The 72,089-nt window shown below is 33.0% G+C and overlaps 4 protein-coding genes across 5 annotated transcripts; all 4 read left to right on the top strand.

The window, feature by feature from the left end:
* The first annotated feature begins 5,156 nt into the window (after positions 1 to 5,156).
* Positions 5,157 to 18,095, top strand: LOC127726538 (putative transferase CAF17 homolog, mitochondrial). 2 transcript variants are annotated; one of them, XM_052233927.1, is made up of 7 exons: positions 5,157 to 5,289; positions 12,131 to 12,418; positions 12,851 to 12,982; positions 14,078 to 14,258; positions 15,505 to 15,651; positions 16,363 to 16,462; positions 17,742 to 18,095. In XM_052233927.1, the coding sequence occupies exons 2-7, from the start codon at positions 12,173 to 12,175 to the stop codon at positions 17,959 to 17,961; spliced, it is 1,026 nt and encodes a 341-aa protein (XP_052089887.1). In that variant the 5' UTR covers positions 5,157 to 5,289; positions 12,131 to 12,172; the 3' UTR covers positions 17,962 to 18,095. The 2 variants fall into 2 exon arrangements, with proteins under 2 accessions (XP_052089887.1, XP_052089886.1); XM_052233926.1 differs by having other exon boundaries at positions 5,163 to 5,289; positions 12,139 to 12,418.
* A 9,101-nt stretch (positions 18,096 to 27,196) lies between these two features.
* On the top strand, positions 27,197 to 35,350 carry LOC127726536 (uncharacterized). Its single transcript, XM_052233923.1, has 2 exons — positions 27,197 to 27,247; positions 33,390 to 35,350. The coding sequence occupies exon 2, from the start codon at positions 33,880 to 33,882 to the stop codon at positions 35,074 to 35,076; it is 1,197 nt and encodes a 398-aa protein (XP_052089883.1). The 5' UTR covers positions 27,197 to 27,247; positions 33,390 to 33,879; the 3' UTR covers positions 35,077 to 35,350.
* A 3,642-nt stretch (positions 35,351 to 38,992) lies between these two features.
* On the top strand, positions 38,993 to 45,325 carry LOC127726540 (RING finger protein 207-like). The gene is made up of 2 exons (XM_052233930.1): positions 38,993 to 39,057; positions 43,580 to 45,325. The coding sequence occupies exon 2, from the start codon at positions 43,584 to 43,586 to the stop codon at positions 44,562 to 44,564; it is 981 nt and encodes a 326-aa protein (XP_052089890.1). The 5' UTR covers positions 38,993 to 39,057; positions 43,580 to 43,583; the 3' UTR covers positions 44,565 to 45,325.
* Positions 45,326 to 59,763: 14,438 nt separating this feature from the next.
* Positions 59,764 to 63,808, top strand: LOC127726537 (E3 ubiquitin-protein ligase TRIM33-like). Its single transcript, XM_052233924.1, has 2 exons — positions 59,764 to 59,800; positions 62,478 to 63,808. The coding sequence occupies exon 2, from the start codon at positions 62,482 to 62,484 to the stop codon at positions 63,667 to 63,669; it is 1,188 nt and encodes a 395-aa protein (XP_052089884.1). The 5' UTR covers positions 59,764 to 59,800; positions 62,478 to 62,481; the 3' UTR covers positions 63,670 to 63,808.
* Positions 63,809 to 72,089: the final 8,281 nt, after the last annotated feature.

Genomic DNA, 72,089 nt, shown 5'->3' on the forward strand with positions numbered 1-72,089 from the left:
TGTCAAAGTATTGGAATCTGAAATTTTGCATCTTTACCTCAAAAATTCGAAATCATATAGAGATATATCGAGCTATAAAGACATATTTTTCTTTCCATATTGAGTGAGTGCATATCATATTTTTAAAAGTCGTAACTTCATCGAAAATTCAACGTTAGATTGTCTTCTGTATCATATCCAAAATTTATGAGAAAAGATTTTAAAAGTCATGCTTTGATTCATATAACGAAAATAATCTGGGAAAATATCAAGGCGTAAATATCTACCTTGTGTATGTGTGGCTTCACGAACAGCTTCAAAGTTCACATCAAATCTTTTGCTTCTGTGAATTATGTCCAACTTGTTCTTCTGAAGACAAAGTGTTATGTGAAACACTTCGGCGGGAAGTTTTCCACTGGCCAAAATTATAAGTCACAAAACTTCAAACCAATGAGAACCAGCAAAACAAGACACACCCTCGTCACTAAAACTACTCACAAAATTTATTTGACCACAACCTTATTGAACAACAAACTTTATCGAGCATAAAACTGTAGCCTACGGTCAAATTATAATAAAGAACGAACACGCGTTTCATTCTAGATATATTGTTTTTTGATATGTTTTTTAAATACATATATACCAATCGAAGTCTTAAATACGAACTAACCGGCGAAATTAATTGTCCTAAACGGACATATCTAGATTTCATTACGGCAACCTCATTTGAATCTATATAGAAATAATCATATATTTATTTTCTGACCGTGATTGAACAACTTCAGCGCTTAGCTGACAAGTTACAACGAAAAATGTGTGTACTTACTCAATAGACACACTTCCGACAGCAGTAGACCAACGTTCCCGCCCTACTGTGATCAAATAACCTACGCATTAATTTTTCCTTGTCTAGAATATACCTAAAATATTTGCAACTGAACGACTACCAAAAAATAAAATTAAATTAATCGGTATATCTGAATGAAAAGGAAAAAAATAAAGAAGCAAACTATTTACAACAAAGCCATATAATTTAACAGTAAAAGTAACAGTGATATATGGTTTACAACAGATAAACTTTAATTATATGTTTTTCTTATACATTTTCAATCAGCTTTGTCAAACTTGTAATACATGTTTCATAACGTGGGGCCAAGTCAATGAAAGTATCCTAGGATATGTCTTAAGATATGTCTTAGGACATTATTTAGGATGCTTTAGGACGTGTCTAAGACATGTCATAGGATGGAAAACAAAGCTATCTTAGGACAGTCCTAACTACGATTGTCCTAGGACCATCCTATCACATTTATTTAATTAATAAAAATATGTAGAGAATTAAATGAAATATATTTTAATGTATTTCCGTATATATGTAGAGGTCGGGAGGTTGCATCTTTTATTTTTTTTAACGCAGAATAAAGTTTTAACGTAATACTCATACATAAATATTATATACTATTAAAATGATAAATAAATTCCATACAACAACTAAACTACAATTGTCGCAAAACTTTGTTAGAGGCTAGTTTTGTCCTTAGGTCCATTCGATTTCATTACATGTATTGAATCAGCCTTAGTAAGAAAATAAGTCAATTTTTTTTTCTGAAACCGAAATTCAAATGTTTTCCACATTTCAATTAATATCAATGTACCATTTGGTCAGGTGCAATAAATGTTGCTTAGATTGATATAATTTTTAAACTTCAAAAAAGGGCAGCAGAAATCATTTTAAAGGAGCGTTATAATATGACATCGTCAAAAAAGTTTTTGAAGAGCTGCAATGAATGCCCATTTCACATTCATGATTTTGTATATAGAAAAATAATTGTACAGCTATTAAAGTACTTCACCAAATGACTCCGGAACATCTCAATGTAATTAGCTATGTGCATCAGGTTAGTTCTAGAACAACCAGACAAAGTACAGGGGCGGATCCAGTCCCGTCATTTAAAAAAAGGGGGGTCCACCATATGTCCCCATTCAAAAGCATTGATCGTCAAAAGAATGGGGGGGGGGGGGGGGTTCCAACCCCCGGAACTGAATACTATAAACGCTCCTTGATGATATCTGGAATTATTACATTGGTTGCAATGAATTACATTGATTTCCCAGTGAAATAAAAACCGATAATTTCACATGTGAAATAAACGTGGTTATTTCACTCCTCTGACGTCATACAACAATAGGCGTTGTCAAGACGTCGATAATGCGGATCAAAACAAATTGTAAATGCGTAGAAAAAGATATAGTTCCTTACGTTTTCTACTTTATTTCATAAAAAAGCCATTTGCCAATGTAATAAAAAGAATAACTAATCAAAGAATTCAAATATCGAAAAATATTCAACTCGTGAAAGAACAACACTGATAATTAACTCATGCGCTACGCGCATTCGTGAATTAATGTGTTGTTCGGTCACTCGTTGAATATTTTTCTCTATTTGAAATCTTCGATTAGTTATTCTATAATTATCATATACTTAGAGTAAATAACTTATAATTTTTACAGTATGATAATAGCATTAAATTTATGATAATTCCATATTTTCCGAATTGGTGTTTAGCGGGCTGATATGAAAAATTTATCACATGTTTCAGCTAATAATTTAATTTTGGATGTAACGCGTCTTCCGATTGGCTGACGTTGTTTTGTTTATCAGCTCATAGACATAATTTTGTCATGTGACCTTGACGTCATCAACGTTTTTTCATGATTTACACCGGTTTAAAATGGAATTAAGAATTAAATTACAAGAAATGACTGTAATATTTTTTCTGTCTATTCGAAATAACATAAAAAATGTGGTGCACACTTTAAAATAACCGGCTACGCGGGTTATTCAGTGTGCACCACATTTTTGATGTTATTTCTTCATAGACAGAAAAAATATTGCAGTCATTTCTTAATTATCACATGCCTTTCAGTAACGTTATCGCATGGCATTCCGGCGTTACTCGGCAAATTCCGGAAAATAACCTCAATGGTACGTTTTCAGTGAAAAACATAACAAAGTAGGGTACAAAACAATTATTAGGAAACAGGAAAATATATTACCGTTATTTAAAATGCAAAAAAAAAAACCAAATGATACAATAATGAATTTTTAAAGGTTTCCAGTATAATTGAGAAAGTTACTTTACAAATGTTGACTTTTCCAAACAGTGTTCATTATGTTTTGTTGATTTTTTTTTATCGTCAATATAAAAATATATTATACTATTGTTTTTCTCCTCTGTTGAGGCATATGATAGAAAGATTTCATATCGAATGTATTACATTTCGTGTCCGACGTCCTTAAACTTTTCACTTTTTGAACTTCTACTTGAGAACCACTTAAAAGAATCAATATATTAAACTGTTATTTTTTCTCCATGGGTTGAAGCATATATGATAAAAAGATCGTAACATGTCATTTTTCATATCCGATGTATTTTCAGCCCTCGGTCAATATCAGCCCTCGAGCCTTCGGCTCTTTGGCTGATATTGAACCTTGGGCTGATAATACATGTGATATGAAAAATGCCATGTAATAATCTGATAGTATTTCATGGAACAATTTGTCTACAAATTTATAACAATGTAACACAATTGAAAATTTTAATTACATATATTGAAGATTATTCTATTAACAGTATTATAGCTTAATATTTGTATTAGTATTTTTATTATTGAATTTTATACGTTATGTTGTAATATATGTAATGCAGGACCTTATTGTAAACTAGTCTTTCGACTAAATAATTTATCCTGTTGAAATAAAGGAAAGGATAATTATTATTAAAGTCGACTTGCCGAAGTAAATAAGCACCCGTGGATTTTATTCAACAAGCTATCAAATGTGGGGACGAATAATATTAAGGAGAAGACATGGGATAGTATCTACACGGAGTAAATATTAAGGAGAAGACATGGGATAGTATCTTCACGGAGTAAATTCTTCATATACTGACTGAAGGCCATATTTGTTGTTTTTATTTCAACTTGGGACATCGTAACTTTTAGGACTATCCTAAACATCGTAACTTTTAGGACTATCCTAAAACCATCATAAGACAACTATGTATATATCCTAACTTTATGACCATATTTAGGACATAACTTATCTTGTCGATTTTGGCGAGTCTAACTTATGCTCGACTCATAAATGTTAGACTGTTGTAGAGTTTTGACAGCAGAAATGATGTCACATTTTAACAGATGATATGTGGTTCACAAACCACCGCAATTTCCTGATTCAGTTTAAGTGAAAATATTTTCACTTCCTTAAATAGAAAAAAAATATGGTATTGAAGATATTTTAATAAGTTACTACTCATAAATTATTTACGTGATAATATAAACGTTTCATATTATAACAGTTAACTTGCTGAAGATTATTTTTCAACCGTTTTAACGAACTATTAGGAATACTAATAATTATTTTCTCTCTTTTGCCACCCGGGTAACCTTTTTTTTTTTTAGCTCACCTAGCCTGAAAGGGCAAATGAGCTTTTCTCATCACTTGACGTCCTTCGTCGTTAACTTTTTTCATGTTCGCCTAATATCTACAAACCTATAGTAGAAACTGTTATAGATAGATATAAACTTTAAAAAGCTATAAAGTGATCATCAAGACAAGACCTACAAATTAGTTTCAATCTTGAAATCGTCTGACGTCTCCTTATTGGAGTTATTGCCCTTTGATAATGATTTTCACTATTTTTTTGGCGTTTTGCCTAATATTTGAAACAACTGTTAATAGATAGATAGAAACTTAAATAAGCAAAAAGAATCCGCAGCTTAAATGATCGGTCATAATATAAAAAAGAAGATGTGGTATGATTGCCAATGAGACAACTCTCCACAAGAGACCAAATGACACAGAAATTAACAACTATAGGTCACCGTACGGCCTTCAACAATGAGCAAAGCCCATACCGCACAGTCAGCTCAGTATAAAAGTCCCCGAGCTTGATGAGTCTTTACTTTTAAAAGTGAAAAAAAGTGGTGCAGTTGATTATCCTCATTTATATAAAGCTGTTGTAAATTATGTAAAGTTAAGAAAAAGTAGAAGTAGAAAAGTACAGTAAACAACACCATCTACAAATCATAGACCGAGTTTGTAATAGTCCGAGTTTGTGATAGGCCGAGATTATTATAGGCCGACTTAACCAACAACGTCAATTTTGAGTGATCTCCCCTATCCTATGATTGAAAAGTTGACTTTCAGTTTCGCTGTTTTCTTCACCGGTTCAGCTGTCACAGATTTGACTAGTGCCTCTGGTCTGTAGATATAGGAACTAAATCTGTTGAATATTAAACTTTTATGTAAGGACCAGCTTGACCGATAATTTATCCCATATACAATGAAGTCAGTTACCTAACATCAGCCTATGTTTATGACCAGGATTAAAACATTTTTAGTTAGTGTGCATGATGATAGAATCACTAGACTTCTAACGTGTTCAGAGTAAAATCAAGGAAATATGTTTTCTATTTCTATTATTTTACATATTTCCTTAATATTTATACCAAATTAAAAAAATACATTGCACTGGCACAGGGCCAGGGGTTCAAACTTACTTAAGGCAAATGGTAAGCAAAGGACCTTTGACCAAAAGGACTGAAAGGTCCTCCATTATGCTTAGAAGGTCCAATTATAATCGTGCAACATTCAATTTATGAAACCAGAAAATTCTTACCGGTTCCAAAGCACTCATGATCATCATGTCTACAAGACTGTCAACAAGTCAACTCAGACAGTCTATGAGTCATATTGGACCATCTATAATGCCAACTCAGATTAAGTATAAAATAAGAGTTTTGATGAGTTTTTGATGTGTCCGAAGAGAAGTCTCTAGTAAAGTTTTGACACCAATTTTGACAAAAAAGATGACTCTGGTGTCTACACTAATTGAATGAATTCAGCTCACTAAGATTTTTTTATTTCTGTTGTTTGAAAGCTGTATGAGTAAATAAAGTGTAATGTTCTGGTAGATTCTGTTAAGAAGAATTAAATTTACATTATTGATTGTTGATATAATTAATTATTATTATGAAATAACAAATTTAATTAACGAATTAATGAAGATTTTATTCAAATTATAGAATCACCATGGCATGATGAAGTAGAAATAAGAATCTATATTAAATACTTTGATGTAAAATATAACATGTTATCATTTAAATAGTACAATGTTCATACTTTGTTCATTCTTGTTGGAGTTGGCATTATAGACAGTCCAAGTTGACTTTAAAATAATAAATAAAGAATTCAACAAATAAATAAAACAAATTCAGCCTAGCTTTCTCTTTTTTGTTGCTTCATATAAGTTTTATAATAAATTGATATAGATATGTAAAAATTTTGAATTCACATTATACAAAATGTTATACATGTTATACAATAACTGTTTTTATTATGTTTTGCAAATTCGGCAACATGCAAATGATATATATATATATATATATATATTGTCATGTAAAATATAACATTTAATAATTTATAATCATTTATATAGTTTAAATCCTCTTTTAATACATTATCTGTCAGAGCTGTCATTATAGACGGTCCTAGTTGATTTTATAGGGGTCAGAGTTGACTTATTAGACGGTCCGATTTGTCTAGGTCTGACTTGTTTCTTGGCTGAGTTGTCCCCCATTCATTTGATGCACATCTGGATTTACCAATTTATAAATCAAAGGAGTAGGCCCGATAAGACCCCTTTTTTGCCCCAAAATATAGCATTTTTACAAATTTGTTTAAATGTAAACTTTTAGCTATTTACATGATTTATTGGAAAGTAGAATTCAGAGCTCCAGATAAGAATTCACAAATTGGGGTTTTTACCCACCATTTTATTATGTAATTGGGTAATAAAGTTTTTAAATTGCATTATCAATTCCAAGCACCCCTCAAGCAAATATCAAATTGGGTTTTTCACCATCAAGCTCTTTAATGTATTGGGTTTTTTCATCAACACAATATTGAATGTTTAGGCATGTTATAATCACATTATATCAACCCCATGCAGATGTTTTTCCATCTTAAATGTGTTTCTTTCTTTGTATATATGCTAGCTGTTTTATTTGGTTTATTCACTGATGAGCAACTGTACATTTAATTTGTGTCCGATTTTAAACGTTCTGCCAGTTTTGTATTTTCTCACAACTTATATAAACTGCAGCTGGTGTCACTAGTTGGACAGTTACTAATTACCTTTTTAGATCACATATGATCACCCTTCAGTTTAGTTGGGGTAGGCGTGGCTAAGTGTTTAGATTTTTATGTAATATATGTGAAATTTAGGTGCTGTAAGAAAGTTTTGCCAGTCCTTTCACCTATTTGCCAGATCTACTTTTTAATAATAATAATAATAAGTAGTTCCCAGATTTAAGATATACCCCAAAACCGTGACCAGGTTTATAGGTTTAATGACGGAGACCACATTCAACTTAAATTTACAGAGTTAAATTTACAAATAATTCTGCAACATCAAATAAATAAATGACAATGTTAAACTGCACTTGCCAATAAGACAACTATCATAAGCATACAGAACAATAAGACCAAAACAAAGAAAGTGTCAAGATGCATTGACGTGAAAAACGGATATGTGTATTCACTCATCAACTAAAAGGAAAAAAATAATATATATAAACTGTTTTCGTTTAATTCAATTTACATAAATCTGGGTTAAATTGTCCCTTATCAGAACTTTTGGTTTCCGATGCTTTCAAACTACATATCATGTCATAATTGATTTGGCCTTTCACTTTTTCCAACTGATTTCGTTCTTGACAAAACCCCGTGTTTATCGTTCTAGCAATGTTCTCGTTAAGGTACGCAAACGGGTCTTGTTATCATCATAATAACTTTCCCTAAAGTATCAAAAAGAAGCTGAAAACATGCTTCTATTCAATATTTTTATCGGATATTTACTTTCGTTTTAATTCATTGTATGTTATGATAAATCCCGAGCAATTCGAAAAAAATATGACAACAAGACAAACGCTAATTGGATAAACGCCGAGAAGATCGAAATGTTTTCATAAACACGTGTCCCTTTTGAGCAACGGAAAATTCCAACAGGGACCCATTTCGGCTACTTGATGCAGGGCTCTATTTTTAGAACAAAGGACATTTCCAATTATAAATATTATAAAAATAGATTTACGCGAAGACTGTAATCAGATAAGTGTAAATAACGCAAACGATAGCGAATAAAAGCGTTAAGAACTCATGGTTTTGGCATATAATTGGGGTTTCCTTTGAATGAATTGGGTTTTTGAACCCTGCAATGCCAATGGGCAATTGCATTGAGTTTTTAATTATTTGTATTGCGTGATCACGCAAATACGCAGCTTATCTGGAGCTCTGTACTAGAATACTTTTGCTACATAAATATTGGCTGTTTTTGACAATGCAATGCACATACATCAGGTACTAGCATCATTAATTCATGCAAAATTACTGAAATCTTCACAATTGTAACATTTGTACTAATTTGTAGACGTTTTTTGTCTAAAATTGAAGTGGCCGCACTTGTGTTTAGTCTTAATATTTAAATATATGTTGTACTTGATGATATTACATAACATATATAAAGGTTGAGACTGAACACGAATGCGGCCACTTTCATTTTATACAAAAACCATCTGAAAAGTGACATTTTATGGCAAATTCGATAGATTTTTCATATTAAAACTTGAATTTGAGCGTTTTTGATGACCAAATCAGTTCAAATCTTTTACAAAAAACTAACTGAATCGACTGAAGTAGACACTTAAGTGTTTAAAAAATGTCAAAAATCTTTCATCAGATGTACTTCAAATTTGAGGCCAAAATTAGCCATTACCGGACCTTTTCCTTTTGCAATTAAAATCATTGAGAAGTAATTAAAAGATTGGAAATACCAACCTTCTAAGTTGATGCCATTAATTACTGCCCTGTATGTCAAAATCAGTAGTTAAATTTCGTTCAAATAATTAAAGTCTTGATAAAGGTGTTGTGCAGTTCTAATTAAGATGTACAATGTAGAAAATATTCTACAATATATTTTTATAATTAAGAAATGCACATTTATACTCGTTGGATTGAAGGCAAACAATACAATAATATACACAATGCACAAATTATATTATATTTAAACATCATATACCAATATAAAAAAAGTGCAATATTAGTTATTCAGTTGTGGTGTACACTCTCCTCAGTGCAAATGATTTTTTAATAAACTATATAATATTAGATGACGATAAAAGTAATTGGAATCTATCTGTTTTGGATGATACCATAAATCCTGGATGAATATTATTTATGTCTTTTTCAAGCTGTTTTCGAAAAGATTTAATAAATAAAAATACTCTGAAAACACAGAACATTACTTCATCATTTAGTTCAGTATAATTCAATTATGGTCTTCATCAAAAGTTATTATCAAAAATATTTAATTTTAGTAAGAACCTTTTCTCTATATAATAGTTTTGGATATTTACTTTTGATAAAGGCCATACATGTACATGTATTTTATATTGTTTTGGTTTCATGCTTTTTATACGACCGTATATTGGTATGACGTTGGCGTTGTCGTCTTCCGAAGACACATTGGTTTTCACACTCTAACTTTAGTTTAAGTGAATGGATCTCTATGAAATTTTACCATAAGGTTCAATATCACAAAAGGAAGGTTGGGATTGATTTTTGTTTTGGGGTTATAGTACCAACAGTTAAGAAATTGGGGGCAAAAAATAAGCATTTTTGTAACTTCCAGACATAACTTGTGTGTTAGTGTATGGATCTCTCTGACATTGTACCACAAGGTTCCATATCACAAAGGGAATGCTGGGATTGATTTTGGGGGTAATTGCCTCAAAATTTTAGGAACTAGGGGCCAAAAAAGGGGCAAAAAACAAGCATTTTTCTAGTTTCATGACAATAACTTGTGTATAAGTGTATGGATCTTTATGAAATTGTACTACAAGGTTCCATATCACAAAGGGAAAGCTGGAATTGAGTTTGGGGTAATTGCCCAAAACGTTTAGGAATAAGGGGCCAAAAATAAGCATTTTTCTAGTTTCCAGACAATAACTTGTGTTCAAGTGTATGGATCTCTCTGAAATTGTACTGCAGACAATAACTTGTGTTCAAGTGTACAGATCTCTCTGAAATTGTACTGCAAGGTACCATACCACAAAGGGAAGGCTGGGATTGATTTTGGGGGTAATTGCCTCAAAATTTTAGGAATTAGGGGCCAAAAAGGGGCAAAAAAACAAGCATTTTTCTAGTTTCAGGACAATAACTTGTGTGTAAGTGTATGGATCTTTATGAAATTGTACTACATAGTTCCATATCACAAAGAGAAAGCTGGGTTTGAGTTTGGGGGTAATTGCCCTAAACGTTTAGGAATTTGGGGCCAAAAAACAAGCATTTTTCTACTTTCCAGACAATAACTTGTGTTCAAGTGTATGGATCTCTCTAAAATTGTACTGCAAGGTACCATACCACAAAGGAAAGGCTGGGATTGAGTTTGGGGGTGATGAATCATAAGGGGGTTAAAAAATTTGAGGGGGGATTTTTTTTCCCTTTTTTTTCTTTAAATTTTCCATTTTATATTGGTTATTTCTGATTTATATATAAAAGCAAATAATAATGATATGGTTTGAATAGGTAAATTAAAATTTTTTAAGTTCTTAGACCACATTCATTCTGTGTCAGAAACCTATGCTGTGTCAAATATTTAATCACAATCCAACTTCAGTGCTTTATCAAGCTTGAATGTTGTGTCCATACTTGCCCCAACTGTTCAGGGTTCGACCTCTTCGGTCGTATTAAGCTGTGCCCAGCAGAGCATTTTATTATGCTTGTGTAATTGGTTGATTTAACATGAAAATGAAAGTTGTCCGCATTGCAGATGTATATAAGTCATGTAAATAAGTGTTTCTCGTTTCTCGTTTTTTATATAGATTAGACCGTTGGTTTTCCTGTTTGAATTGTTTTACACTAGTCCTTTTGGGGCCCATTATAGCTTGCTGTTTGGTGTGAGCCAAGGCTCTGTGTTGAAGGCCATACTCTGACCTATAATTGTTAACTTTTTATATGAACGCAAAAAATAAAATTTTTTTTGTCGTATATTGGTATCAAGTTGTCGTCGTCAGCGTCATCCGAAGACAGATGGTTTCCGGATAATAATAGAAATCAATAAAATTTTAACACAAGGTTTATAACCACTAAAGGAAGATTGGGATTGATTTTGGGGGTTATGGTCCCAACTGTTTAGGAATTAGGGGCCAAAAAAGGGGCCCAAATAAGCATTTTTGTAGTTTCCAGACAATAACTTGTGTTAAAGTGTATGAATCTCTCTGAAATTATACCACAAGTTTCCATACTACAAAGGGATGGTTAGGATTGACTTTTGGGGGTTATGGCTCAAACCATTTAGAATTAGGGGCAAAAAAGGGGAAAAACAAGGGTTTTTCTGGTTAAAGGACAATTGAGACAATTTAGAAGCAGTGTAAGGGAGGTAATCCAAATCAAAATCCAAATCAATTTAAATAACAATGTTTGATTACCTTCCTTACACTGCTTGTAAATTATGTATTTAGAAATGATGATTGTCTGAGATACTGACCATAACTTGAGGGAAAGAATTATTTTTTTTTAAAAACGGGAAAGGGGGGAGGTGAAAAAAATTGGAGGGGGACAATTTTTCTCATTTCAGATTTCAGAAATTAAAAGAAAATTTCTTCAAATAATTTTTTTTGGGGGGTTAATATTCAACAGCATAGTGTATTGCACAAACGCAAAAAAACGGGGTAAAATTTTTTTTTTGTGGGGGTCAATTCGCATAGTGTATTGCACAAAAGCAAAAAATTGAATATAAATTCAAATCATATAACCAATTTGAAGTTCTTTGACTACAGTTATTTTGTGTCAGAAACCTATTATGTGTCAAAAATTTAATTACAATCCAAATTCAGACATGTATCAAGCGTGAATATTGTGTCCATTTTGGCCCCAACTTTTCAGGGTTGGACATCTGCGGTCGTATCCAGCTGCACTCAGCGAAGCAATTTATTATACATAGTGACTTGGATGGAGAGTTGTCTCATTGGTACTCATACCACATCTTCTTATTTATATTAATTTAGAAAACATTATTACTTGCAGATTATTAGATTATTATGATGATACTGAGGTGTCACTGCTAGCATGAAGATCCTTCTGAAAACTTTACAACACATTTCATCACGACTACATGTGGCTCACAGCGTCATTGTCTGCAGAAGAAATATTTCATCATCTGGCTCATGGACCTTACATGCACTTAAAAGCCGTGGACTGATCCAGCTGTCTGGGACAGATGTCAACCCTTTCCTGCAAGGCCTTGTCACAAATGATGTCACAGTACTGGGTCCTAAATGTACCTCATTGCATGCTATGCTTCTTAATGTTCAGGTATATAACAGAATGAGATATGTTTTTGGTTATAAAATAAAAACATAGAACATGGCGAGGGTCAGTTCTACATATTCAAAAAACATTTCAAGGTATTTTATTTGAACAGAATCATCATATCAAAGTAAACTTGAAATATAAGGGTAGCATATGTTTTGTGAGTCATAGTGCCTTGACATGAACATATTGTACTTCTTTCGGTACATTAGATGTCATATATTTCCCGTCGATAAACAGCAGGTATAATTCCCACAACATGGAACGGGAGACAGGTTTAGTTAACTAAAACAAACATATGCATTTAAAGAGATTTGGGGTATTCATCAATGTGACAGCAATCCAACAACACTCTAAAAACAAAAATACACTTAGAATTCTGGTTTCCTGTGGAAAAAGAACATTAATCCAAGAATATATTATCTTTTTTTGCAGGGAAGAGTGATGTATGATCTACTTTTATACCATAAAGTATTAGAAGACAATCCAAGTGTAATAGTGGAACACGACAGAAGGATAACAACAGATCTTATAAAAACATTAAAAAGATATAGGATAAGGAAAAAGGTAGGTAAAATGATTTAACCCTAGTTAATGATATTGCTCTGGTTTGATTTGGATTTAATGTTTTAAATTATTGGAGAAAGTTTCATGTAACCTCATCAGTGATTTGGTGGAAGTGTGCTTGCCAAGAGTGCTGGAGAAATTATAGAAATTGAGTTTGATCCCTGACCAGGTTAAGCCAAGAACTTGATAATTTATATCGCTACTTTTCCAGTAAGCACATGATATTCAGGAATAAGAGAAAAGACAGGTCAGCTTGGAATCAAACTTATGTGTCCTAGCCTTTTGATCATTTAACTTGACTCAGTACTTGGAGTACGAAATTTGTGCTTGAAACACCAAATTATTTATTTTGATTGGTTGATGTCTTAATCTGAGTACTATTCATGCTATTAGTCATGTAAGTAGAGTGACAGTTTTCCTGCAGATTGTTACTTTGTGAATTAGCTTAGCTAAAACATTTTACTCAGTGTTTCGGTCTAATACAAAGCATGGTTTATATCCTTTTAATTAATATGTTCTCGTCCTGATAGCATGTAATATTTGCCACGGGACAAACACCAATCCTTCACCACATGGTTAAATGTAGTTGTCTGGTTTATACATAATTTAGTAAAGACACATTTTTTGTTGTACAGTTACATACAACTGTAACCACAATTTAAATCTGAATTCAATTGTATTTTAGCTACATGTACTAAAAAAACAGTCCTGAAACATTATTTAAGCACTAAAAAGTGAGTCTATACAGTATGGGTTTTGGTCATTGTTGAAGGATGTATGGGTTTTACTCTTTGTTGAAGGATATATGGTGACGAATACCTGCTCACATTCACATCGTTTGCTCTTATTTTCAATTATACTAATTTTGTTATCTTTATAAAATTACTTTAGGTGGTGAATTTTTGAAGTGAATATTACTGTTTGTTGTTTACTCATCCAGAAATGCCATAATGTATTTTACAAATGTTAGAAATGACAAACCAACAATCCCCCTGTTTCACTATGGAGCAGTCAACACCAGACAGCAAGACTTTTCACTGTGTGCTGTACTTAATGAAAGTTGGTGTTCAAAAATTATATTTTCTTTATTTACAGGTGAATATATTGGATATAAGTGATGACCTGCAGGTTTTTGCAGCACTGCCCCCTGGTGATGAATCATGTGAAACTGACCTTTCATTGGAACATAAATCTCTATACCTTTCTTGTGAAGATCCAAGAATCAACACTTTTGGAAGGAGAATTGTGGCACCTAGTGAAGACAATATGATGAAATGTATGTTGTTTTTAAACAGTGTTTTCAGTAGTTTAAAAAATCTTTTTCTGGAAAAACACTTTGTTCACTAAGATTTAGGTGCCTGTGACCTTAAAAAGAAACAAAGTAACCAAAATCAGGTGCCTTTTATCCTATAAAGTCATGACTGATTTGGCTTAACCAGAAATAAGATGGCAAAGAATAGGCAGGAAGTTGCTTTTCAACCTGTTTTCAGGGTGTTTAAATGTGCATGAGGATTTAATAGCCTAATTATCCTTATGGCTGCCAAAAAATCTGAAATATTTGTCACTGTCAAAAGACAGATGACAGTTAGCTGCTTCTATAGATCCCTGGCCACATGTCACATATAAATATGTATGTTTCTAAAAAAAAACTTAAACACATCTATAGATTGTTTTTGTCTGCTGTCAAAACATTTGTTCTTCCCAAAGACACTTGTACTTCTACAAAATATCTATAATAAATTTGTTTTGCTTAGTATTTGTACTTGCAGTGTTGACTATTCAACAAAAGTACCTATATAATAGAAAAACAAAGGATATGGGGTATTCATCCATGACACAAAATCAGTACATGCACAGCAAAACACACACAAAAAAATGGAAAGGAACAGAGCTTTTATTGCTGTTCTTCATCTCAAAGTCACAGTGAGGCCTAACAAGGAGCAAAACAACTCTCACCTCACTTATATACTTATATTCAGGATTGCAGTAAGAGTCGGACATAACAAAAAGTTCCTGCAAAAATAAGATGAGTACTTAATATTATAGAGAAGACAGTTCCTTTGTCTGTATTTTAAGTTCCATCAAAATCAGAGATAGTTCTTTTGTCAATATTTTCAGCTGTTCGTCAAGGACCAGAGTTAGTTGTCTTGTCTATATTTGCAGGTGTCCATCAAATATCAGAGTTAGTTCCCTTGTTTATATTTGCAGGTGTTAATCAAGAATCAGAGATAGTTTCAGTATTTAATTTGCTATTGGTCACCAATGATCTTTGTAAATTCCCTTGTCTTTATTTGCAGGTGTTCATCAAGGATTAGAATTACTTCCCTTGTCTATATTTGCAGATGCCCATTAGGAATCAGAGTTGGTTCCCTTGGCTATGTTTCAGTTGCTCATCAAGAATCAGAGTTAGTTCCCTTGTCTATATTTGCAGATGCCCATTAGGAATCAGAGTTGGTTCCTTTGGCTATGTTTTCAGTTGCTCATCAAGAATCAGAGTTAAGGCCCCTTCTTTACATTTGTAGGTGTCCATCAAGGATCAGAGTTAATTCCCTCCACAGAAGATGAGTACCATGAGAGACGATACATGCTTGGGCTCAGTGAGGGCATCATTGATATACCTCCAGGCAACTGTTTTCCATTAGAGAGTAATTTAGTTTATCTAAATGGAGGTAAAATATTTTGATTTTTCAAAATTATTTAAGCTAGTAATTGATGAGACTGTTGGTCATAATTTTTTGTGAATGAACTGAAATAAGATATTTACATGGTTAATTATGTTCATCTTGAAATTTACTCCAAACCCCAATAATTGTGTCTAACACAAATTAGTATTTTTTTTGTAGACATCAATAGATCTTAACTTCTTAAAACATTATTGATAAGGTAAAACTTTTGGTGTGTTTTGGATGTTTCACTATATACACAAATATTTTTTTAAAGTCAATGAAGCATAAAAATATTCCTCCGTATTTGTTTAACTAAATAGGTAAAAAGTTGTTGGAAAATGGTTTTTGGTAGTCTAAAAAAGAGATTTTCCAAGAAGGTAGAAAAGTTTTTATTGTGGTATTATAAATTTGTGCAAAATTGGCCTCACTTTGTTTTAATATCTGAAGTAACAGATTGCAAGAACAGTGTTTCAAAATATTTTAGAATTTGCAATGGAAAATAATATCTATTTAAACATTTGAATCCCCTTAGATATAAATAGAAAAAATGAAAATAACATTCAGTAGACAACCATTTAACCATATTAATGTTATACGGCTTAAAAAACAACATATTATAGATAATCACTTAATCTTACCAGAAGTCTTGATCATTAATCAGATATTGAATGATCAATGGTGTTTTTAAATGCAGTGTAAAACTATTTTTTTCAGTGTGTTTCCATAAAGGCTGTTACATTGGTCAAGAACTGACAGCGCGTACATTTCATACAGGAGTAACAAGGAAACGTCTTATGCCATTAAAATTTGAAAGGTAAGTTGTCTCTGGTCACAAAATCAAGTTTAGGATGATACTAATAACAGATTGTTGCATAATTTCATATACTATTGATTTATTTATTTTTGTTGGTACCAATTTTTGTGGATTAAAAAAAAATTGTGTTTTTGGGGATATTTGATTTTGGTGTTTTGCCAAAGTCTGTATACAAACCTATTGAAAATTTGTACTCCGTTAAATATTCTAAAACATGGTTCACCTTAACCCATGGAAAATTGGTATCCCACGAAAAATACTGATTCCTCATTAATTTTTATTATACCCCACAGAACAAAGTTCCGTAGGGTATAATGTTTTTGACCGGTCCGTCCGTCAGTCCTGTTCTTATCATCACAACTCCTCTGAAACCACAAAACAGAATTTCATGAAACTTTGTAGATAATAAGAACATACTGTGTAGATGTGCATATCAACAGGAAATTATGATTCAATTTTTTTTTAGGAGTTATGCCCCTTCGAACTCAGAATTTTGCCTAAATATACTACTGCAACAGTTTGTCATCGCAACTCCTCTGAATTCACTGAACAGAATTTCATGAAACTTTGTAGATAATTAGGACATACTATGTAGACTTGCATATCGACAGGAAATCATGATTCAATTTATTTTCTAGGAGTTATGCCCCTTTGAACTTAGAATTTTGCCTAAGTATACTACTGCATCAGTTTGTCATTGCAACTCCTCTGAAACCACACGACAAAAAAAATCATGAAACTTTATAGATAATAAGGACATAATATGTAGATGTGCATATCCACAGGAAATTCTTATCAGTTGACTTTTGTATGAGTTATGAGTCTTTGAACTTAAGAATCTGTTTAGATTATGTTTGCCCAGTGACAATGTGGGGCTATGGGGTATGTGAGCGTGCTCACAAAGGTTCTTTAATATTTTCTGATTTTCATTTGATTTAAGCTAAACAGTGCACTGAATAGATAACATTACATTATTTAAAACAATGCACTAGATTTAATATCTTGGGACATTTTGCCTCAGGGAAGCAATTGTGTTTTTATTAAAATTGTCCTCTATAAAAATAAGCCACCTTTAAAAAAAGGGGGGGGGGGGGGTTTCCAGCACATACAAGTCATTTAAAAAAGGTTGTTCCAACCATGTTCTGACGACCGGAACACCCCCTTGGATCCACCACTGAAACAGTGACCTTTGGGAGGGAGTAAAAAATCTGAAAAGTGTAGATAAGCACCAGTCAATTTCTCTACCAATAAAACTAAAAAATCATCCCTTTATTTTCAGTGTACCCACTGGTTTGTCAGCAGGTGATAACATTGTAAATGAGAAAGGAAAGTCTATTGGGAAGTTCCGTAATTGTGCTGGAAAACATGGACTTGGTTTACTTAGAGTGGCTGAAATCAAAGGAACTATTTCAGTAACAAATACAGATGGACAAATTTATAATGTGCAAGCTATGCCACCAGAATGGTGGCCAAAAGATGAAGACAAAGGATATTTATGATGTCTATATGAGTATATTAGATCCACATTTTAATTATTGGTAAATAGTGAAGTCGTGAAGTATTTATGATGTCTGCATGTGGATGAATTATTTGTTGTTTTACAATTCTGTAATAAAATTGTTTTGTATTGTTATTTGTTTTCAAATTAATGAAACCACAAAATAATAGGTCTCCAAGCCTTATTTGCAGAGGGCCAAGTGAGCTTTTCTCATCACTTGGTGTCCTCTGTTGTCCATTAACTTTTACAAAAAACTTCTCCTCTGAAACTATTAGGCCAATTGGAACCAAACTTGGCCACAATCATCATTGGGGTATTTAGTTAAAAAAATATGTCTGATGACCCCGCCTGCCTACCAACATGGCTGACATGGCTAAAAATAGAACAAAGGGGTAAAATGCAATGTTTGGCTATTATTTTGAAAAGCGTTGAAGATAGAGAAAATCTGATGTTTTAAAAATGTTCAAAATAATGAGATCTACCTTATGGCTAATGATATCAAAACTGTCAGACGACTTTTTATAGGAGATATTGCCCTTAAACAACAAATTTTACCAATGTTATTCATTTTTGCCCATTATCTCTTAAAAATTAAAATAGATAAAACGAAACGTTAAATGACAAAAATGATCAGCAAGACAAGACCTACAAATAAGTCATCATGATCGAAATTTTTAGTCGACACCTTATTGAAGTTATTGCCCTTTAATGACAATTTTTGGCTTTGGGGCATTATGTTTTTTGGTATCTGCATCTGTTCGTTCGTTCGTACTTCCATTCGTTCATCTGTCTTTCCCGCTTCAGGTTAAAGTTTTTGGTCAAGGTAGTTTTTGATGAAGTTTAAGTCCAATCAACTTGAAACTTAGTACATATGTTCCCTATGATATGATCTTTCTAATTTTAATGGCAAATTAGAGTTTTGACCCCAATTTCACGGTCCACTGAACATAGAAAATGATAGTGAGAGTGGGGCATCCGTGTACTATGGACACATTCTTGTTGCTTATTATCTTGAAAACTATAATAGATAGATAGAAATTTTTAATATCAAAAAATTATCAGCAAGACAAGATCTACAAATAAGTCATACTACCGAAGTCGTTGGTCGACTCCTTATTGAAGTTATTGCCTTTAAGCGACGATTTTCCCAATTTTTCATTTTTGCCTATTATCTTGAAAATTATAATAGATAGATAGAAACTTAAAAAAAAAATGATCAGCAAGATAAGATCTACAAATAAGCCATCATGGTCGAAATCTTCAGTTGACTTTTTATTTGAATTATTGTCCTTTTATGATACGGTAATTTTACCATTTTTTGGGGCGTTTTTTGCCTATTATCTTGAAAACTATAATAGGTAGATAGAAACTTTAAAAAAGGAAAAAATTATCTACAAATACGTCAACATGACTGAAATTGTAAGTTAACTCTTAATACAGTTATTCTCCTTTAATGATGATTTTTACTAAAAAGTGGCAATTGTTGAAGATGCAAGTGAGCGACACTGGCTCTTTAGAGTCTCTAGTTTTTTTTTGAAGACGTAGAATTCCCCTTCTCAAGAAATATTTATTTACATAAATGGTTAAAAAGATCCATAGACATGCAGAAATGTCTTGCCTGCATGATTGGTCATTACAGAATGACATTTTGAAAGTCTAGAATAACAAGATCAAACTCCATGTTTCAAACTTGTCAGAGTTCATTGCAATTACAGCAGACTACAAATTTTAAAAAAGTCCATGTGAATTAATAAACCACGAAAATGAGGTCAAGGTCAAATGGTCTCATCAGATATACATTTAAACCTTACAATGATTTTTTAAATGAAATACTGGACCAAAAAATGAAAAATTAACCTTGATTAATCACCAATGAAAATGTAGTTAAGGTTAAGTAAACCCTGTCATACAGACAAAGTATAGTCAACCAAAGCTACAAATGTACCTGATAATTATGAGCCTCCTCTTGGGGTTTTTGATTATGTGATTTCTTGGCCGTTTTTAGAGTGATTATTTGATTACCAGACGAAATATTTCATGATTATTAGCTTATTTGATAATCTAGGACTATATTTTTGAATATTTGATTATCTTGTTTAAAAAAATAATTAATGATTATGTGATTATATTGGCAAAAAATTTGTGATTATGTGATTACTTGGACACCCCATCAATATCATTGACATGTAGGACATCATATCTTAAGCTCGTTTAGTACTTTGAGCATGTTTTGAATAACTGCTAGCATTCTTCAATACATTATAAATTATTTGTTTTGTTTTTTGTGTTTTTGTTATCTGTTATATTGTTATTTTAGAGTTAAGTGTTTTCCTGTACCGGTTTTTATTGTATGTTCTTTCATATACGTTTTATTAATCTGCTGATCATGCTGATCATGATTAAAAAGATGGAGGATTGAGATATCAAAATTTCTAGTTTCATATACTGTCGTACTTTCATGTGCCTTGTTAGCAGTCATTATTTATTGCAAATCTTTGATTGTTTCTGTAAATTTATTCACAACACTTCTGATCATAGACTCATGAAGATTTATAACTTGACATTATGTAAAGGCTGCTTATTGATGAAGATGTATGTTTCTCTCTAGATGTCTTTTGATTACTGTAAACCAACAAATTTTCGCGACTTTCGCGAGTAGGAAAATAACGCGAATATAAATCGTCTCGAATGTGTATAAATCATATTATTTCTTATTCATTTACTTCAAGAAAATTTGAAAATCGTGAAATTAAATTGCCGCACAGTAGGAGAGAAATGGCTAAACGTGAAAAAAAGTATCCACGAAAATAAGTTGGTTTAAAGTATTGTTGTCAATAGCTCACTGTTTCATTGTGTATACCCACATTTACTTTTACTGTAAATTGAGAAATTATTGCATGCATTTATTTTTGCGATTTTTGAAAAATGGACGAAAATGCAAGATCAATTATTGCGATAGCAGGAAAATCTGCATAAAGGTATATGTATCTGTTATCAGAATGCAAGTTCTTTTTATTGTGATACTCACTCAGTCGCATTATTCGCATTAATAAAAACCTCCCAATAATTTATGATTACACATTAATCATACTAGATTAATAAGAAAACAGTTTTGAATGGATTATGAAAATGAAGTCATGGTCAAGGTGCCCCTGTAAGAAAAACCTGAGCACCTTACAGTGGTACTGTAACCTGATGTTTGGTTGTTTGGTTGACCTCTACCTCTAGTAATTAAATCGTCCTCAATATGCATGACAGGGGCGGATCCAGCCATTTTTAAAAGGGAGGGTTCCAACGATATGTCCCCATTCAAACGCATTGATCGTCAAAAAAAGGGGGTTCCAACCCCCGGACCCCCCTGGATCCGCCACTGCATGACATATTTGCCACTTGATATTAAGCAAGCAACAATCAATCAATTTAGAATTCAGACTGGCCTAATCACAAAAACCATATATTGCTGATGAATGAAGCATGACAATATTGAATGGTTGGGATCATGTGATGTTGTTATTGTCTGTCTGGCGGCCATCTTAGATGATGGGTGGAATTGGTATTTAAGATATAGAAGGAAGATCATCAAAGGAAAAGCTAGGTTTCAGTTGTCTAAAGTGTTTGAATAAAGACTTGAAAACCAATTCTGAAAATTAAATTGATGGATTTGGCTGTGTTTACACTTTTGTGAGACCACACAAAGATCTTTCCACTAAATTTTGGTTCCAAATGAAATGTTTCAATTTGTAAAAAGAAATGAAAGGAATCAAAAGAGTGTAGGGTGTTTATCAATGAGTAAACAATTTTACAACGAAAAACAAACCATACAACATCAAGAGGTCAACAAATAGACTTCAGTATCTTGACAATATTTGTCGAACTTAAATTGCCTTAATTCTAGAAAAGTTTTAATAAATTAAGCTACAACTCTCAAGATCCTTAAAAACAAACAAACCAATCAGAGGCTCTAGTAGCTGTAGGATGATATTGAGAGAAAACCACCCATAGACTATTCCACCAAATATGAGTTCAGGTGGAGAAATTGTTCGAAGAGGACAAAATGTTTAGAAAGGTACACACATTGAAAGCAATACTTGCATTTGCCTGAAAAGACAATCCTTAAATTGCATTTTTAAGAGTTTACAGCAGTAGGACATTCCACCTTTCTTACAGCTATATCTGTATGCCTGAAATTAGTATTACATTTATGTCATACCTCATGTCAATGCTCAACATTGTCATAACAGACTTTCCAGCAACTCAGGATCAACATATATTTGTTCCCCTTAACAGATTTGTCTAAAACTTATTACACCAGCTATAATATATTTTCCTGTTGGAACAGAAATTAAACACCCTTTTTTCCGTAAGAAACAAATTTTGTAATAGTTCTTCCATCTGGGATTGATATACCAAAGGAATTTAAACATGACAAGCGAGTGCGGTCTTGTTACATTCACAAAAAGCAATGTTTTAAAAAGGAGACATGGGGTAAACGTCAACAATACAGCTACCCAACGACAAAAATAACCCAAAGACATACAGAGGGCAATATGTACAAAATTCCAATCTCTAAATTGTCCCGAGTTTTGAATACATTAGACATTCAAAGAAAGTTCTGCCATCAAAACTAAGTTAAATCTCCAAATAACAATATGATATGACATAATACCAGCTCTGCCGAGGTTCCTGACTTGGGACAGCTTCACATTATCTCTTTATTGTCCTTTGTTAGTACTTAAATTGATTGAGAATGGAAACGGGGAATGTGTCAAAGAGAAAAACCCGACCAAAAGGCAAAAAACAGCCCAAGTATCTTAGTATATATACTTTAGACCTGACTTGACCTATAAAAATTACCAGGTGGTAAGGAATAAAACCTATATGGGGATGGTAGGAGCTTGTTATAAAAATCCTATTTATAAATACACACATCATCTGTTTACAATAATAACACATGGTTGTATCTGAATGATAAATTTTTATGTACCTTTGTAACAGAAGTGTTTTTTTTTGTATATTTGTCAGTATAATTAAAATTCCAGTGAATAATAAAAATTAAAAAGTATGAACAATTTACAGTAAATACCTAAATCATAAATAAAAATAATAGAATACAAAAATTTACAGAAAATATTACAGTCAGACAGTACTAAATTTCTCGTGCTGAGATTATTTCTAATAAATTACAAAATCAAATGTCTTGAAAACTGCAGAAAATGAATTTTATTTGAAATATCCTTGGCATCATGTGATTTTGAATAATTGACACTGAAGTAAAGTCTCTATCAACATTTTCATTCCAGTGAAGTGCATTGTATTGGCTATCACCGACCGCAATTCTTTTGTTTTGGTAAATATTTGTAACATTGTTAAAACTTTCAACATAAAATGTATCCCTTCCAAGAACATAGTCCTTTGTATATGTGTATACAGTTGAATTAAGTATTACACAGAGGTTATTACAATTCGTGACGGTTCCTATTTGGCATCAACCTTACACCTGGCACTCTCATGGCAGTCAGTGTGAGTATTCTTATAGTGATCGAGGATATTTAATAAACTCTTCTGCAGTTTCTTTTTATCTTGGTTGCAGTTCTGAATAGCCAAATGCATTTGGGTAGCCACAGGTTCAACCTTGTCCGATAACTGGAATGACCATGTTTTCCCCTCAGAAGATTCAGATCCAGTTGACACCTTCTGATTTTACAGACTTAACACAATGCCAAACATCGTTCTGATTGATTGCTTCTGTATTTTCCTTACGTATTTGTTTATTGATAAATTCCTGTCATGGCAATGAACATTCACTGTTACATCGTTTTCATGTAAATGGTTGAAGATCTTCTCTGTCCCAAATCTTTCATGTCTTTGAGATACAGGGTCCATTGTTTTCGTAACATGTTCACAACTGATAACTTTATGTGTTTTTTCTCCAATGCAAACAACACTTGTATCTTTTGCATTCTTACGCCAGCCGTGTTTGGCATCTGACATAATGTCTATCTTGCTATCAAGTTCTTCATAAGATGCTATCTCTTGTAAAAGTGCTATGTCAGTTGAATATTTATACTCCTCTTCTTGTATGACTGTGAACATTGAAATGATGCACGATTTTCATCACTTATAACCCGTATTCCTGATCCTTGTGCAAATCTCTTGTAGACTGCAGGCAATATTCCACTACATGTAATCCATGATTCACTCTACTATTCACTAAGTAATCCTTTGTGAACAATTAAGGAGAGGAGGACTAAGAAAATACATGAGGTGTCTCTTTATCGTTACATTTTAGGCTTGTTTTGCAAACATGTCCTTTTTTTAGCATTTTTGTAGGTTTAAGTTTTTATTTACAACATCTTGCATGCCAATCAACATCCGATATAAGCCACTTAAATGAATCTTCTGCAGTCAGAAAAATATGTTGGTTTGTGTCTACTTTCTTTGATCTGATAAATGTGGATGGACAGGGTTCCTCTTGAAACTCTTTTGACTGGGTGTTACTGGTATCATTCTCTTCATTTCATTTTTGCAGTAAAGCTTCAATAACCTGCAGGTTTCCCATATGTTTGTTGTTTTTTTTAGTCAACTCTTGTCTAATTGAAGCAAATTTTCCAAAAATGTCATCCTTCTTTTCCTCAGTACCTGACACTTCAATCCGAAAACACGGAGTTCTTTTTCTAGCTGTTTTCTCACTTTCTGACATTTTTCAACAAAGATCATTGACAAAAAATACTATTAGAAATACTATAAGAAAGACTGAGGTGGTAATTTTATCTGAAATATGGATCAATCTATCTAATTTAAGAAGGGGTATATAAGTTATCAAGTCAAATATATATGTAATATATTTTGTTAATAATTTTTGACAAATTTAGGAGATAAACCTTTACGAGCTTTGAAAAGAAAAATTATGATAAAGAATTTTGCTGTTTTGTTTTAAACATGAATCTTTATCATTCTTAAAAAATTTCTCACACCCCTATACTAATGTATCAGTTACAGTTTTAGTATTTGCAGATATGTCCATTCCCGCCAAATATCAATGATAAACAAACAAGTTGCTTTTTAAAAAAAGAGTCAATACGTGAACCTTAGAACTTTTTTTTTATGCTAATTATTATTTCAACTGAATTGTAAATTATATCTCAGTATTTTCATTACCATGTGTGTGGAGGATAATATTTTCTTTTAATTGTAAATCAGGAGAATTATGGCATGTTGAGAGTGGTGTTAAATATAAAGTGAGGAGATAAAGAATGTTTTTATTTCAATAGTTCATTTCTGGATGGTGTTAGCTTTCATTTTTACCAGTGTCAAAGGTCGAACTACTACCAATGGATGACACTTCTAGGGTTTTTATTGGTAGAGGTAATATTTCACCTAGAATCCCTCAGTAATTTATTAACTTTTCTTTTTTAAAAAACATATTTCAGAGCAAGTACGATATTTTGTTTCATAAAATGTGGAAGGTTTATTCCTACCAAATAAGACAAAATCTACTTGCTTACCATTTTATTTTGTGTCATAAATTCCTGTTCCACCTTAGAAATGGGATTGGATCCAGCTAATACATTCAAATATGCTGCTTATACATGTATACTTAATATACCTGTCCCAAATCTGGAGCCTGTTTTTTTTTGTTTGCTTATTATCGTGTCTGTTTTTCGTTTTTTTGTATAAAAATATTGCCATTGATTTATATCTTGTATAACACTGGTCAATTTTAGGTCATTTAGCTAGAAAACTAAAGACTAAGCAACACGGAACCCCACCAAAAACTGGGGGTAATCTCAGGTGCTCTGGAAGGGTAAGCAGATCCTGCTCCACATAGCAGATTCAGAAATTCATATGTTTCCTCCCCTTTTTTCCAATGATAGAAAATTACCATTCACTTATGTTATTTCAGGCATGGATAGAAAAATAGATTTGACAAATATTTAATTGGTTTTAATTGCAACAGTGAAAACTATGGAAATATGATTGGTTTCAGAAACTTTTGATTTATTCAGCATCCGGCTTGAAAATATCTCATCTTCATGATCTTGAAAATCTTGAAAATGTGACCTATTCTTGTAGCTCATTCCTACCACTCATTAAATAGGAAGTGAATTCAAAGTGCACGGTAAAATTAGGGTTGCAGTAAGAATTAGTTTGATCTACTATGGCACATGAAATTAGTTAATATATCGTCATTTGATTATGGTTCATCGCAGTGATACACAGTTACGTCCCCTTATATTTTTCAAGAATTGCATTTTTTTAATAATTTAATAAGGACTGAATTTTGGTTTGTTATTTCTGTGTATAAACTTTAAAAATACAAAGTTCTAACTTCAACAATAAATTATCAAAGTTTACAATCAAATTTATTTTCATTTATGCAAAACTAAAATGTAATAGATACCGCCTAAACAATGATTTTTGTATTAAATCTAGTCCTTGCAACTACTAGAAGTGGAATATAATCATGACTAAAATTAAATATTTTTGAAGACCTAACCAAGACAGGGTTTAACTAAAACAATCCGATAGTAGCTCTCGAATACAACTGCAGTGACTTGTGCTAGCTGATTCCACCCTTACATGGACGCCATCAGGTAATAAATAGTCTCGCAGCGTGACCAAAATGATTTTGTATTCAAAAGGGGATTCAGTGATGACCAGTTGCATTTGTATTTCAATAGTCTGTTAGTAAGTTATCAATTTTCCCAGTGATGTTTCCAATCGGCAATCTGATACTTTATGAGATTATAAAGATACAATAAAATGCCGACAGTGGTACTTACACATAGAAATTATCTATAATGTAAAAATAGTATATCCTACAATAATCAATCGTATATCGGATTACATTTTCACCAACTACTTTAATAATTCGAAAAGGGGAGGGGGCTGTGCATGAGGATTTTCAAAACAAATTTTCTGACCTGTGATGAACTGAAAAAATAATCTTTCCCAGTCAAAATAGGACGAAAATGAATATTCTACCCTACAAAATGTCCCCACCCCGAAAATCAAATGGTTTTTTTCTAACCTTTATATGCACTTTTTTTTCAGCACGCAAATGTAGACAAAACACGTGCATTGAAGTGAGCACATATTTTTTTTTTATATACAGTGTAATATTTCGTATAAAGAGAAAATTAAGGTAACCGAATGACCAAACGATTCGGGCACTTCTTCATACGCTTGTTTTGTAAAATAGTTTTTATTTGTAAAGAATTATGTCCCCTGACTATATAATATCGATCTTCCTATTCCAAAGAAATATCTTGTTAAAGCTGATTGAGGTATGCATTTTGTTTCAATGGTTCTCCGTTTAAAAACGCTAAGCACAAAAGCCAACAAACACATAAACACACGACACTCTAACTTAGTTATCTAGAGTTTGTTTACGTTTATTTCTTTTTATCAACTTTCGTTTTGTATTATTTACCAAATATGTTTAAACATGTTGAACTTGTTACTATATTTATCAATGTATTTCTAACGTGATTGTCGTTCTTTTCTGATTTGATTTGTTGTTGTTGTTAATATGGTTAACATTTAATAATATTAATTTACAATTAAACAAACATAGTTACGAAAAAAGATAACGTTTCATAGTTTATAAGGGGTCGTCCCGCTATTCCGACACCCCATAGAGGCAAATTTAGGGGGAGGTCCGGGGTTCCCGCCCCCTTTATGGAGCTTCATTTAAGGGTAATCCAGACTTTTCACCGGTTCCACTACAAATTTTGTCTAGTTTGGGTGCCCGCGGGCCCCCCTTTTTCAAAATCCTGGATCCGCATCTGTCCCCATTTGTCCGACACCTGTATTTAAACTAGTGTATACTCTCTTCTGAGTATTTTATTTGCATAAACACAAATTGGCTTCGACACAAGTCAAACAGACTTATGAACACTTAGAAAAGACAGCACTCCATGCATCTAGTATGATGTAACAAATACTATGATCCTATAGATATGAGGCAATTGACAACCTTGCAATATTTTGCTTAGGGGACGACCATTTGATATTCTGGTGGGTGCCAGGAGGATTTGTTTTGGATCGGTTATTTATTTTTGTGAATTAGAGGAAGAGATTATCTATTTTCTGCACTGTTGAACATAATTTTTAATTTTCGTTAAAACAAGGGACTGATTATTTATTTTCACAATTATATTTATAATATTTGAAAACACAAAATGTGTAAATTATGTTTTTTATTCCCAAATAGATAATACATGTATAGTCAAATCATTATACCATTTAACATGTTTAATCAGAATTAATCATCATCCTCTGGAAGTGAATCTTCTGAATTCCAAACTGCAATTATTGCATACGTACAAGGTATTAAAGTGGGGCCTGTAACTAAGCCTCTTTTAAAAGTAATGTCAAACATTTTTGCCGAGGCTAAAAAATTCGGCGAATGTTTTTGGGGCCGTTGAAGGCCCCAAGAAGATATAGAAAAATGAAGCAAAATCATGCATTCTTTGCGTTTCCCTGATACTTTCTTAATATGAAACGCAAGTTCTGTTAATTATTTTTTCCTACATTATTTTGGTCTCAAAGCAAAATATATAGATACAGTGTAAGACTTTTAGTTTTTAGGGACAACATCAAAAGACCAATATTTAGGATAAAGCAAAAAGTGTAATTCACAAACTTATGTTTGTGTTTGTTTTTTTTTTTAGTGTTTTGGCTTGCAGAAAATTTTTAATATACCTGTCAATTATGTGTTTTTTCTCAAATTAAGTTAAGAGGGGCTGATTATCATTGATATAACTATATCAAGTAAGTTTTTATAACACATTTAAATTACGACTTGATGTAGTTCCTAACTGAGATACAATTTGAATTACATATAGTTTGTAAAATTAGATAAAAAGTCCTTAAAAAAAATAAAAAATTACTGAATTACAAATTGAATGCACCACTAACAAAATTAAGAAGGGCAATCAATGAACAATAGACAAACCCTGGAACAGATAAAACACAAAACGACAAACATTATAATAGACGAATAACACTGAAAACTAAAATTAAATGAGAAGCATGGATCCCGAAAAACGGGGGCTATGTCAGAGGGTGAACAGAACTTGCTTCTTGCAAGGTATTCGAAGTAAAAACATGTACACAAGCTTTTGTTTTTGAAATTTCCTACATGAGGCATTTGCCTCAATTTAGTTACAGCCCTGTTATGAAAGTCAGGCAAATGTTCCTGAAATAATATACCTCTTGTTAAATGATCCCATTTTCAGACATTTCAAGTACATTAATATATATACATTGTATTATAAAAGATTTGGGAAGTTTTTTCTGAAAAAAATATGAAAAAAGACGAATTTTTGAAGAATCTGGTGCCATTTCATACGTTAGAATAGCTTTTATAAAATGATTTAAAAGACCTGCTGAGTTTTTTATTTTCAATACATTGTAAGTCAGATTATTTATTTTCAAACTACCACAGAACAAACCATTCATTTTTGTTATTATCAAGGCTGAGTTGTTTATTTTCAAAATCCTCCCCCCCCCCCAAGAATATCAAATGGTCGTCCCCTTAATAATACACAGTATGACCAAGCTATTTCACAAAACAATCCGCTAAATATATATATATATAATCTTTATTGCAAAATTACACCCATAAGGGTCTAGGGCATTTGATCATGTTGATTGATTGAGTAGTGTTTGCTTCACGTCCAATGGCAAATATTTTATGCATATCCAGGACGGGAATGCATTTACAACTAATACAATAGGTAAGTCATGTAATATTGACTCGAGAAATTTGGACAGCCACCGGAATATGAGGCTATATTGGAAAGGGACAGAAAATTAGCATTGTAACAGGCAACCTACCGTAACGGATCCCTCATAGAGTTGTTGCAAGGTTTTTAATGTGCAGATAGCGTGGCACTCTCTCTGCACGAGGCATCGGATATAACGTCCCAATTCTGACCAAACAAGCCTGCGTATCTATACATCCTGCATAGCCAAAAGGATGACCCACTTTGCAAGGGAATAGAATTCGAAGAACAGCCTATCGTCGTAAAGAGAAATGCCCAGACCGCGATATACTCTCCAAAACGGTCAAAACTTAAAAGATATCATTTACAATGAAAAGAAACTTATTTTATCCAAGCATGTTGGTTTTCATTTATCTATACTGAACTTGAATTCAAAGATCAAGTATGTAACAGTAAAAAATTGATTTTAACACAAAAGTCCAATAGCCTTATAGTATAATCGTTTGTCATGTCGAGGAAAAATTATGAAATTATTTATATGATAAATCTATTGTATTGCTATTTTTCCCATTTACGTTTTACCAGAACATATTTTGTAAACTCATATACTAGTAGTCAATAGATTCCTTGGATTGTATTACTTGGAAGGGAGGTAAATAAAGCTTCATTATATAAAAATTAGAAGATGTGCTATGATTGCCAATGAGACAACTCTCCACAAGAGACCAAATGACACATAAATTAACAAATATAGGTCACCGTACGGCCTTCAACAATGAGCAAAGCCCATACCGCATAGTCAGCTATAGAAGGCCCCGAAATGACAAATGTAAAACAATTCAAACGAGAAAACTAACGACATAATTTATGTAAAAATAATGAACGAAAAACAAATATGTTACACAACAACAAACGACAACCACCGAACCACAGGCTCTAGTTCCTTTATCTTCTTAGTGCGGCACCTTTAAACTGTGTCTGAGAGAGAGCGTTCTAGAGATATCTAAGTAATTCGACAACTCTTTCCAAAGTAGTTTGTGTTTTGAGTTACGCTGCAGGACTAATGGGGGGTTGGATTATTGAGGTGTCGGGCTAATGTGGTGTCGGAATATCGGGGCTGTCCCGTTTATAATGTACGAGAAGTGCTATTAGAGGTCGGTCAATTTAAAACGTGTCTAACTGTATCAGATACGTTGACGTATACGTATCTAGGGACATACTAAAATAATATAATCACGATTATGACTTAACCCTATGTACTCTTTTTAGAGAATAACGGATACTTTAGAAACTTTAGGGCAACTGATTAATTTACATCTGGTTTATCTTAGATGATCTCAGATCATAGTTCGAACTATAGTCATGATAGTTGCGAATTGTTTCATATGTCGTACTATCCTTGAGTGAAATATCATAGGAAATGTGTAGGAGCTGCACTTACGCGGTACGAGGCACTATGTTTGTACCAAATAAATGTCCAAGTTCAAACATCTCGCATCTGGCACATAACCGATTCGAGTGCACCTTATTTGTAGCCACACAGAATGTAGGAGAGGTTTAAGGCATTTCCAAATGGTACGTTTCTAGATAAATGGTTATGCAAAATTACGAAATGAAGCAAAATCAACTCCTCAAAAAACCATAGCGAAGCTCTTCATACAAATCGTACTCCGGGCAACGCATTTACATCCCAATAAAATTACAAAAAGAAGCATTCAATTCTTAAATATATATATCATTGTATAAAAAGTTTATATAAGTTTATTATTGAAAATAATGAAATATTATACCCCAATGGGGTTGATGGCATAAACGAAAACAAAATAACACTACATAATACATCACAAAAATAATAAAAAAGACATGAATTATATGTTCAAATTATCTTATTGTTTGTCTGAAGTAAATTATCATAGTTTACTCCTTCTGAACCCATTTAATGGAAAATGAACAGTGATGTAGAATGAGAAAATTATCGGACCAATACAACCATTCAAATAATGCAATACTATGTATTATATCTTCATAGCACAATGAGTATGTTAAAATCATTTAGCTTTCCTATATGTATTACTAGTATACAAATTCTAATGGTAACAAACATAGTAATTAAACGGGGTAGGGTTTAGATGTCGAAAAACTTATAAAACCCCTCCCCATACTTCATGTGTCTGTCATAAGTCAGGACGTCGTCAGTGGTTATTTGATGATTGATTGATTGATTGGTGTGGTGTTGAATGCCTCTTTCAGCAATGTTGGCTATTCAGTGGCGGTCAGGCGGCTTCGGTAGGAAAACTGACAATCCTAGTCAATTATCATTGGAGTCGAACGCACCTGCCACGTGCGGGACTAGAACTCACAACCTCAGTGTTGGTTGGCTAGTGATACAGTAGTTGGAACTACTAGTACGTAGACCACTCGCCCACCGAGGCCCCGTGGTTGTTGGATGTTTATGTCATATCTCGGTTTATTTGTTGTTTGAAGAATTTGGTGTTGATGGCCACTGAACGTTAAGTCAACATCAATCAATTCTCGATTTTTAGGACATGGACCTTTCACTACACACAAAGGAATAAACGTATACTAAGGGGACAGTCGAAAGCATAAGACACAGAAGACACGAAAGTACAGATAAAAAAGACGCAACGAAACAAAAGGAGATGAAAAGGCATTGAGCAGTGACAGTTCATAAGTTAAGTTTTTTTCTTCAATTTCTATAAACGCAAAAAAAATAATTAAAGTTTGTAAATGTATATTTCACCTTCCAAACCTCGCAATTTCCTACTAAAATAACTAGGATATTACGATTTAGGGCGTTGAATAAAAACACGAATGGTAGATTAGGGAAGAGAAATAAGGTCAAATAGTCGTCGCTCGTCAGGGAGAAAGACTTATACGAAGGCCTTGGGCATTCATTTGGCTGACAGCCTGGGTGTATAAATTCACTGCCATGTCCGATTTGAATGAGGACGTTAAACTCGTGTATAGGGAGTGTGCCTCGCTATCTGCACTTCAATAATCATTGCATCAACTATTTGAGGGAACCATAAAATCAGGACCTTTTTCGAGCGGCAATCGAAATTTCGGGCATTTCATTCCGGTCCATTTACTTTTACAGAGCCTAGTCTGTTCATGTATTTATTAATTTGTTCTCGTCATAAATATGCTTGAAATTTTTGCCAATGGACGTAAATTACAATAAAAAAAGAAATTAGAAACGCATGTTTCAGGAAAGTGATTAATTTCAAATGACAGTTCAAATATTGTATTTTTATGTACAACCAACCTCTTTCGTTGCTTTAAATTTGTTGGTTTTAAGCCTTCCCGATGAACGTAGATCCAGAAAAGCGACTCAGACGCATGATAAACTGATAGTCCCGGAGGGTATATGAGCTTAGTAGTCAACCGTGCTTAACCACTGACATGATTTATATAGTATAACATCACTTAAATTTTCTGTTGATTTATTTAAAAATTATAAAGAAACTTAATTTCCAGCTCCTCCAGGGAAAGATGACCGTAGATGGTTTATGCTATTCATTTTTAGTCCTTCTTGGTCTCTTTGGTCATAAAGCCCCTGAGATATCTATACTTTCCTGGATTTCAAATTGAAGATTTTTTTAGCATTCCTGCAGAAAAGCGCTTTAGACGCAATAACTTTATGAAATGTAATGTTTATCTCACACATATGTTGCAGGATCATGGCCAGTAATTAGAGTCTTTGTGATATCTGTGATAATGATAAGATTACTAAATCCTCAGTAGTTTGGTGTTCCGAATGTGATGAAGGATTATGTGGAGATTGTAAAGAACATCACAATTTTTCAAAGGGAACACAAAACCATAAAACAGTTTCCATTGGCGAATACAAGTTACCGACCGAAGTCCTGCAAATTTCCAAGGTTTGCACAAAACATAATGAGAAATACGAGCTTTTCTGTAGAAAACACGATTGTCCATGCTGTAAGAAATGTGTGAAGTCTCACAACGATTGTAAAAGTTTAACCGACATTAATGAAATCATAAAAAACGTCAAAACTTCCAACGCCTTTTACGAAATCGAACAAACCCTGCTGGAAGTTGTCGAGAATATTAAACGAATAAGTACTAACCGGGATGACAATTTAGTATACCTAGAAAACAAGAAAAGAGAAATTGAGGCAGAAATAAAACAAACCAGGACAAAGATGAATCGTTACCTTGATAAACTTCAGTATGATTTGATGAAAGAATTAATGGCAACAGAACAAGAAGAAAGTAACAAAATTCGACAATTGTTGACAACTCTGACAAAGAAGGAACAAGAGATCAAAAAATTTCAAACAAACTTTGCTCATATAAAACAGTATGCATCGGAGCTTCAAACTTTTTTGTCCATGAAACAACTCGAAAAAGATATTGCAGTCGAAGAAGCATTTATTCAATCTCTCACCAAAAGTGACACCACGAATCAAGTCAATATTTCATTCCGAATTAACAAGTCTTTACAGGAAATTACAGCCAGCGTGCAGAGGTTTGGAGATATCAATGTCAGTTCTGATCAATGCTATTTGTCCATTCAGAAACGGAAGGACAAACAAGCCCAGATTATGGTAGTAGCTCTTCCAACCAGAAATATCGATAACCTGACTCTGACATTACAGAAACATATCAATACAATGATGTCAAATGTCAAAGGTTGTTGTATGCTCCCTGATGGTAGAATGTTTTTTTCCTGTTATTCCCAAAGCAAAATAAGAGTATTCAAATCGGACGGATCAGAAGATTTTCAAATAAATAATATCGGTGATACGTTTGATGTGGTATTTATTGGTGATGATTCTATTGCTGTTACATCTGGCGAATCATGTAACATTAATATACTAGTAATCGACTTAAATAAGCACAAACTGAAGAGAACAATAAAAGTAAAGTCAGGCAATGATGGAATGGCATTCAAAGATGGACATTTGATTTATTGTTCCAGGAAGAAAGGACTTAAGATGATTAGTCTTAGTGATGAATCCATTACCAATATTACCAATAAAAAAATTCCTTACCAGGCGCACGTTACAACATTCGGTGATAAACTGTTCTATACAAACGATATCAAACACAGAGTAACCTGTTGTGATTACCATGGTAACATACTGTGGACGTTCAGTGATACAAGTGTTCTTCGTGAACCATGCGGTATCTCTGTAGACAGTAAGGGTAATGTGTTTGTAGTTGGATATCGTTCTGGCAATGTGATTGTCATTTCTCCTGATGGACAACACCACCAACAACTTTTATCTCGTGAAGATGGACTTGAATACCCACAGGGTCTGCACTATGACACATCTACCAATACATTATTAGTGGCAAATTACAATTATGTCGCGGTCGTGTATAATGTTAAATGATTACATATTTTAGTATCAAACTTACATAACAAAAAATTGCATTGTTATAGACAACTGACTAGATTTAAAATGAATAATTTGTTTTGATCTGATCCCGTTCTTTGAAGGGAAATTTATTTGCTATTATTCATATAAATCTTCTTCTGTGATGAAAATTATAATATTCTAGATATAATCACTGGAACTGTGATGAAATCATTAAAAAAATAAGATTTTTCTCCATGGAAACATGTGTGTTGCTGTATTAATCAGACCTTTGGTTTTCTCTTTTTTTAATTGTTTAACATTTTATCATACATGGGCCTTTTATAGCTAACTATACAGTATGGCTTAAGCTCATTGTTGAAGGCCTTACGGTGAGCGGTATGCAGTCACTTATGTATCCTTTGGTCTATGAAATTGACAGTAACAGTGTAATCTGTTGTTATTACCAATCGTCCAAAAAATGTTTCGCCTCGCTACGCTAGTCTAATGAATCAAGCCCTTTCCAACTGATTTTTACAATTTGTTCATATGTTGTGCTGTTACACCACTGTCCCAGGTTAGGGGAGGGTTGAGCGCTCACAAACTTGTTTTACCATGCCATATTCTATATGTGCCTGTCCCATATCAGAAGCCTGTCATTCATAGGTTGTCGTTGGTTGCTGTCTGTCATATTTGTTTTTCGTATATTATTTTGTCATAAATCAGGCCGTTGGTTTTATTTTCGTTTAAATTAAATCACATTTTGTCATGTCGGGGCCTTTTATCACTGACTATACGGTATGGTTTTTACTCACTTTTGCTGGCCGTACGGTGACCCAATAGTTGCTTAAATCCGCTTCATTTGGAATCTGTTGGATAGTTGTCTCATTTGCAATCATACCACATCTCCCTATCTTATATAATATGATCTTTTATCATTATTTCCATATAAGCAAATGTCAGCTTGTGATAGGTATGAAAAATAACATTTTAACAGTTAAGTCAGGAATAACATGATAATATTTTGAAAACTTGAGGTGACCTGGTTACTAAAGCTTGTAAACAGGAAAAAAGGGGGAGTTGCGTTGTTTAATTACTTCCAGTGAAAGTTAATTTCTTATATGCAATGAAAAGTTGTGTGAAATTGTCACTGTAGTATTAAACAGGATAAAAATTTATTCTTGCCAAGTATTTCATTATTTGAAACAAAGGTAAATTCTGAACAATTTTTTGAAAAATGCCAATTTAACAATGACTAATACGGGAAAAAACAATGGTGGTATTACCCCTATTTAGGAAATATGCACATGCACCTTTGACCTTTATGTACTTTTGAAATTTTATGCTATTTTACCTGATTAATTATTGCAAAAATTGAATATTCTAAGTGGATTGAGTCTCAAAAATACATTTGAAGGAAAGTTGCCTTGTAATAGGGCTATACCATGAATGATCTGTCATATTTATAGACAGAACAGTCATATTCAGTGTTTTGGGGATTTTTTCTGACTCTTCCTCCCTATTTCCTATATTTTCTATAAAAGTAAATATTTTCCTCAGTAAATCTTTAAGAAATATAAGTAATAAGTAAAGAAATGATTTCTAAAGCACATACAATAAATTATTCACTAAAAGGGAACCATTATGTGTCCTTCTCTGGAACGAGGCGTAAACTTAGATTTTACGTAAGGACTTATGGAAACCTCAACGAATTCAGTTAACTTTCAAAGAGGTAGTTCATTCAGCTTGTACACTTCAATAACTCATTTATTATCACATTTCTAATAAATATGTGTGATAGTTACTCCAAAATTTGATTTATGAGCCTAAAAAGTTAAAATTTTGAGGGATGAAGAAGTATAAATGGACAAAAAAGGACATTATAATGAAGACAGAGAGGTGCCTTAAAGATGTTAATCATCCAAATTTTAAAATAAAAAAAATACCGAACTCCAAGTCAAATTCAAAACGGAAATTCCTTTATCAAATGGCAAAATCAAAAGCTCAAACACATCAAACGAATGGAAAACAACTGTTATATTCCTGACTTCCAACATACATTTCCGTATTTAGAAAATGGTGGAGAGTCTTCTTTTGTATCTAATCCAATTCGATTAACATTTGATCATTTATTGGTCAACACTTTTTATGATGATGCCGCGTGATTTGGATTTTTCGGAGAAATTCTACTCAAATCGTCTAACATTAAATTAATGTTCTCTTAAACTATTAAACTGATTATGACAAAACTTGACATTAAAAAATGCTTGAAATAACCAGTATTTCAAAGGTAAAAAATCACAATCAGATGTTATAACATTTATGTCTTCTTTAAACAATTTTGATAATGCTGTATTTATTCATTTCATAAAAAAGTGTTTTTGTATAGATTGTTTTGTAAAAATAAAAAAAATCAGATTTAATGATCCCGAGCGATTCTTTATTGTTCTTTTCCCTTTAAAAAATCCGGACTAGTTTTGAGAAAAAAAATCCGGACCATGTAAAAAGCTTTATTTTTAAGAGAAATATAAGGACATTTTGGGTTGCTTGTACTGAAAACTTTTATATCATTGAAAATAAGTTAGGCAATCATGAATAAAATTGATACACTAGCAAAATAGGAGTAAATCGATTTGATCGCAAGATATCCAACTCGATAAAATCTGTTCTATACTCTGAAAAAGCGGACCGATCACTCTAAAAAAAACCAAACTTGACACTATACCTACCGTGTCATTTTTGCAGTATTAAATATGCCGTTGGATTTCTTTATTTCGCTTTTTGTCACGCCGGGGCCTTTCATAGCTTACTATACGGTATGGGTTTTGTCCATTGTTGAAGACTGTACGATTAGTTACTTGTCATTGTCCACATTTTGTCCTTTTCTCTTTATGGACAGTTGCCTCATTTACAACCATATCACCTCTGTATTTTATATAAACAATCACACATTTAGATTTGAATATTATATACAAGCAAAACAACTAAAAATCCCTGTCTTCAGATCCAAAATAGGAGAAGTTTGCAGTTGGATCAACTCTGAGACAAGTATCAGATCAACTTTGAGGCGTTCAAAAGCGAATGTAGAGTGAAAACAAAAAGGACAAGTCAATAAGGCTTCAGTCAAATGTTAAAAGTCAATAAATAACAAAAGACGGTCTTTTTTGTCGGAGTTGTGGGAGGGGGGGATGGTGTGCTTTCATTTCTGTATTCAGTTTTTTTTTACTGATTTTTCTATTTGTTTTATTTCATCATTCTCTTTTCTTTATATTTTTATTCTCACCCCCTTTATTCTCCCATTATTGCCGCTTGACGTTAAACAAGCAAGAATGTGTCTTTTCATCCCCCCCCCCCCCCCCCCCATTATTCTCAATATGATTAAATTCATATCTATCATATACTCGCTTACTCGTCGAATATAAGCATAACGAAATCAAAGATCTATATTTTAATCAGATTGCATTTTTCTTTGTTGTTTATTATTTCCATTTATTCTTTATTCACTAAACCCAATCCATAGAATATTAAACAATGCAAATCATAAAATAATATCTAAGCCAGGAATCGAAAAAACATTTCATTTTCTGAAAATGTCCTCACGGACCAAAGTCAAAGAACTTAATGCAACACATTGTTCTTCGACAGAAGGACCTGCAAAGACCAAACAAATGAAAATCCTCAAAAACAGACGATCTGATAAAAATCAGAACCTCCACTTTGCTCGGATATATTTGCATTTCGCTGGTGTAAATAGCGATAAGCAAATATAAGGGAGCTAAGTTAAAAAGAATTGATTTTAATGAGATTTTCAAATATATACATTAAGTAATTAAGGTAAATGTGCCTTTCTTACTGCATTTAAATAATAAATAGAAAAACAAATTCTTCATAAGGTTGTGTTTTTTTAAAAGCTATTTAAAGTATTTAGTTATGAAGAGTAACGTCCCCTGACTTTAACTATTTAAATCCAGTAAATTATTTAACTTCCAATGTGTCAACAAGTAATGTCTTGTTAAGGTATGTATTTTTTTCATGGTTCCCTGTGTACAAATTCAAAGCACACACCCTTACACGCACAAATAAACACGCATACACACACAAATAGAGTATATTTACGCTTATTTCTTTTTATCAACTTTCGTTTTAGATAGGTTTGAATATGTGAATGTTTTACTATATTTACCTGTGTATTTAACCTGATTGCATTTTGTGTTGCCTTGAGTCTTTTGTTAGCTAAAAATATTCACAAAGCTTCAAAATATCCTATAAAAAATCTTACGATACAAGGTTAATGCCTAGTCCTATAACATGTATAAGTGAACGACCATTTAACTTAAAAAAAGAGGAAGGAGGGGGGGGGGGGGGGTGTTATGGTTTTTTCCTAAAAAAATATTCTGATCCCCAATTTGATGAAAAAATATATTGTGGTCGAGCAGATGACAAAAAAAATATTCTGAATCCAGATTTCCCCATACCTTATAGTGTTAAATTTTGAAAAAAATTATTTGACTGAAAGCGTTCGCGCTTTGCTCGAAAATATTTTTCTGACTCAGACAATAAAATACATACCCCCCCCCCCCCCCCCCCCTGAAGATAAATGGTTGCTCCCTAAGTAAGTCGATACCTTGGGTTCATGTTCTCTATTAAACGTTTGTACTCTGAAATTTGCTTTAGATATAAGTCGCTTATTCCCCGTAACAAAATCTGAAACTTATTTAATTATAAAATTCCGTGAGAAAACAGAATTATTTTTACGATTTACTCGATACAATTTAAATTATCACCAAGAAAGTTTCCATTTTGGATGGATGAAATATTTATCTTGTGAGAAATTGTGAAAGTTTGAATCTCGGGTAAATTAAAATTGTATGAATTTCAAGATTACTGCTTAGAAATATGTCTTGTGTTTTCGAAATTAAAATGCAATTTAGGTGAACATTGTGCAATAATGAGCATTTTACCGTTTGATTTACAACATTTCATGAAAAGAATTACTTCGATTGCCTTTATAGCGTTTCTGGTAGATATGTTTAGCCATTTTCTTTCCGCCCTGAAATCATGTAAGAAAGTGTCATAGATAAATGACATTATCCTATATGACTTCACATTTCAATAAAACAAAAAACAGCAAAAAATGTAGCAGCCTTAAAAATAGAAAACAGAAAAGAAAATGGGGAGTCATTTGTTATAGTACTAGATCAAATTTGTCCAGGAAGTGCAAACTGGTGAAATTGTTGATTCATGTTCTAGCGAACATATTTTAATTGTATATTCTGAATAATTATGAAAAACAACGGTAAGACCACCTTGCAGATGTGTCTCACTGACAATCTAAAACATCTTCATATATTTGTATATGAGTTTAGGTTTTCGTAGTTCATTTGAATTTAATATGTATTACACAAATCATAATGGAAATAACGATTTAAAATTAATGATGTGGATTTAAATCTAAAACTATAGTTGCATTATGCACACTTCATATTCATATTCTAAGGGATCTTGTTATTTGGAGAATTTGGTGTTGATGGATGAATGGATGGATGGCTGCTTAACGTCCAGCGGCAAATTAATATGCATATTCAGGGCGAAAACATGTTAATGTAATATGAATATTTACCCTGCTTTGTACTAGACCGACACGCTGAGCCGGATATTTAACGTGCTAGTTCACAAGGTAACAGTCCACAGGAAGACATGTCACCTTACCTGGACATATTATTCTGACTCCGAGCTGACCAATCTTTGCTCTTATTCCTTAATACCGCGTGCTTAGCGGAGAAGCAGCAAATAACCATTTTAAAGTCATTGGTTTGACCCGGTTGGGGTTCGAACCCACGACCTCCCGCACTCCAGGCGATCACGTTACCAAGAGACCACCGAGGCGGTTAATTTGGTGTTGATGGCAGATCTGTAATAGTTTCTGTAAAGTTTATTCACAACTTCACCTGTCTGGTGTTGAAGACTTAGGTGAGGGTCTGGATGGGAACCTTTTATTTCTGTATTCTTTATTTTTTAAGGTCATTTTTCTTTATTCTTTATATTTTTTGCCTATTATTCTCTATTCTTTATATTTTAGAACCTCATTTTTCTCTGTTCTTTATTTTTGTGGTTCATTTTTCTCTATTCTTTATATTTTTTGCCCATTGTTCTCTATTCTGTAAACCTCGATCCACGCCCTCATAGGTATTTTTGGTTATTCGTGTCCACTGTGTTCATGTCCTAAGGTTGTGCCTCTTTGACGGTTAGCAAACATGACTATTCATTCATATTTAAATGAAATTTTCTAAAGTTTTAAAAAACTTTAATTCTGTGTAGCCTAATGGGAATTTTTCTTTGAATACATTCAGTTTTGAAAATATGAATACTTTTATTTGTTGTACGTACTTTATAATACAAAGATATTGATATGAAGTTCAAACAATTAAAGCTCGAGACATATAGAGCAACAATATATCTAAAAAATGTATACAATTTTAAATTCTTTTTAATCTGAGGTGTTTATTCTTATATCATCCTCAGTTTGCAGGAAATATTTGCCACTGGACGTTAAGCAAATGACCAATCAATCAATGAGAAGGACAGACAACACCGAGGCCAAAAAGAATAAAAAAGAGTAAAAGACAAACAGCTGCTCATAATAATTCCTTTTTTTGTTTAAATTCCATAATCACAAAAATAGTCAAAAACGCTAAAATTCATGTATTATTTAAACTTCCAAACCGCGAAATTATACACCGACCTAAAAAGAAAAATATACTATCATACTGTAAGATATAATGATTTAGGCAAGAGGACACAAACATCAAGGGTTGAATTGAATATAGGAATATCGTGACTGGGACTCCTTTCTGCCGTCAGTAATACCCATGCTGAGGGGCGGCCATTTTAGTGTGCAGGGTGTATGTGTAACAGTGGTTTGATTCCGCCAGTGTACTTTATCCGGAGGAAGAAAATCCCCAGTGATTTTTATCCACCAACAAAAATTCACTAGGTTTTTCTATCCGGGTTCAGTGTAAAACATCCACCAGTCATTATAAGGTTCTAAAAAGTTTTTATTGAAGGGGAAATATATATAAAATGTGGCTTAATAGTTTTTAGTGTATTTGAAACTTGCATCGCTGGTTTATATAAAAAGTGGAGAGTTTTCATCCAAGGAATGTTTACACTAGTGTTTTTGAACCAGGAATGATTACACTAGTGATTTTATACCGGGATTAATTACACTAGGGCTTTAGATCCATACATTGATGAAGTGATTAGTACTCATTTTGAACACACGATAACACAATAATGCTTATTAACGAATAAGATTTAAATAATTTTTCTATGCAAATCTATAAAATCATATGCTTTAACAGTATATCTAACATGTCAATATATATGTTCCTGATTTGCTCTTTGGTCGACTTGGATATAAAATCATATCTTCTTTGTCAATATCAAAGGATGCTTCTATAATTGAAACTTTATGTAAGAACACATCTGCTCTCTTTAAATTTGGTTTGTATCAAGTTCAATGTCCTGATCATTGATAAAGTATTTTGAGTTATAAAAATATCCTCTTCGTCATCATCAATATTATTTACTAGATTGACTCAGATTAATTAAACTGGTTCCTTGAAAATTATTTCAATTTTAACCCATTTATTTATGTAAACAATAAACCGGTCTAATATAAACAAAATAACAATATCTAGATCGACGCTTTCATACTATTTACATCCAATATTCTCTAGTGAAAAACAGTTACCCGGAATAAATACACGGCGGAATGATTTGATTTTGATTTGATTTTTGTGTTTTTAACGCCATTTTTAAGCACCGCTTTTGGGCTATTTCGTGGCGGCCAGTTTTTATTGGTGGAGGAAGCCGGAGTGCCCGGAGAAAACCACCGACCTTCGATAGGAAAACTGGCAATCCTAATCAGTTAAGATTGGAGTCGAGTGCACCCGCACGAGCGGGGTTCGAACTCACAACCTCAGTGTTGACTGGCTAGTGATTACAGTAGTAACTACTTAGACCACACGGCCACCGAGTCCCCTCACGGCGAAATGAAACTATGCTTACATATGAATACATAGTCGTGCCCTGTCGGAAATGAGTCATTAAATTCAATGCCTCATGTAGGTAGAGTGTCACCCTCCACTCGATAAAGAACCATTGCATCAATTATTTATAAGATTTGTATATGAAGGTGACCTACGCAGTAATCCTATCATTCAATTGGAAATCCAAATTTCCCGCTCTTCCTGCCGGTGCACGAACTTTGCAGAACTTATTTTTTTCCATGTATGCGTTCTGTTCCTGAATAAGATACGATAAGATTAGATATTTTTTCATTCCAATTAAAGGGCCAATGAAGAGCAAAGTAATTTACAACAATGTGTTCTCTTCCTGAATATGCATGAACTATTTGCCAATGAACGTGAAGTAAACAACAATCAAATAACTAATTATTCAATTATGTTTCAGGTGGCAGTTTAAATTTACTGTAATCTTTTATATACATGCACTCTCTTTATCATCTATATTGCAGGATCATGGCCAGTAATTGTGGTCTGTGTGGTGTTTGTGATAATCGTCAGATAACCAAACCATCAGAAGTCTGGTGTTCTGAATGTGACGAAGGACTATGTACAGACTGCCAAGAACACCACAGTGTTTCCAAGGTAACGAAACACCATGCAACAGTTTCCATGGTCGAATACAAGAAATTACCGATGGAAATTCTCCAGGTCTGCAAAAAACATAACGAGAAATACGAGTTTTTCTGTAGAAAACACGATTGTCCATGCTGTAAGAAATGTTTGAAATCTCACAAAGATTACAAATGTTTAACTGGCATTAACGAAGCCATAAAAAACGTCAAAGCTTCAAATGCATTTTATGAAATCGAACAATCCTTGCTGGAACTTGTCGAAAATATTAAACAAATCAGTACTAACCGGGATGACAATTTATCATCGCTGGAAACCAAGAAAAAAGAAATTAAAGTAGATATAAAACAAACCAGGACCAAGATAAATCATCACCTTGATAAACTTCAGGAGGATTTGATGAAAGAATTAATGGCGATGGAACAAAAAGAAAGCAACAAAATACGACAGTTGCTGACTACTTTAAGACAGAAGGAACAAGAGATCGCAAAATACCAAGCAAACTTTGCTTATATAAAACATTATGCATCGGAGCTGCAAACATTTTTGTCAATGAAGCATATTCAAAAAGATATGGCTGTCGAAGAAACATTTATTCAATCGCTTACCAAAAGTGACACCCTAAATCAAGTCAATATTTCATACCAAATTAACAAGTCTTTACAGCAAATCACGGCCAACGTACAGAGGTTTGGAGATATCAATGTCCGTTCTGATCCGTGTGATTTTTCCATTCAGAAACGGAAGGACAGACAAGCCCAGATTATGGTAGCTTTTCCAAACAGAAATATCGATAACCTAACTTTGACGTTACAGAAACGTATCAGATCTGTCAAATGTCCAAGGTTGTTCTATGCTTCCTGATGGAAGGATGATATTCTCCTGTCATTACCAAAACAAAATAAAAGTATTGAAATCAGACGGATTAAAAGATTTTGAAATCAACAAAATTGGTTTTACGTTTGATGTGTTGTTTATTGGTGATGATTCTATTGCTGTAACATCTGGCGAATCATGTAAGATTAATATAATCGACTTAAAGAAGCACAAACTAAAGACATCAATATACGTAAAGTCAGGCAATGATGGAGCAGTATACAAAGCCGGACATTTGATTTATTGTGCCAGGGAGAAAGGACTACAGATGATTAGTCTTGGTGATGAATCCATTACCAATGTTACCAGTAACGAACTTTCTAATTATGCGTACGTTGCAACGTCCGGGGACAAACTGTTCTACACAAACTATGACAATCACAGTGTAACCTGTTGTGACTACCTTGGTAACATACTGTGGACTTTCAGTGATACAAGTGTTCTGATGACTCCACTCGGTATATCTGTAGACAGTGATGGTAACGTGTTTGTAGTGGGATATAATTCTCACAATGTGGTCGTCATCTCTCCTGATGGACAACGCTACAGACAACTTTTATCAATTGAAGATGGGCTGATGACTCCAACAGTTCTGCACTATGACACATCTACCAATAAATTGTTAGTGGCAAATTGCAATAAAGACGCGTTGATGTATGTAATTAAATATTTCAGTATAAATCTAACCTAACAAAATATTGCGTTGTTCTAGATTACAGACTAAGATTTAAATAAATTATTTATTTTGATCTGATCTCGTCCTTTGAAAAACTTGTAGGCAAGGTAATTTTCTGTTATTCATATAAATCTTCTCCTGTAATGAATATTATAACATTCTATATATACTCATTGGAACTGTGATGAAATCATTTAAAATTTTAATTCTTTCCAAAAAATTATGTATGTGCCTTTTCCAAACCGGTAACTTCTAATCAACATGATCAGGTGGTTGTCGTTTCTTGCTGTATATCATATTTGTTTTCTTAGTTTACTGTTTCACTATTAATTAGACAATTGGTTTTGTTTCACTATTAATTAGACCATTGGTTTACTGTTTCACTATTAATTAGACCATTGGTTTTGTTTCACTATTAATTAGACCATTGGTTTTGTTTCACTATTAATTAGACCATTGGTTTACTGTTTCACTGTTTACTGTTTCACTATTAATTAGACCATTGGTTTTGTTTCACTATTAATTAGACCATTAGTTTTGTTTCACTATTAATTAGACCATTGGTTTACTGTTTCACTATTAATTAGACCATTGGTTTTGTTTCACTATTAATTAGACCATTGGTTTACTGTTTCACTATTAATTAGACCATTGGTTTACTGTTTCACTATTAATTAGACCATTGGTTTTGTTTCACTATTAATTAGACCATTAGTTTTGTTTCACTATTAATTAGACCATTGGTTTACTGTTTCACTATTAATTAGACCATTGGTTTTGTTTCACTATTGATTAGACCATTGGTTTACTGTTTCACTATTAATTAGACCATTGGTTTACTGTTTCACTATTAATTAGACCATTGGTTTTGTTTCACTATTAATTAGACCATTGGTTTTGTTTCACTATTAATTAGACCATTGGTTTACTGTTTCACTATTAATTAGACCATTGGTTTACTATACAGTATGGCTTAGGCTCATTGTTGAAGACCTTACGATGAGCGTCATCTCTTCACATGTGTCCTTTGGTCTTTGAATAGTAACAGTATATAAAATTTGTTGTTATTACATGTACCATGGTAACATACTGTACCAGAGTTGTCGGGTATCCTCTCGGTATATCCGTAGACAATGATGGCAACGTGTTTGTAGTGGGATGTAGTACTCACAAAGTGATCGTCATATATCCTGATGGACAACGCTACAGACACCTTTTATCACGTGATGATGGACTGAGATACCCACAGGTTGCGCACCATGACAAATCTACAAATAAATTATTGGTCGAAAATGAAACCATTGACGCTTTCATGTATGAAGTTAAGGTGAATCATCGGTATATATTTCCTCAGACAGAATTTTCTTATACTTTGCGAAATGTAAATTTGACTACGCTTTATTACAAAATATAAAAAAGTTCTATTTTTCAAGCTACGAGTCGCACATATTATTCATGTAAAACCCTTTTTTTAGTAATTAAAAAGAAATCTATGAGATAGAGTTTTGAAATAAAATATGAGAAGGTATGTTTTTATAAAATGTTTTAAGCGAATAAAAAGAAAAAATGGTGTTACCGAACTTGTTTTCTTGCTATAAGTAAAAATTAGAATTTCATTCACTTTCCTTTATAAAATTGCTACTATTAGAGTTATCTTCCCTTAAATGGCTAAGTTGAAAAATTGATTCGAACAAAACAAATATTTGGTATTAGTTAAAACAGTCTAAAAAATGCAAAAAATCACTTATTTTTCTTTATTCACATAAACAGTCTCACACATCAATTGCCAATCTGTCTCAAAATAGTAGTGATCGTCAGTTGCTGTATGTCATACTTGTATTTTCTTCATTGTTGCAACATTAATTATGCCGTTGATTTTCTCTTTTCGATTGTTTCAAATTTGTCATACCGGAGCCTTTTAAAGCTAACTATATATACGGTATGGATTTTGATCATAGTTAAAGGCCGTACGATGACCCGTAATCACATGTTTCACATATTTGTCCTTTGTTCCATGGATGGTTGTTCCATTGGCAATCATACCAAATCTTATTTTCATATTGTTATTTCATAAAATGTTTTCAAAGGACATGTGGTTTTACTCGTTATTGTCAAAAAGGCAAATATAAGCGTGTGACACATTCAAAACATAAACAAAACAAAAACAAAATACATGTATATATGAAATATATATGCACAACTTTATTAATGCAGCCAAAAGATCATTTGGTCATATAACGTTATTTACAAATTAAATACAAATATTTAAATGCACATTAAAAGATGCTCACACACAATAAACGTAAAATTATCGCGCATATTTCAATAGGAAATTTAGACAGCTCTAGCATCTCCATTCCCCAGTTCAAAAGACCTTTATCAAGGAAAGAAATATATTTAAAGGAATGAGTTCTTTATGCTTGGTGCAGATTTAATTGATATATTTAGCAGTCTAAATGATGACATATTGTGAGTTTGAGAGATGTTGCATTGTAAAAGTAATTTGAAAAAAATGGCATTTAAAAAAAACCAACTTAAAGTCCGACCATTAAAATCCCCCAAGTAGAATTAATTTGTACAGGGAAATTATTTTATTTTCTTCCTGATCCTTATTTTTCATCCTTACGGAGCTATCATTTGATTTTTTAGGGGGGGGGCTAGGATGAGCAACTTCGCCAAAAAAAGGCAGGATGACAATTTATGTTAAAAAAGTCAGGATAAACTAATAAAAAAAAGGCAGTACCGAATAGAGTGAAAAATAAAAAGGCAGGACAGAGATTACAACTAAAAAAAAATGCAGGACAAAATTTTTCATCCTAGCCCCCCCCCCCCCCCCCCCCCCCCCCCCCCCCCATAAAAATCAAATTGTAGCTCCCTTACATCTTAATGTGTGTTAAGCTTTTCTTGCCATGAAGCAAAGTATCATTCAATCATGAAATTAAATCTGAATTATATTTAGACACGAACAAATGTCTTAGTGTTACCTTTCAAATTATGTCATTGATTTTTCTTTACAGTAGAATCTTTTGATTACAGTAAAAACAAAGGATTATTCGGTAAATTATATTTGTGAGCTTTACCCGTGGTAACATTTGCATACAGCATTTTATACATCTGGAGACATCCGTTTGTGCAAAAAATGCATCCTTTTGCCACAACTCATTTGTGTCAATGCTATGTTTGCGCTACTAGCTATAGTATTCAAAATACTTAGCATCATTTGCGCCAAAAATAAAGTATACGATTGCGCCAATTAAAAAAGAATGACTTCCTTCCTGGTTATAATATTGAATATAGGTATTAACTCTTCGGGAAATAATTTAATGTTCCATCTCAGGGGCGGATCCAGGGGGCTTAATTCAAGAATAGGCAAACTATACTGCTGATCGAAGCGAAGCGAAACATTTTTAGACGATTTTATGCTAAAAATCATATGATGATAATAATAATAATAATAATAATAATAATAATAATAATAAAAATAATAATAATAATAATAAAAATAATAATACGAATTGTGAGAAGATTTTTCTGTCTTTTTTTGCGATAAAAAAGGGGGTCTTATCCTGGAATCCGCCACTGCATCTGCAAATACATCTTTTGCATCAAAGCAAAGAAATCTTATGTACGTTTCACAACCAAAAAATCACAATGTCGCAGTCAATATCATTTACTAAAACAAAATATTCATCCTTATTTGTTACGATTTCATCTTTATATAAAATTTCCTAAACCTTTTATGGACTAGCTGGGTTTTTCACTGAAAATGGATTGTCTGATACAGTTCAAATCATTTTTTTTTCCAGGTGATATTTTCAATATGAAATATCTCCGAACATAAATTATGATCATACACTTTTTTTTATTGTATACTAACCTTTCATTTTATTTTTCAAGCAACAATTATTATAGTTACATTTATTTATGATTATTATGTACGATAATTTTGTGTATAGGTAATCTGGCCCAGATGAATTCCATATATTGGCGCAATTATATACATACAAATCACAATTGAGTAGCCCCCACTCCACCCAAAAAATTAATAACCCCAAGGTAAGCATAATCTTAATATGCGATACGAATGTTATATATATTATTAAATGCAAACTCAAGAATATACAGGGAGATGCACGTAGAAATCTCAAGACTATGGAGGGAACCTGAGGGAAGTGTACATAGAAAGCTCAAGACTAGGGCTAGGGGAAGTGTATATAGTAAGCTCAAGACTATGGGGGGAAACCTGGGGGGAGTGCACATAGAAAGCTCAAGACTATGGGGGGGGGGGGGGGGGGAACTTGGGGGAAGTGTATATAGAAAGCTCAAGACTAGGGGTGGGGGGAACCTGGGGGAAGTGTACATAGAAAGCTCAAGACTATGGGGGAAACCTGGGGGGAAAGCAACTTTAGAAGCCTAATCCATTGATAAGTTCAGTCTATGGTAACATCTACAAGCTTAAATTATCCATCGTAAACTGTCACACAGATATAACGGTCATCCAAGTTATAATTGTTTGTCATGAGAGATTTTAAATATTTCAACTTATTCAGTATATAATTTGGAAAATATTGACAACATATCTTAATTTGCCAACCATTTGACAAATTTTCCTGTTTCCTGTTTTCGGAGATTTCATCGTATAAATCTTAGTTTTTGACTCGATATTGTAATTTCTGGTAATGAAATTTTGTCAGTTTCCGTAAACAATCATGTATATACTTTGAAAAAATTACCGATTTCCTGTTTCGGAGACTTTATGACAATTTTTGCCTCAAAAGCTTCCTTATACAATCATGTTTGTGATGGTTCAAATAGAGTTATATTTCAATAACAGGCTTGCTTCATCAATAAATAACATGAATATTTAAATTTTACAGTTTTCATTTTTTATGGCCCCGCAACAAAGTTGTCGGGGGCATATAGTTTTACCCTTGTCCGTCATTCCGTCATTCCTTTATTATGTCATTCCGTCATTCCGTCATTCCGCAACAAACCATTATACGGACTTTTTTTCTAAACGCCTTCAGATATTGGGCTGATTTTCGGGATGTGAGTTGACCATGATGAGTTACAGATCAAGTTTAAGTTTCGTTCCGCTCTGCTAATTTTTGCCGAAATTACGGGCTTTGGACTTTGATAAATTGTTGAAAATCACAGTTATACGGACTTTTTTTCTAAACGCCTTCATATATTGGGCTGATTTTTGGTATGTGAGTTAACCATGATGAGTTACAGATCAAGTTAAAGTTTCGTTCCGCTCTGCTAATTTTTGCCGAAATTACAGGCTTTGGACTTTGATAAATTGTTGAAAATCAGTTTTACGGACTTTTTTTCTAAATGCCTTCAGATATTGGGTTTATTTTTTTTGGTATGTGAGTTAACCATGATGAATTACAGATCAAGTTTAAGTTTCATTCCGCTCTGCTAATTTTTGCCGAAATTACGGGCTTTGAACTTTGAAAATTGTTGAAAATCACAGTTATAGTACGGACTTTTTTTCTATATGCCTTCAGATTTTGCGCTGATTTTTGATATGTGAGTCTACCATGATGAGTTACAGATCAAGTTTATGTTTCGTTCCGATATGCTGATTTTCATGTTGTTTCAACACATCTTCAGTTCATCCACTTCCTGTTTGCTGATAGTTTAAAATTTAATTACTCTTTGATCAAGGAAATTTTTCATCAAACTAGTATTGGTCTTGAGAGCTGGATACTATCCATGTATGTTTGTGTCCACATGTGTTGTTGAAATTGCAGATTTTTCAACTTTTTGAGACGGGGTCATTCGTGTCGTTCCGACACATCTAGTTTTATTATAATTTTAACCCAAACTCATCTATTTCCATTACTATTAATTTGGTAAACTTTCAGTTTATCAAATATAATGTTATCATGAAAATAAAAACACACAAGTAGTTTTTGTTGCATTTTTGTCAATGTTTTGAGCCTTTTTTCGTAGATTGACTGGACTATAAATCACCAGCCACCGATTTAAAATAAAAATTTCTCCAGGGATAAACATAAAGACAAAACAGTTTAAGGATGTTCGCTCCTCTTGTTTTTGAATTTTTGCCAGATATTCGGAATCCTCTGGTTTTATCCATGTAGTGCCATTAAAAATGTTTGCCCACTAACCCCGTCTTTTCTTTTCATAATTTGATTAAATATAGTTTAAAATGCCATCTTTGAAAATCTTATCAAATCCTTGTTATTTTTTCATATTTTTTGACGGAAAAAAGGTGCCAATGTTAAATGTATGAAAAATCTAGAGAGAATCATTTCCCGCAAAATTTTCAATGGCTTATATCTCGAAAGCAAGCTCACGGACCCTTAATTTTTTTCTGCTTTTATAGTTCCTTTGTTTATATACTATCAATTTATAACAGTCTTTTTAAAAGCTTGTTATTTTGAAACAGAGTAGCGAACATCCTTAAGCTATAATGCAGATGTTGAGATTAAAATGGACTAATAATCTCAATGGAAATGAGACACCTTAATGCTAAAACAACTGAGTACCAAATATTACTGACTTGCCATAATGGGTTAAACTTAAACCGTCTTTATCACAAACTTTAACATTTAAAATAAGCAAAAGTTTCAAAATCAATAGAATATGACTGATGGGACAAAGCCAAATAATCAACATGAAAATGAAATGTGTCAATGATAATACAAATGCATACTAAATTTTATTGACTTTCCATTTGCAGTTATTCTTAAACTAACCTACTCATAAAATCTAACAAATCATTGACGCCGACGCCGAAAACAGCATGCCTCAGTCTAGCCACAACTACTTCGTAGAGGCGAGACAAACACAATTACTAGATATTAAAGTTTGTCATTAAAAAAATATTATAGATTATGCGGTCTCACGTGTTGCACTGTTGCACATACATGTGCAATTTTCTTCATTTATGCACTGTTGCACATATATGTGGGGTCTTCTTGATTCATTCGAATGAAAACTTGTTTGAAATACTTAAATTAAGAAGTGTTCATCTTTGCTGTTTTATCATTCTAGAACTGTTTTTGATGATATATTTTTCTTGAACTTCTCTGGTTTAGTTTTATATTTCATACAGTCAGGCACTCAGAGCATTCCTCACAGTCAGGCACTCAGAGCATTCCACACAGTCAGGCACTCAGAGCATTCCATACAGTCAGGCACTCAGAGTCAAACGTACATGTTCCAACACAGAAACTACTAAAAAACGACTGAGTCAACCCGAAAGCCGCTTGAAGAGAAGGGGCTATGAACACAAGACTATTCAAACAGTTTTTCAGAAAGCGGAAAATATCTCAAAGCGCAAAGTGCTGGAATACAAAGATAAAAATAGAAATAAAAGGACTCCATGTGTTCTTACTTACCACCCATCTCTAAAAAACAGCTTCGGTGTCATTCGTGAGCATTGGCAAACAGTTGAAAAGAATTCCAAACTATCCAAGATTTTTCCCGAGCTCTCCCCCCGATAGATTTTAGGCAACCCAATAGTCTGTGGAACCTGCTGGTGCTGGCTGAAGTGTCTGATCCGAGAAGTACTACTGGAGAATGTCGTTCGTGTGATGAAAAACGCTGTAAATGCTGCCTACAGATGCATCACTCATCAACTTTTCACTATAAGGCAACCAAAAATAACTATAGCATATTTTGCATTGTGACTTGCAAAAGTATGAATGTTATTTACATTCTAGAATGTTCGGTTTGTGGCCTCCAATATGTCGATGAGTCAAAGCAGCCTTTTCACAAACGCCTCAATGGCCATAGGAGTGATATCTCTAAGAAGCCACTCCTCCAAGTTAGTCAGTTGTTTGTTGTTATGATGACTTTAACCGCATGAAAATCCTAGTGATTGAACAGAACATTCACTGGAGTAATGCCCAGCGACAGGTTCGGGAAAGCTTTTGGATAAAGGAACTAAATGTGCATCATCCAAACGGCATCAATAAGAAATACTAGCAGTTTTATAGAGGGACTCTTCTATTATTTTACACACATTCTTATTTACTTCTGCGTTTTGACAATTTGGGATGTATATATATGCAGGCACGTTTATAGAGTATTGAGTTTGGTTTTATGTGATGAGGTTCAAGATTTGGGATTAAATCAATAGACCAAAACTTACCCGAGTTATTTTACACAAACAATTAGAATTATAAAAATCATTGACACAGACGAAGGCTATTTGTTAAGCCGAAATATTTGTCAACACGATTTTATAACATCATCTTCGTATATTACCATCTTATATTAATATCGTTGTGCAAATCTGGGTTTTTCCTTAAAAAAATATTCTGATCTTTAATTTGATGAAGAAAAAAAATTCTGGTCAAGCAGATGACAAAAAAAAAATATTCTGAATCCAGATTTAACCCATGATACCTTATAGTGTTAAATTTTGAAAAAAATAATTTGATTGATAGCGTCGAAAAACTAAAAAAAAAAAATGAAAAAATATCTGAATCAGACTAAAAACCATAACCCCAACCCCCTCTTGAAGTTAAATGGTTGCTCCCTTATGACAAATATCAAAACTCCGAAACCTTCGTAACAATATACACTTTGATTGATTTAATCGAACGAAATTTTTATGTCCAAATGAGGTTCGCCTTAACTTGCTTGAAAGACTTCAATTCATAAGTGTTCATTTTTGCTGCTATATCACTTTGTTTTTGAAAAAAAAAATTATGAACTTTTCTGGTAAAGTTTTATAATTTACGGGGGATTGGTGTGTTTCTGTTTGAATATTTTTTACATTTTTTACAAAACACTCCTATAGCTTGCGTTACTCATTGTTTGCCCCATTTTTTTGCGTCGTAGGTGTATAAATTTTGATAACTAATTTTCTTCAAACTGAGCGAGACCGAATGTGAACACAAGATAATCATCTTCTACTATGCATGTTTCGCCAGGTAAGCGAATTCAGACTAATTCAACATGGTTACGATCGGGAATAGAACGCAATCGGTAAATTTACAGACCAAACTGGGAATCGAACCGACCACACTCGAGTGTGTACGTTGGTATTTTCACCACCTAGTTTGGTACATTGACGTGAAAGTACGAACGACAAACAATATAATTAATAATAAGATGGGTTGCCATGGGCGTCATCACTATAACGCTAAAAAACGAAGTTTTGCGCAGGTTCAAATGTTTTTTTTTCCTCCAGGAAAGTCACCAGGCCCCCTCTCGCTACGCGAATTTAGCAATAGAATTTATCATTGCAGATACAAAAGACACTTATTTTTCAACAAGAAAGGCTCCTGGTGGCCTTATTATTTTGAATGTCTAGTTATCATTGAAAACAGGTCTAATACTTTATATATACATGTATAAATAAAAATGTTTTTCTCCTGTTATAATATAGGGTTATTGCATGAATATTCCCCAATATTCATGCAATAACCCTTTTATTGTATAGCAATATAATATTTGAAAGTAAAAATTGGTTTAAACTAAGATTTTGTCGTTGATGACATAAGATTTATTGCACTAGTGCAATATTAGAATTTATTGCACGCTAACTTTTGGTTACTTTCTGTGGGAAATATTATATTGCTATGCAATAAAAGTAATTATTCTAACATACACATCTTGTTTATTTTTCATCATGAATGACCATGGAAGTTACACATTGTATATAAATATAAATAGTATTATTTTGTAACTGAGCTTTTTGGAAAAGTTTTGTAGAAAATGAGGTGTTGGTCATTTACACCAATAAAAAAAACAAAACCGTTATTTACGTTCTTATTAAGATATAACACGCTAATACGCTTCAATAAATGAAAGCACACCAATTGGTTTAATAAATCTAATTTTCAGTTCTTAATAAAAAAAAACAAAAAAACTAAGAAGACGTTGAAAGATTGTCATGAGATATCTATCTACCATAGACCAATTTGTAATATACAAAGATGTAAGCAATTACAGGTCTTCAAACATGAGAAAAACCTATGAAGTCGGAATTGGCCAAGCATAGCTTTCACGATCAAACCAATGTGTTGCGTGATCTTCCAGGATAAATTTTGATTAACAATTGAATTTTCTTTGCATGGATAATGTGTCGCCTTTTGTGTTTTCCTAAATAGTACTGCAATTATCTTTACCATAGTACACAGAATCATTAAGGAACAATAATCATTTTGACAGAGATATTTCTTTTTTTTCTTATTTTGTCCGCCTTTTCGTTATATATATATATATAATGGATTTTTTCACATATTTTGATGTTGAACAGTATTCACGATCCGATACCAGATTTTACACCACCCGATCCCAATACTTGACCACCGTCACTTATTCTTTCACAAGCCCTTCTCGCGATATACCAAATGACATTCGTGCACTAGCTCAGTCAATTAAATGAGAAGTTGAAATATGATAAATGGACAAACGAATAATTGATTGATTGCTTATTTTTAGACGTTTAGTAGAGACTCTGGGGGATTCGTTACCTACGTTATATCTGCCACAGTGCAATTTGCGCAAATCCTTTTTACAGCGGATGACCGTGAGGGCATTCCGGTGAAATGTTGCCGCAGACATTTCTTAACCCACGAGACTTGCGTTTTTGACTGATAACCGAACGTATTTCGTATAATTACGCGGATATTATCGAGTGCAAAATAACATTCCGTATCGCTTGTTATATATTAATTTCATCAATAAATATTCATGAAAATAATTTTTAAGAACATAGATAAATGATATGAAAATGTTTTGTCGTGAGAAATATATATATCAATAACAAATCAAGAATACCGAAAATCTGTGTTAACGCATGCGGAAGAATATCTCAAGAACGTTTTGTAACAAACGCGGGAAAATATGAATGCCTACTCAAATCCAATCTATTAGAAAAACGAATTATTACAGAAGAGTGTCCACCATGCACTTGCACTGCACTATCATTAGAATAGTAGAATAGAATGATATACAAATGGATAAAAATTATATATAACTGTTATACAAATATTAATATAATATATAACAACAAACCAGAGTATACTGATAACAAATGATTATATCACTACAATATAATAGTTATAATGGTGAGGTTGAATTTCTTGTCATTTAATCATCATCCACACAGGAACTTGTCTCCGAAAAAAATATATCTATGTTCCTTAACCTAACTTTCAGGTATAGAGATGTGATTTTTTTTCTGAGACAAGTGCTTGTGACCATCCACCAGAACTTGCGGTCATCCGATGTTCAGTACTTCAGTACTTTGATTGTATCTGTATCTGAATGGGTACGTCGTAGAATCCTAAGTGGGCTTTATCACAACGGGGACGGAGGACGTATATTAGTCCCGAGTGCGGCTATATAGTGCCGCTTTGAAGCCTTTGGTTGACTTTGCTGTCACTATGCTGTCTTCAAGGTTGTTTTAGTCAACAGCAGTTCCGATGAAGAATGAGTTTTTTGATTGGTCGGTTAATGAATACTGGATCTTAACTGTGTTTTTGTATTTTTGTGGGATTGTCTTTCCACAATATTCGATGAAATATAGTCTTGAAATTGTTTTGGTCTTCCTTGATTTAGGATTATGTGACCAGAGGGCGGCATAGCTGTTAGCTGACCATCAACCACCCTCTAAAAAATATTAACCGCTGTTGTTTTCGTCTGTCTTCTAGTCGTGATAGAGTCCTAGATCTTGCATCATTTTTGTAATGCATCCATCAACTCTTTATTTGTTATCTTTTTTGATAAAATACACGGCCCTTCTTTGTATCCTTTCTAGTTGGTCTATCTCTGTTCTTCTATATGGGATATTTATGCGTTGTTCCTTCATTCTTTTGGGCAATGTTGTAAGTTACGTCTGAGGATCCCCAGGGTAGAACTTGCTTTTTTGCTGGTGTTAGCTATATATGTTCTCCATTTTAGGTTGTCTGATATTTGGGGTCCGAGGTATGGGTTGGTGTTTACCTCTTCTAGTATATGTCTACAAAGTTGGTATAATTTACTTGATGATTTGTTCATGGACATAATCACTGTGTCTTAAGTACCGCGGCAAAAAATATTTCTTCTCAATATTATCTTATATACGATACGGTAACTGACCACATACAGACAGAGAAACTGTAGGATTTCCTTATATCTATTTGTTATATGTATGAATTTGTAGAATATAGATACACACACTACTATTTTCGATTCAGAGATGTAATACTTTCTATCACCGTGCCAGATTAAAAGAGAAAGAAAAAAATACATCAAAATGATGACCAGATTAAATCTTAACTCGAATTTGTTTAATTTCTTATTAAATTGTGCATATTGTAAGGAAAGAAACGTACTGAAAGAAAGATCTATACATGTAGATTGCAGAATTGACCACGTTGAGCACTTCAATAGTTGTATTTCTATGCATGGAACGAAGGAAATGAGTCATGTTAAAACGGAAGGACCCGGTTTGTCAATGTTGTTTACAATATAAGGACCCGGTTTTGTCCTTAAAAAGGACACGAATTTGTTTCGTTTTGAAACCACTTTTTTTTAAAGCAGCACGGATCTGCACAGTTTCCGCAGAAAGAAATTTAATATACTAGTATATGATAGTGTTGTTATGATATTGTAATTGTGATATTTATTTATCTTGGCCAAATTTGTTTTGTGTAGCCTTATACTTGTTTACAAAATAATGTTATAACTGTGCAATTTAGAAATCACTGGAACAATCATAAATACTGATGGAATGATTAGAACTTTCTATTTGACTTGCATAATAATTCTGGAATGATCATAATCTACGATGTGTAATTTCAACTTCTACAATATTCAAGAAGTATCCGTTCTAAAGTTTTCTAGGACTTTCCTTTCTACAGTGTTCTAGAAGTTTCCGTGACAACTATATATATATACAGACACCAAAGTTAGACTTTCAGACAGACATTAATATACTTGTATTCTCAGAAGATCTCTGGTTGTTGGATTGACACTTTTATTTACGTCAAATACATCATACTAGATTGTGAACTTATTGGACATATTCCGTTACAGTTAAGAGAAGAATTCCGGGTAAAGAAAAGACAAAGGATCGAACATATATTTTAACAGTTAAGTTGACATTTCAATTTGTATAATACTTCTTGTAAAATTGTATAATAAATCTTGTTAAATTTTTTTATTGATTTGTGTCTTTTGTTGGCTACAATTTAAAGGTGATTTCTGGCCGTAACAGCGTGTTTAAATATATTTTTTGGTAAACTTTTCGAAATAGGAAGTAAAACACATTTTGCGTTATTAGAATGTTATAGGAATACCTTATTGGACTTATCTACGAACAAAGTTGTAGTTAAATACAAATACTTCATAGTACTTACAACTACAATTTTTATAATATTATGAAAACTCTTTGGGGGGAGAGTGGAAATTTAGTCCAAAAGTTAACTTGGGTACAAGATTACGATTCTCAAAGAATGTATTTACCACATTTTTAAACATTTATAACACCGGCCAAAATATATTACAAGAAAGGAGAGAGCAGATAAATATTTTCATCAGCTCATACGCATGTGCTGTTACAGCTTTAAACAACACCATCGTCACAATGACCAATGAACCATGAAAATAAGGTCGATGTCAAATGGACCCTGCCAGAAAGACATGTGCACCATACACCAAATATAGTTGACCTATCATTTGAAGTATTCGAGATAAGGTAACGAACTTGACCACGAAAAGCTAACCGTGATACTGACCCATAAAATGAGGTCATGGTAAGGCGAACCTATCTGATGCACAAGTAGAACTTGCAAGGACCCCATTTAACAAATATATTAATCCTATCAATCATAACAATCATTTATGATATGGGCGCAAGGCCCGGATCCTTTGGGCATGGAATCTGGTCTTCAGAGGTTCAAATCCGGGCTCAAGATACGTGCATGGGACCTGTGCCTCAAAAGGAACGTTCGAACCCGTGCTATCACCATAAAACAGTTCGTTCAAATATATTTTCATAATACAATTATACAACATTTTTTTTAAATTCAGAAACAATTCAAGAACAAAACTGCTGTATAGCCTTTTGATTGGTTTCAATTTGCAGTGTCTCGAAATTGTTTTGCGTTTTCTCCACGTTTTTAAGTGGGTCCATTTTTGAAGTAGATCTAATTAATATTGAAAAAAACTGCAATATTTTAATTCTCTCGTATTCCATTTATTCTGGTTTGCTAGATGGTAAGCGGGGATTTTCAAAATGGATGTTCAGGCCTGGTATGAAATGGATGAAAATGAATATTCTTCCCCAAAATATGCCCCACCCCGTTAAATCAAATGGTCATCCCCTAATCTTAATCACGTTTTTTCCGCATGTAGTTTAAGAAAAAACGTGTATTAAATTGAACATATAGTTTTGATATGCAGTGTTTTATTTTGTCGAAAGAGAAAATTAAGGCATTCGATCACTTCTTCATACGGTTGGTTTAAATAATAATACAGATTTATTTGTTTTTAGTTGTGGAGAATTATGTCCCCTGACGTAATATTATCGATCTACCTTTTTCTACGAAATGTCTTGTTTAGGTTGATTGAGGTATGTATGTTATCTCCATGAATCTTCGTGTTATACATCACACACACACACACACACATAGTTATCAATAGGTTATTATTTTAACTTTTATTTCTTTTTATCAACTTTCGTTAATGCATTATGTATCAAATATGTTTAAACATGCTAAATGTGTAATATTACTATATTTATCAATGCTTTTCTAACATGATTTACGTTCTCTTCTGAATATATGTTTCTTCGATTGGCAGATGTTGTTAACATTTATTTACTATATCACATTTTAGCACACATAATTATGAACAAAATATAACGTTTCATATTCAATGTACTAGAAGAGCTGACTTATAAAATGGTTGATAGATGTTCTTGCGAACTATATTTATCCCCGGCTTAGTATATTTCTAGGATTTTGATTGGTTAACGCACGTCGTTACAAAACCCATAGCCCCTGGGTGTTGTTAACCCATATACCCGGACGTTGCTATCCATTACCCCGGTAGACGTCACGCGCGTTTTCCTTAGTTCCATGGTTGTTCCTTGTGAAATATAGAATTCTGTAGAAAATCCATGATGTCTGTAATTAAATATTTAATCAACTAACGATTTTATCTTATTATGTCGATCATTTGCACTCATTTTAGTAAACGCATCACTTGGCTGCCACATTGTCAATGAATGGAACTACTGACCTAGCTATGCAAATGACCCACGTTGACGTCACATCGTCTATGATGTAACTATCACAACATTGAGCGCCAAGTTCGACCCATTCCAGTTTCTCTGTCTCCGGATTAAAAACGTCTTATATTTGACTACCTGTAAGGTTCTACCAAAGGTACCCTACACCCCGTAAAAAATACGTCGAATTCCCAAATTTCAATATAAGATTTTTATAAAATGAAAAACACGTTGCTTTCACGTTACACTTTGTGGTCGAATTTCTCTAAAAATGGCCAGATTTGGACTAAGACCGGGGATAAATTCGTTATCTACGTTCATATCCGTAGATATGGATATGAACGTAGATAACTTATAATCCATATAATTTAATTTTGGATGTAACGCGTCTTCTGATTGGCTGACGTTATTTTGTTTATCAGCTGATAGACATAATTTTGTCATGTGACCGTGACGCCATCAACGTTTTTTCATGATTTACTCCGGTTTAAAATGGATTTTAAACCGGCTATAATGGTATACGTTTATAAATTTTGACTTGGATGGAGAGTTGTCTCATTGGCACTCATACCACAGCTTCTTATATCTATTTAGAATTAAATTATAAGGAATGACTGTAATATTTTTTCTGTCTATTCGAAATAACATAAAAAATGTTGTGCACACTTTAAAATAGCTCGCCAGTACGCGGGTTATTCAGTGTGCACCACATTTTTGATGTTATTTCTTCATAGACAGAAAAAACTATTACAGTCATTTCTTAAATAAAGATATGTTCTTGCGAACTACATATCTATATAAAACTAAACATGTAAAATACAAAATCCGTGTACAATTGTACATGTTGTTTCTGCAATTATACATTTCACCAATGCCATTCACGATAATCATCAATATGTCAAATTTTTCACACATTTTTTCTCTCATAATGCATTTCCGACAAATTTGTATTGACAGATTATGTGTTGAAACATGAATTGGTCATTTCTATGCGGTTAAACCCAGCATATTCATACTCGTCCTCAATAAAATTTCAATTAAGAATTTTATGAAAAAAATGTGAAGACTATGTTCTGTATCAAGTAGAACTTGTAGCCTGAATAGGCTTTATGTATCAACTTTTCACATTAATTTATTAGATTTTTTTTTATACTTGGCATTTTTACTGTTTTTTTTCCCAACATGCAGGCTTTTCAGTATTTTTCCCTTTATGTTATCCATACATGTAACACCTGTGTCCAACTTGAACTTTTATCAGATATTTTCTTATTCTGATATTTATACAAAGACATCGGCGTATAGACAAAAGAACAATTCTAAATCGTGGTATATTTGGTATATTACAGTATCACACTTGCCATCAATAAGTGAGGTTAAGTCATCTACATAAAGAGAAAATAAAGAAGGGCTTTAAATACAGCCTTGCTTTACCCCGACCATCGTTGGGAAGATTTCAGAAATACAATCAATAATTCTAACTGCATATAAAACTCTTTATTACAAAATTTTTCGGAATTTTCTGTTTTTAATGCTCTTCGTATTATATTTGGCGTTGCAACTGATCTGATTCGAGCGCCACTGATGAAGGTTTATGTAAACGAAGCGCTCGTCAGGTGTAACACATTGTAAGCTTGGTATCTTTGAAATTTTGTTCTAATACATATCGTCAAAATTTCAAAAAGGCCCTATTATGTTATGTGTAAAAAGTTTGTAGAAAAAGGTCTCCCTGTTGATAGTGCCACAAACTTTTCTAGTTTTTGTTGTTAAAATCAATCGCTAATTCTACATCCTTATTTGAATCCTATCTCTTTTTGGGACATATCCGTTGTCATTCCATAACGGTCAACCAATTCGTAATGGCTTCCGCAAAATTTACAAAGGGATGATTTCAACTTACCACTTATAAAGTGTTATTTTTTATTACACACATATATTACAGGGTCATGGCCAGTAATTGGAGACTTTGTGGTATTTGTGATTATCATCAGATATTTTTTATTACACACATATATTACAGGGTCATGGCTAGTAATTGTAGACTTTGTGGTATTTGTGATTATCATCAGATAATCACATCATCAGTAATCTGGTGTTTCGAATGTGACGAAGGACTATGTGGAGATTGTAAGGAATATCACAGTATTTCCGAGGAAACTAAAGACCACGAAATCGCTCCCATCGCCGATTACTATAAGTTACAGACCGATGTTCTACAAGACGCACAGGTCTGCAAAATACATGATGAGAGATACGAGCTTTTCTGTATAAAACACGATTGTCTATGCTGTAAGAAATGTGTTCAAATTCACACCGATTGTAAAGATTTAACCGACATCAATGAAATCATAAAAAACGTCAAAACTTCAAATGCATTTTATGAAATCGAACAAACCTTACTGGAAGTTGTCGAGAATATCGAACGAATCAGTGGTAACCGAGAAGACAATCTCACATGGCTGAAAAACAAGAAAAGAGAAATTGAAGCAGAAGTAAAACAAACCCGAACAAAGATAAATCATCACCTTGATAAACTTCAGGATGATTTGATGAAAGATTTAATTACAACTGAACAAAATGAAAGCAGCAAAATAAAAAAAGTGTTGACCACTCTAAAAAGGAAGGAAAAGGAGATAGCAAAACACCAAGCCAACTTTGTTCATATAAAACAACATTCATCGGAGCTTAACACCTTTTTGTTCATGAAACAGATCGAAAAAGATATTGCAGTCGAAGAAAAATTTATTGAATCCATTATCAAAAATGATTTTTTGAATCAAACCAAAATTTCATGCGAAATTAACAAGTCTTTACATCAACTTACAGCAAGCATACAGAAATTTGGAGAAATGAACATAAGTTCGGATCCATGCGGTTTGTCAGTTCAGAAACGAAAAAACAGTCAAGCCCAGATTATGGTAGCTCTTCCGACCAGAATTATCGACAACCTGACTGTGACGTTACAGAAACGTATCACTACAGAGGTGTCAAATGTACGAGGTTGTTCTATACTCCCTGATGGTAGGATGGTATTCTCCTCTTTTTCCGAAAAGAAAGTAAGCGTATTGAAATCTGATGGATTAATAGATTTTGAAATAAGTAATATCGGTGGTACGTTTGATGTGGTATTCATCGGTAATGATTGTATTGCTGTAACGTCTAGCAGCTATTCAAATGAGATAAATATAATTGACATAAAGAAAAAAAACTGAGAAAAACAATAACAGTACATTCAAACAATGATGGAGTAGCATACAAAGATGGTAATTTGATTTTTTGTTGTAGGAGAAAAGGACTACAGATGATTAGTCTTAGTGATGAAGCCACTACCAATGTTATCAATCAGGAACTTTCGGGCTTATCGTACGTTACAACATTCGATGACAAACTGTTCTACACAAACTATAACGATGACAGTGTAACCTGTTCTGATTACCATGGTAACATACTGTGGAAGTTCAGTGATATGAGTGTTCTGGATACTCCATACGGTATCTCAGTAGACAATGATGGAAACGTGTTTGTAGTGGGTTATCATACACACAACGTAGTCGTAATCTCTCCAGATGGAAAACACCACAGACAACTTTTATCAAGAGATGATGGATTGAGATACCCATGGGTTCTGCACTATGACCAATCTACGAACAGATTTTTAGTTGCAAATGAATCCAATGTCGCGTTCGTGTATGAAGCTAAATTAGTATAATATTTTCAAAATTAAATTACCTAACAAAACATTGCGTCGTTATCTAGATTACTAACCAGGTCTAAAACAAACCATTGGTATGTTCTGATCTTGAGTTGTTCATCAAATATATTTTGTTTAAATGGAATACTAGTTAGGAGATAATTGTCAAAATACAATACACAGTTATCTCCATTCTAATGCCACGTATCAAAATAAATTCCATTTTAGTAAATAATTTGGCTTGAAAATGCCATAAATGAAAAAGTCCGCAAAACCGTTAAAAAAAAATTACATAACATTGCGTCTTTATTTAGATTACTGACATGGTTTACATATTTTGTTTCAACTAGCATATTGCATATTAGTATGCTTTAGTCTGGTAGAACATGATTTATTTATAAGTTGTTATTGGCTTTGAACTTGCTATCAGTAACTGTGAGTACTTGTTAATCGACACATTGTGTCTTTTGTCTTTTTATCAGTGTTTTTTTGTTGTTGTTTCGTGCCGATCTGATTAATCAAGCAATTTCTAACTGATTTTTACAGTTTGTTCTTATGTTGTCCTGTAGTACTGATGTCCAAAGTTTTAGTGGATGGTTAAAGACTCACAAATGCAAACCTGTTATATTATAAATGTGTGTATCCCAGGTAAGGAGCATGTAATTAAGTGGTTGTCGTCTGTCATATTTGTCTTCGTTTATTGTTTTGTCATAAATCAGGCCGGTGTTTTTTCCCGTTTGAATTGACTCTTTTGTCATGTCGGGGACTTTTATAGCTGACTATACGGTATGGGTCTTGCTCATTGTTGAAGGCCGTACGGTGACCTATAGTTACTTTAATATGCTTCATTCATTTAAACTCAGTTGGATAGTTGTATCATTAAAAATCATACCACATCTCCTTATTTTATATAATATTATACAATTACTGTCTTTTGATGAGGTAAACATGTGGTTTAATTGACTTTTGAAAAAAACTGATATTCACTGAGGCCAACAGCTTCATCAAATCAAAATGGATGCTTTTCGATCACCTATTATAGGTCCGCTTCGAAGTACAACATATCTAAATTTTCCAGTATTAGAATCGAAATAATTCTATCATGCCGTGCTCTATGCTCATTTTAAAATGGGTAGGCATTATATTTTTCAACATTTTACAACTAGCTTACGCTCAGTATAAAGATATTGACAAATATAATGCCTACCCATGTTAAATTGAGCATAGAGCATGGCATGAAGAATCATTTCTTCAATTAACCAGACAAATAACTTAGATTGACAAAAAAAATTTAATATTTGTTTGTTTTGTTTTTTTTTGGATGATTAACAATATGTCTTGCCTCAATTTAGTAAATCACAACATTATTATATTCAAAACTGATAAAAAAGAAGAAACGTTGCCTACCTTTATTATAAGTTCATTCTAGACAATTCAAAAGAAAAAGATATCCATATAAAACTGTACATGTAAAATACACAGTTCATGCCTAATTGTTAATGTTGATTTTTGCATTAACGCTCGGCATACAATTTAAATATAACAGCTAAGGCCATGTAATAATTTCCAAAAAGTTTATGGTTCATGAATTATTTCTAAATCACCATATAAATTTGAATATGTACAAGCAAAATAACTAAAATTTGCCGGTCCTCAGCTCCAAAATAGGAGAGTTTTGCAGCCAAAGGCGAATTTAGAGTCAGACTCAGTGAGACGAAATGTTCAAAAGGAACTAAAGTCAATAAGCGTGCAGTCAAATATTAAAAGTCAATAAGTTACAAAGAAGATTATCTGGAATTTTTTTGTGGGGAGAATGAGGGGACCGGGGGGGGGGGGGGGGGGGGGTATTCTGTTTTTATTTTATTTTATAGTGTTTTTCTATTATTTTTTTTAATTTCTTTGCCTAATATTATCTTTTCTTTATAGTTTAGCATCGAAATATTTTCCATTGTTCCCGCTTGACACTAAACACAAAACAATCAATCAATGTTTGGGTCCATTTTTTTCTATTTTTCGTTTTGTCCATTTATTATTTATTCTTTAAGCCCACACAGACCTTCATAACATATAAACAATGAAATTCATGAAATAATATTTAAGCCAGCAATTGAAAATATTATCTTGTCTGGAAATGCCATCACTGACCAAAGTCAGAGAACTTTTTGCAACACATTGTACTTCGGCAAGAAGACTTGCACCGGCTAATTAGAATGTCCAAACCGATGAAAACCCTCCAAAATAGACGATCTGATTAAAAATCAGACCTTACACTTTGCTCCGATATATATGCATGTCGGTCGTATAAGAAGGGGCAAAAATAAAGATCTGATTTTAATTAGATCGAAAACAAACACCTTTAACTTCTATAGTCTACTCACAAAATTTTAATTTAACCACAACTCTTTCAGTATCCCATGTCAATGTTAAGTTGTGAAGTTAGCCAAGGGCCAAGCACAAGAATATTTACGTTTTCTCCACTTGTTTTATTTGTGGGAATATTTTCAGTAGGTTAATTAATGAACTTTATTAATCAAACAAGTTAAATGAACTTAATTAATTTAAGAAATAATTCATGGAAGCCATAGATTTGTTGGACATTTACACATGGCCAGGGCCGTGATATTCGAATTTTATCCTGAGGTAAATAGTAACAGCCACCAATATGCACATCTTTGAGTCTGCGCTAAGTATAGATATATCGAGGATTTTATCACGGTGTTGTTTACAAAGCGAAAGAAGCACGTCATATTAGAATAATTAATAACTAACGATTTGTTTGGTTTTCGGGTTCGAAGTGTTTCATATTTTGTTATATTGTGACCTTTCATAGCTGACCATACGATATAGGGTTTGCTCATTGTTGAAGGTCTGCGTGCGGTGATCTATTCTTGCTTACAGTCATGTCATTTTGGACTATAGTGAGTAGGTGTCTCACTGGTAATCATCTCCTTATTTTTATATACATACACATTTATAATCAGACATTGGCCGGAATCTAACACTATGCCATTCTTTGTATCTGAATCTACCAGCTACATGTATAATCTTGATAATAGCCAAACTTATACAGTTGTAATAATTCGACTTAAGCTGTATTATCAATCATTTTTTTCCTGCTACTCATACTTAACATTTATTAATTTTTCCGCTTTCCTGTTTCCTGAAATTTCACGATACAAATCTTAGTTTCTGATTTAAAAAAAAAATCTGAATACCAAATGTGTCAGTTTCCGTAAACAATCACGTTTGTTTTATTTAAAATATAGTTACATGGGATAACATTTCCGGCTTCATATTTCGAAGGCTTCATGATAAAATTTTCATTTTTGCCTCAAATTGCTACTTTCTAGTCATGATATTTTGTCAGTTTCCTTATACGATCTTGTTTGTGATGTTTAAAATAGAGTTATATTGTAACAAAATATTTTGCTTCATTAAGAACATAAATACAAAATTTTGTAAGGTTTAAGCTTTTCCTTCATAGATTGAATACTACGAGCCAACCGGTCACCGATTTAATTAAAAGTTTTTCAAGGAATAAATATAAAAGCAAATCATTTTAACAAATAAACTGTTGACACAGAGATAAATGTAATTTTGATAGTATAATACAAATGTTGAAATTAAAATGGCAATACTTTAACATGTAAACTATGCCAAACATTTAAGTCAATGAACGAAGACTAAATGTGCAGTGCCAAATAATCTCCATGGAAATGAGATATCTTAATGATAATACAACTGCTTACCAAATATCACTGAAACAGGAATAGATTACATAAGCTTTTTATGGCAAAACCTTTTGGAATTTTGGGTCCTCAATGCTCTTTAACTTCGTTTTGTGTCAGGCCTTTTTAACTTTGTTTTGTTTCACGTTTCTCTATGTTAAATAAATTCAAATCATACACATTTGTACATGCATTCATGCACTCATACATAAACATATAGAGTTTGTTAACGTTAATTTCTTTTTTGTCAATTTTCGTTTTGTATCTTCTTCCGGATAGGTTTGATCATGTTGAATGTTTTATCATAGATTTACCTATGTATTTTTAACAAGATTGCCTTTGTTGTATTTTAGTTCTTTTTCTTTTTCCCTTGATTTTTTGTTAAGATTTATTTTCACAAAGCATCAAAATATCCTATAAAATCTTACGATTCCTGGTCAATGTCAGGGAAGTGTGTTAGATTAGTTGTGAGGACTTTTTGGTTTTTTTTTGGTTTTTCGTGTCCTGTCTGGTGTTGAGGACCATTTGTGTTTTCTTGGTTATTCGTGTTCTGTCTGATGTTGAAAACTAAATATGTTTTTTTTGGTTATTGGTGTCCTGTCTGGTGTTGAAGACCATATGTGTTTTTTTTTTGGTTAGTCGAGTCCTGTTTGATGTTGAAGACTATATCATATTTTTGCTTTAATCGTGTCCTGTCTGGAGTTAGGGACAATTTGTATTTTCTTGGTTATTCGTGTCCTGTCTGGTGTTGAAGACTAAATACGTTTTTTGGTTATTGGTGTCTGAAGACTTTATGTGTTTTTTTGGTTTTTTCGTGTTCTGACTGGTGTTGAAGACCATATGTGTTTTTTTTTGGTTATTTTGTCCTGTCTGGTGTTGAAGACTTTATGTTGTTTTTTAGTTATTCGTGTCCTGTCTGGTGTTGAAGACTTTATGTATTTGTTTTTTGGTTATTCGTGTACTGTCTGGTGTTTAAGACCATACGTGCTTTTTTGGTTATTCGTGTCCAGTCTGGTGTTGAGGACCATATGTGTTTTTTTTGGTTATTCCTGTCCTGTCTGATGTTGAAAACTAAATATGTTTTTTTGGTTATTGGTGTCTATCTGGTGTTGAAGACCATATGTGTTTTTTTAATATTCGTGTCCTGTCTGATGTTGAAGATTTTATTAGTTTTTTTGATTTTTCGTGTCCTGACTGGTGTTAAAGACTAAATACGTTTTTTGGTTATTGGTGTCTGAAGACTTTATGTGTTTTTTTGGTTTTTCGTGTTCTGACTGGTGTTGAAGACCATATGTGTTTTTTTTTGGTTATTTTGTCCTGTCTGGTGTTGAAGACTTTATGTTGTTTTTTAGTTATTCGTGTCCTGTCTGGTGTTGAAGACATTATGTATTTGTTTTTTGGTTATTCGTGTACTGTCTGGTGTTTAAGACCATACGTGCTTTTTTGGTTATTCGTGTCTAGTCTGGTGTTGAGGACCATATGTGTTTTTTTTGGTTATTCCTGTCCTGTCTGATGTTGAAAACTAAATATGTTTTTTTGGTTATTGGTGTCTATCTGGTGTTGAAGACCATATGTGTTTTTTTAATATACGTGTCCTGTCTGATGTTGAAGATTTTATTAGTTTTTTTGATTTTTCGTGTCCTGACTGGTGTTAAAGACTATATGTGTTGTTTTGGTTTTTCGTGTCATGTCTGGTGTCGAGGACCATATGTTTTTTTTTGGTTATTTGTGTCCTGTCTGGTGTTAGAGACTAAATATGTTTTTTTTTATTTATGGTGTCCTGTCTAGTGTTTAAGACCATATGTGTTTTCTTGGTCATTCGTGTCCTGTCTGGTATTGAAGACTAAATAGGTTTTTTTGGTTTTTGGTGTCTGAAGACTTTATGTGTTTTTTTGGTTTTTCGTGTCCTGACTGGTGTTGAAGACCATATGTGTTTTTTTTGGTTATTTTGTCCTGTCTGGTGTTGAAGACTTTATGTTGTTTTTTTTGTTATTCGTGTCCTGTCTGGTGTTGAAGACTTTATGTATTTGTTTTTTGGTTATTCGTGTACTGTCTGGTGTTTAAGACCATACGTGCTTTTTTGGTTATTCGTGTCCTGTCTGATGTTGAAAACTAAATATGTTTTTTTGGTTATTGGTGTCTATCTGGTGTTGATGACCATATCTGTTTTTTTAATATTCGTGTCCTGTCTGATGTTGAAGATTTTATTAGTTTTTTTGATTTTCGTGTCCTGACTGGTGTTAATGACTATATGTTTTGTTTTGGTTTTTCGTGTAATGTCTAGTGTCGAGGACCATATGTGTTTTTTTGGTTATTTGTGTCCTGTCTGGTGTTGAAGACTAAATATGTTTTTTTTTAATTTTTGGTGTCCTGTCTAGTGTTTAAGACCATATGCGTTTTTTTGTTTAGTCGTTTCCTGTGTGATGTTGAAGACTATATTTGTTTTGTTTATTCGTGTCCTGTCTGGAGTTGCTGACCATATGTTTTCTTGGTTATTCGTGTCCTGTCTGGTGATGAAGACTTAATATGTTTTTTGGTTGTTGGTGTCCAGTCTAGTGTTGAAGACCATATGTGGTTTTTTTTTGGTTATTCGTGTCCTGTCTGGCGTTGAAGACCATATGTGTCTTTTTTGGTTATTCGTGTCCTGTCTAATCATGAAGAATATATTTATTTTTTTGGTTATTCGTGTCTTGACTGCTGTTGAAGACTATATGTGTTTTTTGTTTATTGGTGTCCTGTCTCGTGTTGAAGACCATATGTGTTTTTTTGGTTATTTGTGTCCTGTCTAGCGTTTAAGACTATATGTATTTTTTTGGTAATCGTGTCCAGTTTGGTGTTGAAGACTGTATGTGTTTTTTTATGTTATTGGTGTCCTATATGGTTTTGAAGACTATATGTGTTTTTTGGTAATTCATGTCCTGTTTAGTGTTAAAATCATATGTGTTTTTTTGGTTATTCGTGTCCTGTCTGGTGTTGACGACTATGTGTGTTTTTTTTATTATTCGTGTCCTGTCTGGTGTTGAAAACCATAGTTTTTTTTTCTTTTTTATTCGTATCCAGTTTGGTGTTGAAGACTATATGTGTTTTGGTTGCTCGTGTCATGTCTGTTGGTGAAGATTATATGTGTTGTTTTGGTTTTTCGTGTCATGTCTGGTGTCAAGGACCATATGTGTTTTTTTGGTAAGTCGTGTCCTGTCTGATGTTGAAGACTATATTGTTTGCTTATTCGTGTCTTGTCTGGAGTTGCTGACCATATGTGTTTTCTTGGTTATTCGTGTCCTGTCTGGTGTTGATGACTAAATATGTTTTTTTTGGTTATTCGTGTCCTGCTTAATCTTGAAGACTATATTTATTTTTTTGGTTTTTCGCGTCCTGTCTGGTGTTGAAGACTTTATTAGGTTTTATGGTTATTCGTGTCCTGACTTGTGTTGAAGACTATATGTGTTTTTTTTTAGGTTATTTGGTGTCCTGTCTCGCGTTGAAGACCATATGTGTTTTTTTGGTTATTCGTGTCCTGTCTAGTGTTCAAGACTATATGTGTTGTTTTGGTTATCGTGTCCAGTTTGGTGTTAAAGACTATATATGTTTTTTTTATGTTATTGGTTTCCTGTCTGGTTTTGAAGACTTTATTTGTTTTTGGTAATTCGTGTCCTGTCTGGTGTTAAAATCATATCTGTTTTTTTTTTTATTCGTGTCCAGTTTGGTGTTGAAGACCATATGTGGGTTTTTTTTTTTTGGTTATTCGTGTCCTGTCTGGTGTTGAAGACTATATGTGTTTTTTTTATTATTCGTGTCCTGTTTGGTATTTAAAACCATATGTGTTTTTTTTTCTTTTATTCGTGTCCAGTTTGGTGTTGAAGACTATATGTGTTTTTGATTATTCGTGTCCTGTCTGGTGATGAAAACTATATGTGTTTTTTTGGTTATTACATTTATTTTTGTAACTGAGAGACACAAATAGTATTGACAATGACATATAACTTATATATGATCACCTTATTTCATTGTTTCAAGCCACAACAGGACAAAAGCCAGAAGTATATGTGTTAAAAAAGCATTAAAGGGGCACTAGCTACGAGATGTATAAAAAAAAGTTAACATATTATTTTTTTTGTTCAATCATTGATGAAAGTGAAATAGTGAAATAATAATTCGCTTTTAGCGGCCAGTATGATTCAATTTTGTCAAAATAAGCTAAGAAACATCGATGACG

This window comes from Mytilus californianus, unplaced genomic scaffold (assembly GCF_021869535.1).
Source record: "Mytilus californianus isolate M0D057914Y unplaced genomic scaffold, xbMytCali1.0.p SCAF_18, whole genome shotgun sequence".
In the NCBI taxonomy this organism is placed as follows: Eukaryota; Metazoa; Mollusca; class Bivalvia; order Mytilida; family Mytilidae; genus Mytilus; species Mytilus californianus.

Coding starts and splice junctions, on each gene's coding strand:
- LOC127726538 (XM_052233927.1), top strand. CDS start 12,173: ATGAAGATCCTTCTGAAAACTTTACAACACATTTCATCACGACTACAT. Junction 12,983..14,077: donor GATATAGGATAAGGAAAAAG/GTAGGTAAAATG, acceptor CTTTATTTACAG/GTGAATATATTGGATATAAG. Junction 14,259..15,504: donor TGAAGACAATATGATGAAAT/GTATGTTGTTTT, acceptor TTACATTTGTAG/GTGTCCATCAAGGATCAGAG.
- LOC127726536 (XM_052233923.1), top strand. CDS start 33,880: ATGAATCGTTACCTTGATAAACTTCAGTATGATTTGATGAAAGAATTA.
- LOC127726540 (XM_052233930.1), top strand. CDS start 43,584: ATGGCCAGTAATTGTGGTCTGTGTGGTGTTTGTGATAATCGTCAGATA.
- LOC127726537 (XM_052233924.1), top strand. CDS start 62,482: ATGGCTAGTAATTGTAGACTTTGTGGTATTTGTGATTATCATCAGATA.